The 72089-nt window shown below is 46.3% G+C and overlaps 1 protein-coding gene and 1 pseudogene across 2 annotated transcripts; one reads left to right on the top strand and one right to left on the bottom strand.

Annotated features, from left to right (window-relative positions):
- The window catches only part of LOC136578694 (craniofacial development protein 2-like), a 5399-nt pseudogene extending 2186 nt beyond the window's left edge, over positions 1 to 3213 (bottom strand).
- A 12046-nt stretch (positions 3214 to 15259) lies between these two features.
- FAM91A1 (family with sequence similarity 91 member A1) lies at positions 15260 to 70772 on the top strand. Of its 2 annotated transcripts, none has more exons than XM_066578473.1 (24): positions 15260 to 15496; positions 18099 to 18183; positions 26529 to 26680; positions 28586 to 28643; positions 30141 to 30208; positions 32204 to 32317; positions 33189 to 33279; positions 35454 to 35516; positions 36105 to 36211; positions 40308 to 40346; positions 41251 to 41363; positions 41586 to 41704; positions 42155 to 42264; positions 43130 to 43216; positions 44247 to 44370; positions 45051 to 45199; positions 47628 to 47762; positions 47936 to 48049; positions 54301 to 54373; positions 56202 to 56354; positions 57307 to 57411; positions 61595 to 61718; positions 62870 to 62939; positions 69088 to 70772. In XM_066578473.1, the coding sequence occupies exons 1-24, from the start codon at positions 15425 to 15427 to the stop codon at positions 69280 to 69282; spliced, it is 2520 nt and encodes an 839-aa protein (XP_066434570.1). In that variant the 5' UTR covers positions 15260 to 15424; the 3' UTR covers positions 69283 to 70772. The 2 variants fall into 2 exon arrangements, with proteins under 2 accessions (XP_066434570.1, XP_066434569.1); XM_066578472.1 differs by having other exon boundaries at positions 42152 to 42264.
- Positions 70773 to 72089: the final 1317 nt, after the last annotated feature.

Genomic DNA, 72089 nt, shown 5'->3' with positions numbered 1-72089 from the left:
AGGACGCTTGGTTAGTATCACATATTGATTGCACTAATGACAAATCATTACGTATGACTCATTTGTTGATATAGGTCATTAGGGAATTTCTCTACGACATCAACTACTTCACATGATGTGATCATATTACGTGTCATAGTTAATAGGATATTGCTTGCAAAAAGCAATGCCAGCAACACTAACCATAATCTCCTCCTATTTCCTTTTAACTTGTCTTTATTAGGCCAACAAATAATGGCCAATCATTTTCTTCAACTGGGGGCTGCATTCACACGAACGTATATCGGCTCGGTTTTCACACCGAGCCCATACACGTTGTCCTCGTATGCAGGGGGGTGGGAGGATGGAAGAGACAGGAGCAGGAACTGAGCTCTCGCCCCCTCTCTGCCTCCTCTCCGCCTCCTCTCCGCCCCTCTGCACTATTTGCAATGGGGAGAGGCGGGGCGGGGGTGGGGCTAATTCTTGGAACTTAGCCTTGCCCCCGCCCCACCTCTCCCCATTGCAAATAGTGCAGAGGGGCGGAGAGAAGGCAGAGAGGGGGCGGGAGCTCAGTTCCTGCTCCTGGCTCTTCCATCCTCCCCTCCCCCTGCACACGAGGACAACGTATATCGGCTCGGCGTGAAAACCGAGCCGATATACGTTCGTCTGAATGCAGCCTTAAAGCAGAAGTAATAGGACAAGATTTGACAAACCGAAACTGCAAAATAACATAATGCCAAAACAATTATAAAGACAATGGTAAAAATGGTGTTTCAAGTGTCTCAAGGAACAATTATCCTCCGGTGTAGGGGAGACAGACTAAAGAAGAAATTCCAAGTCATATGCTTAGGGTTCCTAGAAGGCCCTCTATCTACAGGTAAGTTAAAGAGTCTGTCCAATATAACAGAAATTATGTCTGAATCATATTTTCTAAACCAAACATGGGTATGTCAACTCTAAGAACCAAACTGAAAAAAAGAGAAGAAGAAAGATTGAGAAAGAATCGAAAAATAGGGTCCATGAACTCCAAGGTGCTCAGTAGGTTGGCGCAAATCTGTTCTGGATAGAAGGGTTACCCAGTAATTCCTGTTCAATGTACCAAGCAGTGGCTTGGAAGTGGCACTTAATTTTTCCCTGAATTCTAGAAGAAAGAATAAAAAATTCTCCCAGGCAGTAAAGATTTTTTTGACTCATGTCTTTTTCAAAATAGTTGCCTCTATCCAATCCATGCGGAATAGACATTTTTTTCAAAGAATAATTTTGATGAAGTGGGGTTAGGAGAGAGCCAAGTCTGAAGAATACCTTCTCTCCCTGCCATGAAGGCCAGGTATAAGAACTTCATGGCTTCTTTGGAGCATAACGAGAGCAATCCACCAAAAGATTCCCCACTGTGAGACGTAGGGAAAAAAGTTATTCACGTGATTTTGTGTGAACTGTCGAATCTTATTCCAAAAGATCTGTCCCGCTCTGCATTTCCGAAGACAGTAAGCAATATCCACCTTTGCCTATCCACATTTTAAAAATCCTCCTATTTTTTTATTTCGTTCTGTATCCTCTCACAATCTAAGGGCGAAGTCAGACGAGCGTTTTTTTAATTCAATGAATGGCGGAGCGCTGCCTCTGATTGGCTGAGCGCTCAGCCAATCAGACACAGACCTTTCAGGAGGCAGGGATTCTTAAATTCCTGCCAGCTAAAAGAGCTTCAGAATACTAACGGCACTGCACAGACAAAACGCATTGGAGCCCCGACAGCGGCGGAGAGGGGAGTATATATATATTTTTTTTACACGATCTAGGGATGATTTGTTAGGGAAGGGCTTATATTTCAAGCCCTTTCCCGAAAATCACTGCAGGGGTTGCCTGCATCCTATTGCTTTCAATGGGTTGACGTGGTTGACGGCTGTAGCATGGCCACGGGCATTTTGCTAATGCATCAAGCACTTTTTTTTTTTTTGCACACATAGATGCGCAGAAAAAAAAGCTTGGCTGACTGAGCCCTAGAGGGTGAAAAATACCAAGACTCCTCAGACCAAACCATTATCTGACTGGGAAGGTACTTGCTGCAGCAGAAACTTCCCCCAATGCAATTTTTTAATGGAAGAGTTGGTAAACTTAGGGTGCCTTCACATGTATCAAAATAACGGTCCAAGAGGAATGACACCATCAAACATAGTAGGGAAAATTATCTCTAGCAAGTTTTGAGGGAGCAGATCCTCCCTATAAACGGCGCGATCATCCCGACAATAATTGTCTTGCATCTCGTACCCAAGGGTCTAGTATGTCCCTAGACAGAAAATAGGAGAGAGGACAAAACAAGACAGATCTAAAATATGCCAAATAGGTACTCAACACACAGGTGTCAGATACGCATCCCAAACACCAGACAGGACATGGATTCTGCTGTCCGCACACCCACGGATGTAAGGGTTACATTAACACATGGCATCTGCAGACTTACAGACAGAGGAGATTCAGGGGTCCGCACATTTACGGATAGAGGAAATTCAAACGGGACACGAGATTCTAATCTGGATCCAGGCAAACACCAACAGAACATAGAGTCTAGCTATAACACCAACAGACTACGCCCGTCTGGATCCAAACCGAGAGCTGCACAGCGTACATCCTCACTCAAACCGCTAGACTGCAGAATGAACCACACCCAGGTATGAGTGTGACTGGCTTAAATATACTCACACTGTAGCTGATTGGCCAACCAGGGGACACACCTCCCTGTGAACCAATCAGTCCATACACCATTGGAGATGTTAAAGTAGAGTGCAGAGGAAGGCCCCAGTGAGGTATTTGCAACTTACAATGTGAAAGGGACCTATTGCAGAGACAGGTAAGAGGCAAACAGCAGAGCTGAGGCATAACCACATGGATGAGGTTGATGTAATAATGCCACTCTGTTTCCACTACCTGTTTCAGATGGCACACCGTAACAGGATTTGAAAATGGCTTCATTCTGCATCAAAACCTGCATTTAGACATGTGGATTTTGACAGTGGAATCTTACTCACCTCTCCACTGTGCCTCCGATCCAGCGTCGCCAACCCGGTTCCCTCCACCGTGGTCCACACTGAAACATGAAGCAATGATGTCATGTTTATTGCTCACATGACTGCTGTAGTACCCCCCTCCAAAAATAAAATATATGCAGCATCCCGTAGGGTGACCCCGGATGCGGGTCTTACGTTGAGGAGCGAGGAGGGTAAGATGCTGGCTTGTCATGGCGGCACTCACCACGGAGGGATGCAGGTAGCCTCGGCCAGGGCAGCGCTGGGCCTCTTCCGGACATCCCTGCATAGGAATGCCCAATAGACTGGAGAACAGGGATTGTGGTTGTCACGGGTGACGCCAATGTTCTGGTATCCCCTGGCATGAACATCGGCGGAGAATAAATGAACCGCAGACAGAAATAGAGTACCTCAGGTCCCTGGGAACGGTCAGGGCCTGGAATAACTTTACTTGAAAACTGGACTTTAACAATGCAAGGCAATATAGACATGAATTCAAAGTGCTGGTAGAGATAAATATATACAGATAGATTTGAAAATGAGTACCTCCACACAGCGATCCCAGACTTCAGGACGCTTAGGCGTGAAAACAATTGAAGATAAGAGTACCTCTGCACTAGGCTTTGAGTATAAAAGTCTTATGACTGACTCACGCTTTCTCTCTCTCCGGGGGCTAACTCACTGATCATGCGGATCCTTGAGCTCGGGAAAACTCTTCTCCTCTTCCATTCTTCACTACACGAGGGTTAAAGGTACCCCCATGTAGTTGGCACTCTTTATCAGGAACCCAGAAGACATGGAACTCCTTTCCTGCTCTCAAGCACTTACATTTATAGCCTCACTCATACCACGTGACAGGACATAACTGGATACATTTACCAGACAGTCTTCACATACCAGACATTTAACCTCTCATTTGCTGCAGCTGTGCAATACACATAACATAAGGACAAGACAGTCTTGCACAGAGCATCTACATAACACATTACATGTATGACATTTATGGAGGGGGCCAGGAAAGCATGTACTGGGCCACTACATATATACATAGTTATATAACTTTGTTGCCACTATACCAAAAGCAAATATTAATGCCATACAGTATTTAAAAATTATCTACATAATCCACTGAATAAGGTGCAGTATACTAAGACCAATGTTATCACTATACAAGGCTCAAATAATACCGTTACGCCATGAGCAATACTAATCCATAGTGACTGACCAATATTACTTTACTATTACTGAATAAAAACCACCACAGAAAGATCAATATTACCAATATCACTATACGGTGACCACTACATAAGGACTGAATATTACTTTCATACTGTTGCTGTATAAAAACACTGCATAATGACTAATATTACTACCATGCAGTAACCATATAGTAAATACCAGCTCTACATAGGTACTTTGCAGGTTGTATTGGTGATTACAGCACCATTATATCCAGTCATCATAGGTGACATCCATTTGGACTGGAGTTTTCCTATCTTCTCTATCCATCCCAGACCACTATGATGACCTCTTGCACTCATGACTTGTTTCTTCAAACTTCCAACACAGGCATCTTTGGCTCCTCGCTTTTCCAGCATCTCAAAAAACTTTCACAACCTACACAAACTTTTCACCCTGCTTTGACCCCCAATTCTGTGTCTCTTACTGCCCTATTTTTCCCCAAGACTGTACATGGTGTGTGCTGCTAAATACTGAACTTAAGAACTGTAATTACCTTCAGCTTATAGTACCATATAAACTGCAAACCTGAAAACAATAATGTCGAATAGGCAATGCCCCATATTGTGTTATGGACATTTTTAGTGCACCACACAAAAATAGTGCCCCTTTGTGCTCCCAAATATTAATGCCACTTTTTGCCTCCACATAATAATAATACTCAGAGCAGTGCTCTCTTGAAAGTAACAATATGTAGCGGTTTTAGGCATGAGGCTGGAGCCTCAGGTGTAATGGCCGCAGGTCCAGAGAGTATTCAAGGATGAGCCAGAAGTCAGCAACAGGGGGTCTCGATTTGCAGTACAAATGGATGAGGTGGGTGGCGTAGTCAGAGAGGAAGCCAGAAGTCAGCAATGGGAGGTCTCGGTTTGCAGCACAAAGGGATGAGGTGGGTAGCATAGTCAGAGAGGAAGCCAGAAGTCAATATCAGGAGGTCTTGCAGGAATAGCGGAGGAGCAGACAATGTGGAGCCTTGAATCAAACCGTGTTATGAAGTAGATAAATCGTGCGCTGGTGCAGTGGCAGGATCAGGTTTTTATAATGAACCCAATCAGGGACAGAGGTGAGGTCAGGACCAGGAGGCAGGAACTACATAACCGTGTGGAGGAAATAGGAGGCTGAGTTGATGGGGAATTTGGGGTATAAAGTTTACTTTTTTTAAATCACCTTCAGTGTAGCTCCAGCGACAGGGGATTATAAAGTGGCGAGTGTATAATTCTCTGCTCTACCATTGCTATAAACTGCATCGGCATCTTGTGTATGCAGATACAGTTGAGAGTGGCTCTTCCCCAGAGATTCGGGGCACTGGGCTGGAGGTCCAGGCATATTCCCCAAATCTCCAGTGCCAGCGATGCCCCAGCCCAGTGGTCATATGTGAATAAACGGCAAATGACCACTGAGGCCAGGGATTGGCTGCGCTGATCATGAGAGTAATGAATGTGATGTCATTACTTCCTGTATCAGCAGGGACGGAGTCTGTGGTGCTAGACTTGAAGTACAGTAGAACGGTATGGCTATTTTATTTTTTATGCCATTCCCTGCTATGGGCCAAGAGGCCAGAAATCCCCTTTATGAATTTTATTTGTATTTTTAGATTTTAACAAATAAGTAAACCTGTTTAAAAAAACGTAAGTCTTCCTTTATTGGATTATTGGATCCACAGCATTGCAGACAATCTATTTGTGGATTGGGGAGTGGTCTGATATGACCAACTTGCCATATCTGATAGGAAAATGACTATATAACCCTTATCAGGCAAAGCAAACAGACAGTACCAGGTAACCACTGTACTTTGTGACAGTTTCCATGACAAGCTGCTATTGATCTTCCCCTTTGTGTCCTGTTTGAAGTAACGTATTTCAGCTGTGACTTTCCCATATATTGATTTATAGCTGAGATCACAGGTATTTTGCGTTAGGGCGTGCTTATCGCAGGTTTCTATTATTTAGCATTTGACATTTTGTGCGTCATGTGACCTCTGTGTTCCATATTCTGGATTTATGACCTATCCAAAAACCATGCCCATGCTCACCGGAGAAGAGACCTACATGGAAAGATATTTGGAAAGTTGGCAATTGTCATATAGAAAACCATTCCCACTGTCATTACTGATTAACTTCTTTGTTAGCACAGCGGGGCACATTTTACTAGAGGTGCCTTATGGACAGATGTTGTATATACTGTATATTGTGCACATTTTATCTTCAACGTATATTCCAAAATACTGTCTGTGCCCTATCTATAAACATGCCATAGTGTCTGTTTTGGCACAATTGACTTTATTGTTCTTTCCATACGGAATGTTCCTATTTCTTCTCCTTAAAACTTTTTTCTTCTGTTTCCAATTATTTAGGAATGTACAGATATTACTAGCATATTATTGGGAGATGTGTATTATACAGTATAGCACATGCTGAATCCCAAATTATGGACTTTTAATACCCATTACAGCTATAAATGCAGTTTATAATGCAAATTAACTAGAGATGAGCGAGCGTACTCGGATAAGCACTACTCGCTCGAGTAATTGGCTTTATCCGAGTATCGCTGTGCTCGGGGCTAAAGATTCGGGTGCCGCTGCGGCTGACAGGTGAGTCGCAGCAGGGAGCAGGGGAGAGCGGGCGGGAGAGAGGGAGAGAAAGATCTTACCTCCATTCCTCCCCGCTCTCCCCTGCAGCTCCCCGCTCCGTGCCGGCACCCGAATCTTCAGGGACGAGCACAGCGATACTCGGATAAAGCAAATTACTCGAGCGAGTAGTGCTTATCCGAGTACGCTCGCTCATCTCTAAAATTAACATATGCCCCACCTCATCTGTGGTCCAGTTCGTGGGACAATCCCATTGAAATCAGGGCTGTTAGCAAGTATGGAGATTTTGTGTATAACCTAAGGTCCCTTTTACATAAGATGACTTGTTGGATGCAGATGCCTGACAGGTCATTTCAGCAATAATCGTGCTTGTGATTTTACACTGGGCATCGCTCAGTGAATGGAGGCGGAGTGGGCTGGGAATCGTTCCTGTTCGCCCGCCTCCATTTACAGTAAACAGGCAGTTGTTCATAGGTGAATGACTGCCTGTTTACATGGGCCGATCTGTTTTCTGCATGTATAAACTCAATGACAAACGAGAAGTGAATGAATTCTTATTCGTCGTTCAGTTGGGGCATGCATTTACACTGAATGATAATTGTTCATGTTCCAACTGGATGCGGGCCCATGTATTTTGGCTATTTTTTATCTTATGGCATGCTTTTGAATATGTGCAGTTACTCCTCCTGTACTTGCTGAGAGGGGGCAGTCTCTTTCTAGTGCAATATGTTGTATTTAGCAATCTAAGCCTATCAGGTAACATCCCTTGTTGCTTATCTCCTCTTTTCACAGCATACATTCATAGACAGAGAGAGAGAAACTGCAGCTGCATCCCCCTCCCTCCTGGTTGCTATTTAAAGTTTAAAGGCCAATTTACACACAAAGATATGTGTTCAAAAGATTTGAGCGATTGTTTTGCATAAACTGCTAATAGACACTAATGTCAATAAGCAGCTTATCATCTTCATTTGCATGTAAATGAACCTCCAGCAGCTGTATGAAGAGAACAGTAGTTGGTCTGTTCTCTGCACTCAGGTCTATTGTTCTGCTAGGGGGCTGCTGCGGGCTCTCTGCTGAATACAATGTAATCAGCAGCTCCCGTGGAGAATACAGAACCATGGACAGCAAACACAGCATATGGTCTGTGCTATATTCTCTCCGGCTATAGGATGGATTTTATGTTCACCTAAAAATCATTGTTCAGCCGAAGAGTGAAAGATGGGAGCATTTACAAACAACGATTATCGCTTAAACAATTGGTTTTGAGCGAATTTTGAGCAATAACCGTTGTGTGTAAATGGGCTTTAACAGTAGGATAATTTTTGGGAACTGAAGAGGTTTCTAAACCTTTACAGAGATCCTGCAGGGAAAAGAGGATTGCAGGCTGATGGAAAATGAAGAAAGGAAAGTAGAAAGAGAAGTAAGGAAGAAATGAAGGAGAAGAAAGTGAAAGAAGGAAGGAAGAATGAAAAAAGTAGGAAGAAAAGGAAGGAGTAGTAGAGACGAAAGGAAGGAGAAGGGTAAAAAAGAGAGGAAAAGGGGAGGGAAGAAAGGATGGAAAGGAGAAGGAAGAAAGGATGGACAGAAGAAGGATGAAAAGAAGAAAGGTGGAAAGAAAAAGGAAGGAGGAAAGGAAGGAAAGGAAAAAGAAAGGAGAAAGACAGGAAAGGAGAAGGAAAGGTAAGGAGAAGTAAACGAAAAGAAAGGAGAAGGAACAAAGGATGGAAAGGAGAAGGATGGGAAGAAGGCTGGAAAGAAAAAGGAGAGAGCAAGGAAAGGAAAAGAAAATGAAAAAGATGGAAAGAAACAGGGAAGACAGGGGAAGGGACGGAAAGGGGAAGCGATGGAAAGGAGAAAGGAAGGAAAAGAGTGTTAGGTCTGCTACCCTCTTGCTATTCCGGGCAGACATGGGCTTCGCTCTGCTTCTTCTGTTTGAATGTACTCTTTGTTCTATTTTCTACCAGCAATGCGGGAGTTAACCTCTCTCAGTGCTCACAGCTGCAGCTTAAATAGCATTTACCCTTCTATTTAAGTGAGCTGGGGACCATCCTTCTTTGCCTCAGAATTGATGTTTGTCTCTGACACACACCATTTCTAGGTCGCCTGTTTCAGGTCTGTTATAGAAAAGATAGATCCCAACAGCCACCCAGGGAACTGTTTCAGGTCTGTTTAATCCTGTACCTGTATCTGTTTATTTTGTATGTTCTTTACCTTACGCTTTAACCTGTGTGTGTTTGTCGATTTCTGTCCAGTTTGTGCATCGTTCCTGTTTCTGTGGCAGTCAGTCCTGCGCTTTGTGTACACTGTCCCTGTTTCCTGTCAGGAATAATCAGCCCCAAGGTTCCAGCGCAGGGCCGTTTTTATCAGGACTCCTACCCTGCTTATATGCAGGGATCTTCTTGCTTAGCTAAGTTTCCTGGTTCGGTACCTCTGACCCCTGGGGTCAGCTGCCAGCCATACCAGGTCTGGTCTAAAAGCCAGGTTTGGTTGGTTAGCACAGTGGGTCCGCAGCCAGAGCCCTAACAAGAAGAAGGAAAGGAGAAGGAAACAAACAGAAAAGAAGAAGGAAAGGAAGAGAAGGAAAGGAAGAGCAGGAAAGGAGAAGAAAAAGGAAGGCAGGTCTGGATGACCAATATCATGAATGGTACTGACACCAAGTACTGACACCTTGCTGTTTTAATTGGTAGAGAATAGATATGTGCTTGCGCTCTTGAATATGCATGATGCTGAGTATCACTCCGTGAGGTAGCTGTGATATAATTAGTTTAACGAGATGCAGGTCCTGCACCTGACGATGAATCCCTTCAGCCTATGGAGACAGGGAGGATGTGGATGTATATATGTTTTTATGATGGTGATTAGTGGCTGCTTTATATATGTATGTTATTTGTACCCTGTTTCCCTGAAAATAAGACATAGCATGATTTTCCAGAATTTTTGAGGATGCAAAATGATTTTTCAGGCTTTTTGAGGATGCTTGAAATATAAGCCCTACTCCAAAATTAAGCCCTGCTAACAGTTAATTTAAAAAGTCAATTTAAATAGTGTCCAGGCAGCTATACATGTAAAAAAGTTAAACCTTTTTTAGTAGTGTATATGCTTGACAAAGGCCACAACTGGGCCGAAACGTTGCAGCATATTTCTTGTTTGGAGACAATAAAGTGTTTTTCCCTACACGGATGAAGATCTAGTGAGTCCTTGAGCACTGCTCTATATCTACTATTTACTGGAGGAGATAATGAGTCAACTTGTTACTGAGCTCTGAGATTTTTCGTTATGGCCGCCTGCACACGAGCGTTCCGGATTCCACTAGCGGATTTTCACGCGCGCATGGTACCTAAATGTGCTTGCGGATAGGTGCGGATGCGTGAAAAATCACGCGCGGATATACGCGGATGTGTTGCGGAAAAAAACGCGCAGAAAAATCCGGAAGACACCCTTATTGTAAACCCAACCCCTAGAGAACTGCCCATTCCCTGGAAAACAGCTTAAAAACCAACACCCAGACTCCGTTTTGTCCCTCTTGCTTGTGCGAGCACCGTTAAATTATTCTGGCAACATGCTTTCACCCAGTGAGCAGATGTCTTTGTGGGCATGGTTGATCCATGTAACTTTTTTCGGACGTACTATAAAAATACTATATAAGTGTGGTAACGTAGTAATCGTACTGACCCATAGAATAAAAATATCGGGTCGTTTTTGTTGCACTTTGCGCGCTGCAGAAACAGGACACACCGAAAGATGGTGGAAAGTCTTTTTTTTTCTCTCCGATTACAATTTTTAAAGGTTTTTCAGTAAATTATATGGTACAATAAATAGTGCCATTGCAAAATACAACTCGTCCCGCAAAAAAATAACAAGCCCTTATACAGCGACGACGATGGATAAATAAAGGAACTACGATTTTTTAGGGAGTAGGGGGAAAAAAAGGAAAAAAGCAAAAAAGCTCCGTCACTAAGGGGTTAAAAGTGGGGATGGAAAAAAGCACAATAAAAACAAAAGTAAAACTGCTTGGCCACTAAGGGGTTAAAATGAAAAAAAAAAGTACATTTGACGCAATAGCGAATAATACTCACGCAAGTTCTTCTGTTCTGCTTCTACTGCGTTCGTCCACGCATCCCCATAAACCTGCGCGGACAGTAGATGCCAGGATTGTTCCTTTCTGTTCTTGTCGAGGTATTCTGGGGAGTTACTGTCCCATAGGCTGGGGAAGTCCTGCATGATTGCCACAAGTTTCCCCATGTCGATCATTATGGCTTGTGGCAGGCTGGTGTCTGCTGGCTGCTCTCTGGTAGATGAGGGGACTGAAAGGACAGATCTGCAGTTGAAATGTGCCTGTGAAGCTCTGTTCTGTGTGTTGGGACGCCTCCTACCATGCCTACTTCCTGTAGTCATAGCAACCAGTGACTCCATCCGCAGCTGCACTGCGGATGTACTGCGTGAAAAAACGCACCCATTCACTTGTATTGGAGGCTTCACGCGCATGATCCGACCAAAATTAGAACAGGTCGCAGATTTTTTCACGCTCGTGAAAAAACGCGATACACATCCGTCCGTCTGGGGACAACTGCGGATCCTCATAGGAGTATATTGGCTGCGGTCTGGGGCGGATTATGTGCCTAAAATCACGCGCTTGAAATTCTGCTCGTGTGCAGGCACCCTATGTTAGATAAACACAAAAAAAGGAAAGATGTAGAAAAAGGACGATTATGTTGACAGCATGTGATCCATGATATTTCATAGCTATACCAGTAGTTGGAAGGGGTCCAAAGAAGGTTTGATTCATTTTGTTCAGACGTCTGGCAAAAAGGCCCTTTTACATCCAATTATCAGGCACAAAAGTTCCTTCACCCAACAGTCATGACGTATTAAAAGGCCAATGATTACCCACCAAATGAACGTTTGTTGATCAGCTGATCATTGATTTTCAGTAAGCATTGATTGGCTGTTCATCCTCCCATCTGAACAGGGATCTTTACAGCCGGCCTATTGAGATGAACAATAGTACTAGTGATTATTCATCCCCATATAGCGATTCTCGTCCTATGTTAAATAAAATTAAATGAACAATCATTGACACGCGTGTCAATTTTCACTTGCTACATCGAGCTGGGAATCTGGTCGGTATGAAAATGCCCGTTTTGGATGGCAGTAGCCTGCCTCGAGATCTCTCCAATGTCCTCTCATCATTCTGAATCTGCAGATTCTATTTGAAATAAGAAATGATGCCATAGATCAGACCATTACATCCGGATAAAGGATCTTCGTTTGCTCAATGTGTAACATGAGGTTATGCAAAATCAACATCATATAAATGGGGAATCTGCAGGATAAGAGCATGATAATGTCACCCTCTAGAGGCAGGTGAAGGAAATACAGGCTACAAGATATCAACTTGAAATTTGAAATGGGGCGCTATAGGACAATGGATAGGATAATTTACTGAGACCCGCAGTCATCTGATTCTCAATCCCCTTCTTTCACCATCCCAATTGTCTAATGAGTAATACCTGTACTACCTAGCTTTCGAACTATGACACAACTCCTACAGAATCTAACATACCCAACCCAACGTTGTCCATTGTGAACTAGAACTGACAAAGCATCATAACTTCCTATGTATGGAAGCTCCAACACATAAATGAGCATAGCCTTACCCACCCTCACAGTGTACTCATTTGGTGGTAAAGTACCATATTTTTTCCGTCTTTGGGGCTAAAATACGATTTTTTTCAATTGATCGAAAAAGAAAGAAATGAGCAAACATTGGAAGTTCCTGACTTCCAGGATGATGAAGATGACCCAGTTCATTTTACACACCTCATTCTTTCATTTACCAATCACCACAAAAAGGAGCTGAATAAAGTCATTCTTAAGCATCAATTGGATGATAAATCCACATGCGGGGGGTGCGGTGATATTACAGCACAGATGGACACTTTTTGCAGAAGCACAATAAGGTCCTGTTCACATCATGTCTTCAGCTGTAAATGGGGATGAACAAGCATCGACGGATTGCATTTATTATTTATTTTAAACTATGATTAATTCCTGGGCGCTGTACACATAAAAAGGGTTCAGTACATAACAAAGGAAAAACAACAATAATAAACATACAGTAAATGAGTCACAGACTGATACAGAGGAAGAGAAGACCCTGCCTGCAAAGGTTTACCATCTAGAAGGGAAGGAGGAAGGACAGAATAGGTCAGGGTACAATCTGCTCATATGATAGTGTGGTGGCAGTAGGGTTACTGTAGGTTGGAGGCTTTTTTGAAGAGGTGGGGTTTTGAGTTGCTTTTGAAGGTTTCGAAGGTAGGGGGAAGTCTGATCGTGAAGGATAGCACGTTCCAGAGTATGGGGGATCCACAGGAGAAACCTTGGAGAAGATTGTGTGAGGAGCATGCAAGAGGAGAGCAGAAAAGAACATCTTGTGAGGACCAGAGACTATGTTTTGAGATGTATCGGGAGATTAGGTGAGAGATAGATGGAGGGGACAAGGTGTGTACTGGAGATTACGTGTAGTGAAGTATTGGAAGATTAGGTCAGAGATGTGTGGAGGGGGCAGGCTCTGAATTGGAGATTACGTGTGGAGGGGTATTGGGGGATTATGTGAGAGGTACATCGAAGGGACAGTATGTGGACTGGAGATTACATGTGGAGAGGTATCAGGAGATTAGATCAGAGATGTATGGAGGGGATGGGTTGTGGACTGAAGTTTACATATGGAGAGGTATCCAGACATTAGATGAGAGATATATGGAGGAGACAGGCTGTGGACTGGAGATTACGTGTGGAGAGGTATCAGATTAGATCAGAGATGTATGGAGAGGACAGGTTGTGTACTGGAGTTTACATATGGAGAGGTATCCAGACATTAGATCAGAGATGTATGGAGGAGACAGGCTGTGGACTGGAGATTACGTGTGGAGAGGTATCCAGAGATTAGGTCAGAGATACATTGAGGACAGGTTGTGGACTGGAGATTACGCAGGGAGAGGTATCAGATTAGGTCAGAGATGTATGGAGGGGATGGGTTGTGGAATGGATATTACATGTGAGGAGGTATCGGGAGATCAGGTTAGAGAGATGTATGGAGGGGATGGGTTGTGGACTGGAGATTACATGTGGAGAGGTATCAGATTTGGTCAGAGATGTATGGAAGGGATGGGTTGTATATAGATTAAATGTAGGGAGGTATCAGGAGATCAGGTTAGAGATGTATGGAGGGGATGGGTTGTGGACAGTTTTGCATGTTATTGATAATATTTTGAAGTAGATTCTCTGGACAATGAGCTCTCCACAGCCCTCCACCATCCAATCATGGAGAGCCGATGGGTTACCATGGCAATTGTACATCTGACAATGGCCTCCAAGGTCTGACATTGCGTGTGATTGAAAACATAAGATAATATACTGTAGTACAGATTTAGTACAGTGTATTATCTGAGTAATACAGAAAAATTAGGAACATAGAAAAATGTAAGAATAAAAAAAAAGATTTCAAGTAAAAATAAAGAAAACCTTTCTGCACGCTTTTTTAAATAAAAAGTAGATAAAAATGTTTTATTCCTCATAGCAAACACTATTAAAAAAAGACAAAAGAAAAAAAACAAAACAAAATGTTTCTTAATTTCGCCTCCCAAAAAAGCAATGAAAGTGATCAAAAAAAGTCATATATACCCGAAAATGGTACCAATAAAAACTACACCTCATCACTAAAAAAAAGCTCTTATACAGCTCTGTCCATGTAAAAAAAAAAGGTCCTGGATCCTTGAATGCAGCGGTGCCAACAACACATTATTTTCCCCAAAAATTCTTTTTATTATGTAAAAGTGGAAAAACGTAAAAAAAACAAACAATTTTGGCATTGCTATAATAGTATTGCCCGGCAGGTAAAAAATATTGTCATTTATGCAGAATGCTGATCGCCATAAAAATAGGCAGAATTGATGTATTCTTTCACCACCCCCACCAAAATGTTAGAAAAGTTACACAATACATTAGATGTAACCCAAAATGGCACCAATTAAAACTAGGGCCCTTATATTTGGCTATGTTGGCAAAAAAAAAAGTTATGGCTTTTGAAAGGGGGATTAAAATCCCCCAAAATTGTAGCGTTCTTAAAAGAACCAAAACTAGTCCTCCGCCTTATGGGGTTAGTAGTATCAATAGTATCTGTCCATACTGAACAACTGCTTTTAAATCCAAGCACGAGCAGCTATTTCTTCATAATCCGGAATCATGGCAGTAGGCATATTATTGTCTACAGGAACATGGCGCCGCGTTGATGGTCGTGATGACAAACACTTATTACTACCCATAAAACATGGCCGCCTCCGTGATTACAGACGGTAAACAAGGGAGACTTTTACCTCTAGTGGATGTCAAGTTTCCTGACGTCACCAGTAAAGTCTCCGCCCGCGCAGGAAGTGACGTCATGCTCGCCTCCCAGGTCGCTCTCCAATGCGGAAGCAACTTCTAACCGAGAAGTTGAGCAGATGCGGGCTGACGGGGAGTGCTCGGTGCCCGCGGTGCTGAGGCGGTAACGCGTTATGTTCTGGTCGGTGCTCCGCTCTGAGGTGCGGTCATAGCGGTCACCATGAACATTGACGTGGAGTTCCACATCCGACAGAACTATCCATGGGCCAAACTACCGGCCAACGTCAGGCAGGTAATGTCACCTGTCCCCCTGCACCCATGTCATACCAGTCACCTGTCCCCCTGCACCCATGTCATACCAGTCACCTGTCCCCCTGCACCCATGTCATACCAGTCACCTGTCCCCCTGCACCCATGTCATACCAGTCACCTGTCCCCCTGCACACATGTCATACCAGTCACCTGTCCCCCTGCGCCCATGTCATACCAGTCACTGGCCCACGTGCACCCATGTCATACCAGTCACCTGTCCCCCTGCACCCATGTCATACCAGTCACCTGTCCTGCACCCAAGACCTACAAGTCACCTGTCCCCCTGAACTCGTCATTCTGATCCCCCTGCACCCATGTCATACCAGTCACCTGTCCCCCCTGCACCCATGTCATACCAGTCACCTGTCCCCCCTGCACCCATGTCATACCAGTCACCTGTCCCCCCTGCACCCATGTCATACCAGTCACCTGTCCCCCTGCACCCATGTCATACCAGTCACCTGTCCCCCTGCACACATGTCATACCAGTCACCTGTCCCCCTGCGCCCATGTCATACCAGTCACTGGCCCACGTGCACCCATGTCATACCAGTCACCTGTCCCCCTGCACCCATGTCATACCAGTCACCTGTCCTGCACCCAAGACCTACAAGTCACCTGTCCCCCTGAACTCGTCATTCTGATCCCCCTGCACCCATGTCATACCAGTCACCTGTCCCCCTGCACCCATGTCATACCAGTCACCTGTCCCCCTGCACCCATGTCATACCAGTCACCTGTCCCCCCTGCACCCATGTCATACCAGTCACCTGTCCCCCCTGCACCCATGTCATACCAGTCACCTGTCCCCCCTGCACCCATGTCATACCAGTCACCTGTCCCCCCTGCACCCATGTCATACCAGTCACCTGTCCCCCCTGCACCCATGTCATACCAGTCACCTGTCCCCCCTGCACCCATGTCATACCAGTCACCTGTCCCCCCTGCACCCATGTCATACCAGTCACCTGTCCCCCCTGCACCCATGTCATACCAGTCACCTGTCCCCCCTGCACCCATGTCATACCAGTCACCTGTCCCCCCTGCACCCATGTCATACCAGTCACCTGTCCCCCCTGCACCCATGTCATACCAGTCACCTGTCCCCCCTGCACCCATGTCATACCAGTCACCTGTCCCCCCTGCACCCATGTCATACCAGTCACCTGTCCCCCCTGCACCCATGTCATACCAGTCACCTGTCCCCCCTGCACCCATGTCATACCAGTCACCTGTCCCCCCTGCACCCATGTCATACCAGTCACCTGTCCCCCCTGCACCCATGTCATACCAGTCACCTGTCCCCCCTGCACCCATGTCATACCAGTCACCTGTCCCCCCTGCACCCATGTCATACCAGTCACCTGTCCCCCCTGCACCCATGTCATACCAGTCACCTGTCCCCCCTGCACCCATGTCATACCAGTCACCTGTCCCCCCTGCACCCATGTCATACCAGTCACCTGTCCCCCCTGCACCCATGTCATACCAGTCACCTGTCCCCCCTGCACCCATGTCATACCAGTCACCTGTCCCCCCTGCACCCATGTCATACCAGTCACCTGTCCCCCCTGCACCCATGTCATACCAGTCACCTGTCCCCCCTGCACCCATGTCATACCAGTCACCTGTCGTCTCTCCTGCACCCAGGGCATACCGATTTCCCCCCCCCCCCCCTCCATCCAGGGCATACTGATCCCCCGCACCCATGTTATACAGATCTCCCTGCACCCAGGGCATACCAGTCACCGGTCCCCCTTCACCAAGGGCATACCTGTCTCCCCCGCACCCATGTCATACCAGTCACCTGCACTCATGTCATACCAGTCACCTGCACTCATGTCATACCAGTCACCTGCACTCATGTCATACCAGTCACCTGCACTCATGTCATACCAGTCACCTGCACTCATGTCATACCAGTCACCTGCACTCATGTCATACCAGTCACCTGCACCCAGGGCGTACCGGCCATCCGTCCCCCCTGCCTGTTAGCTCCACATTCCCCCTGCACCACTTCCTGCCAGCCACCTGCCATCCAGCACTATGCCCTCCCTGTCGTGATGTCCTGACTGTTCCCCTGCACCCCGTGTTAATGCTGTCTCCTGCTGCTGAGTCCTGTGCCACCCTACACCATGTCCTGCCAGTTACCATGTTCTGACTGTCACCTGCTACTTGGCACCATGTGCCCTCACCTGCTCCTCATGTTATCACACTGCCACCCAGCACGGAGTCCTCGCAGTCAGTAGCTACCTGGCACCAAGTCATCCTGGCATCAAGGACGTGCTTTTTTTTTTTTAACTGTACAGAATAGGCGATTCTGGGCATTTTTGCAGAAGGTTTATTGGTCTATTTTGTACATTTTTCCGTACATAACCGCCTTCTGCTCTTCATCAGCTCCGCCAGTCTGGTTACAGACATAGAGCTGCTGCAGAGCTACTACCACACTCAGACGAGCACTACACATCCCAGCATGCCCTGCATTGCTCAGTCATGTGCCCCCCCCTTCACTTTCTGTAGTGTGAAAAGTAAACTTCTTGACTTTCCTACTTTTGACGTAATCTTGTAAATCTCCTCCTCAGAGCCTGGGAAACTCGCAGAAGGATTATGAGAAGCATGTGGTACTGTACAGCATCCGCAACCAGCTGCGATACCGCAATAACCTGGGTAAGGAGGTGCAGCCATACCCTACAATGTACCACACCTGGGGCGGGCAGAGTACTGCAGAACAGAGATCGACAACCTGCACCTCTCCAGCTATCACAGATCAGCAGCAGGGTGATGGCTGGAGGTCGGGGATCACTTTTAGGCCTCATGTCCACGGGGAAAATCAGATCCGCTGCCGATTTGTAACGCGGATTTGGGCTGCGGATGCAGTGTAATTGTCTTTTATTTTTCATGTGGGAGATCAATTGGGCTATGTGTTCTATGAGCCCCCGCACGTGTGATCCGCACTAAAATGGAGCATGGCCATTTTTTTTCATGCTCCAGAAATTTTTTAATTCGCTTTTAAATACCATCCATACCCGCGGGTGGTCAATGCATTCCTAAGGCCTCATGTCCACGGGGAAAATCAGGCCCGCTACGGATTCTCCATGGAGAATCCACAGCGGGTCCCTCCTGCCCCGCAGACATGAGCGCTTAAAATAAGAATTAACTCACCTCTCACCCGCTCCGGATCTTCCCTTCGCCGCGGCTTCATCTTCTCTCCGTCGCGGCCGGATCTTCTTTCTTCGGCCCGGCGGATGCGCAGGGCACGTCGGTTGCGTGCCTCGCGCATGCGCGTGCCCGAAGAAAGAAGATCCGACCGCCACGGAGAGAAGGTGAAGCCGCGGCGAAGGGAAGATCTGGAGCAGGTGAGTAAGTTCCGATTTTGGTCTCACGCGGATCCGGACAGCCTCCATAGGCTTCAATAGAAGCCCGCGGGAGCCGTCCCCGTGGGAGACCCGCACGAAAATGGAGCATGGTCCAGATTTTTTCATGCTCCATTTTTTTTTTAAATCACTTTTATTGACCATCCGTGGGTATTTATCTACCCCGCGGGTGGTCAATGCATCCCTATGGGGTGCGGATCCGCGGGCAGGAGAAGAGTTAAAATCTGCTGCGGATTTTAATTCTTCTTTTGCCCATGGACATGAGGCCTACGTCTATAGAAGCAACGCTAGACGTTTGGGACCAGCAGGAGATTTCTAGGCACATCGGCTACCCTGCTCCTGGGTCTCTCCCTATTATATGACTAACTACTTCTTGGGAGCCTCAGTCATGGAAGCAGAGACCCACCAGGTTTTTCAGATTTACACCCCCAAACCTCCAAAGCTGGTCTGAAAGGGATTATCCAGGGAGTGCCCACCAGGGTGCATCGGGTTCGGAGCGGAAGCACTGCTCCGACCCTGTGTAGTGGCTGGTGCTCGTAAGTGCAATCGCATTTCTCATTGACATCAATGGGACCCCAGCCTGCAATTACAAGTGCAGCTTGCACTGTTTTCAATATGATGTGCGCTTGTATTACGAGCGCCAGCCGCTATACGGGGTCGGAGTAGCTCTTCCATTCCGACCCCGGTGTATCTCTGTGGCCGCTGCCTGCATGACACCTATAAGTGTAATATGGTGTTCTCCAAGTGCCCCTGTACCTGGTGATGCCAACGACCCCCATATTGTTCCTAATGATGCTGCACACAACAGACAGTGCCCACATTTGGGAATCTGATACATAGTGGTGCCACCCTGCAGGTATTCCATATCGCTATGTGCACATACTACTGAAGACTATCATTTCATCATAAAATACACCGGTTCATTGTACTCGCGTACCAGATATCAGTGAGCACACAATAATCACCGACTGCCAGCAGTGTCCGTACCAATGTGCCCGGTACCAGGCCTCTGGACAAATACTTTGGTCAAAAAAATCCCACCCCTAGAAGAAGTTGTCGTTTTGCTGTAAAACCTGGCATGCAGTTCCATCTCAGGCAGATATACAGATGGTTAGAGTTGTGGTGATTAGATGAATGGTCTTGCCAGCTGAGGTTCCCCCCCTTGGCTTATAAAAGGCTCTGAGGCTCCTTGTGTGTAGTGAGCTCTTCCTCCGCTTGGGTAGAGCTTGTTGACCACTAGACGCCTCTACGATGCAGAGAAGAGATGTCACCCCGTTACCAGAGTCTGAGGGGGGCGCATTATTGGGATGGGAGAAGCTGGATGGTCGTATTGATGAATTGTCCCCCACCGACCGTTCTGATCAGACTGTTAGGAGGTGTTGGGCCAGTGGATGTGTGAGGGAACACAAGGTGATGCCCCCTACAGACCACCAGTAGAGAGTCTGGTCATCTGACAAGCATGAGCAGCTTCAACTGTTTCGTTGTCCGCCATCCAGAGATAGGAGGCGCCATCGTTACAGGCACCTGTATCTGTCGGAACCATTTTCAGACGCTTGGCTGAAGGACATTTGGTCTCAAGGTGCCAATTACATGTACGGCCTTGGGTACCCACCATCCCCTCTGTTTGTAATGGTGTCATAAAGGAGGAAACTGGATACTACGGAGTTGAACAAGGTTGTCTTCACTGAGGAATCCAGTTTGGGCAGTGACGACGGCCGTGTTCGTGTCTGGAGACCTAAGGGTGAGCATCTCAATCCTGCCTTTGCTGTGGAGCTGCACATTGCCCCCTGCTGGTGTTATGGTCTGGGGGAGCCATCACATACGACAGCTCAGCGATATGTTCAGGACATCCTGCAGCCTCATGTGTTCCTCTCATGGTGGTTTCCAGCAGGATAATGGTCGGCCGCACACACAAGAGGGTCACAGGAATGTCCCCACAACATTGTCAGACTTCTATCGCGGCCCGGTCAGCAGATTTATCACCAGTAGATTATGTATGGGACCATCTGGGAAGCCATCTACAGCCTAGTGCACAAGATAGAGGCTCAGTTACAGTAAATGTGGAGCGATATGCTGGAGGATACCATACAGAACCTGTATACCTCCATGCCTGCCTGTATCACATCTTGTATCCAAGCTAGAGTCAGCCCAACAGGGTACTAGAGCCTCCATGTCCACCCATATCACATTGTGTATCCAAGCTAAAGGTGGTGCAACAGGGTACTAGAGCCTCCATGCCCATCTGTATCACATCTTGTACCCAAGCTACAGGCGGTACAACAGGGTACTGGAGCCTCCATGTCCGTCCGTATCACATCTTTTATCCAAGCTACAGGCGGTACAACAGGGTACTAGAGCCTCCATGTCCACCCATATCACATTGTGTATCCAAACTAAAGGTGGTACAACAGGTACTAAAGCCTCCATGCCCATCCATATCACATCTTGTACCCAAGCTACAGGTGGTACAACAGGGTACTGGAGCCTCCATGCCCACCTGTAGCACATCTTGCATCCAAGCTAGAGGCGGTACAACAGGGTACTAGAGCCTCCATGCCCGCCCGTATCACACCTTGTATCCAAGCTAAAGGTGGTACAACAGGGTACTAGAGCCTCCATGCCCACCTGTATCACATCTTGTATCCAAGCTAGAGGCGGTACGACAGGGTACTAGAGCCGCTCTACAAGAGGTCAGCCTTCTGCGATATATTCTCCTTCTGCTCTGATATTTTAATTGCTTATAACAACGTTCCAATCACACAGTTTCATCCGATTTGGACAGCTTCCTCTAGGGGAGGGATTGGTTTTTGGCCATGAGTGTCTGTATAATGTCTATTTTAGGGCTTTATGTGATTAAAACATTTTTGAACTCTATTTTTACTTGCATGAAATAAAAGCCTAAAATGTTAACGAAAAAAACAACTTTTATTTGTCACAGAAAAGACGCAAATCCCTTTAGTGACTTTCCCAGCTGAGCTTTTCATAGCTGAAATGGGAAACCAGGACGATGGGCATCGGCTGCCCGGCCGAGCTGCCCTGTTTCCCTAGCTCCCATTCACTTGTATGAAAGCTGCAGAAACAGCGCTGCGCCCTCCGTTCTCTCCAGCAGGCCTTCGGAACAGAGCGGACAGGATTTTCCATCTCAGCCGTGAACATCCTTTTGGTATGTCGCCCCCCCCCCCCCCCCCCCCGGAATTGGAGGAAGTCTGTCAGCTACGATTAGTATGTGAAATGAATCCTAACATGCGCTGCCTCAACTACAGACGCAAGTAACTCCACCATTTTTATCTTTCTCACAGTTTGCCAAAACCCCACTTTCTGCTCTTCCCCGCGTGGCACCTACATTGGTATTGAACCAACCAATGAATGGTATTATTGCCAAAGTCCTCCAGGCTTTCTCCCTTTCCATACTTGTAAGTTCATCGCTCACGCCGAAGGTTGAGGTCTCCAGCTCAAGCCGGGATAGTCGTGCATGGGCGCCGCACTTCCAGCTTCTACGTATGCTTGTGATGCCATTGAGGATATGGAGAGATGAATGGACAGCGTTGCACATGCTGTGTGGCATCACCAGCCTGAGTGGGAGACGGTAATTATCAGTTTGAGAGGCGGAGGAGTATGGAGGAGGAGGGAGTCCGGATGGCTTCAGCAGTGGAACTGTCTATCCGGTGGTTTGATATCGATTCACCAACTATGTGGAAAGCACAAAAAATGACTTTATTTTGTGACTGAAAGCACAGAGAAAGAGGATAAAGGTGCAGTTCTTGCATCTGTCCTTGGCATATGATGTGCTAGTCTCGGACCTGCTGTATGAAGAGGCCTCATGTCCACGGGGAAATTATATTTGTGAAATCCACATCCCATGGGAAAGCATTGACCATCCACTGTTAATTAAATAACCGCGGAGGGTATTTTAAGTGATTTGTGGATTTCGTGCGTGGGGGGGAAGGGAGAAGCGCCATGCTCAATTTTAACGCGGATCACGTGCGGGTGGGGTCAATTGTCATCTATCTCAACGGATTTCCTGCATGCAAAAAAAAAAGACAATTTAATGTGCATCCGCTGCGGACATCTGTCGGCCATATTGTACCCGTGGGTACGAGGCCTAAAGCTTCCTATGATGGATACACAGAGGCGATAATATGGGAGGTTTACTTAAGACTGAATCAACATCTCCAAGGGCAAACGCTGTTTACTGTAGACCAGCGGATAAGCGGCACTGCGTTCAGACTAAGCACGGCTTGTCAGGCTGACTTCATGCAACCTGATTGCAGAACGGTTCACAAATATTTTTCCGCCTAAGTCACATGTTCGATCCAGAGGGACCGAGGAGTATAGAGAAAACCTTTATACAGCTCACCCTGTAGGACTTGTGCTGAGTACTAGGCAACTAGAATGTGTAACCCTGCCATAAACATCACAACCGTGACCCCGTAGTAGTGGCACAAGCTGCCCCATGTAATAACAGCAGTGGGGGTCACTTATCACACAGTAGTAGTTATAGCAGCAGCCTCCCACTCCTATCTTGTAACACTAGGAGTTTTACCCCAAATAGAAGTAACAGCAATAGGGACCCCCTTTACCCCAGCAGTAGTAGCAGATGCATGGTTCCTGCTTCACACCTTTCCTCCAGTGTTAGTAGTAGCCAGGACTTCCCACCCATCTGGTAGTAGTAATATTAACTGTAGGATTTTTGTCCTTTTTCCCCTTCGGTAGTAGCTGCGGCTGTGTCAGCACCTGTCCACTTTGGCAGTGGCTGCGGCGTCCCCCTTTGGTAGTGGCTGCGGCGTCCCCCTTTGGTAGTGGCTCTCCTTTTGGTGGTGGCTGCGGCGTCCCCTGCGGCATTATCCTGCTGGAAGCCGCCATGAGAGGAACACATGTGGCTGCAGGATGTCCTAAACATATCGCTGAGCTGTCATTGTCCCTCATACCACTACTAGGGGTGACCAACTGTTGTATGCGATGGCCGCCCACCCCCAGACCATCACACCAGCAGTGTACATGCAAGATATCAAAAGAAATCCAAGACATCAAGAAAGTTAAACAGGATATACAAATAGTAGATTGGCAAGATACAGAAAAGCAAAACCATATTATCCTTGGCATCCGTGGTACGTGCCAAATCAGTCTAGAAGGGGAGGTCAGTGTACATCAGCCCCTGAGGCCGGGAGTAGCCCTCACCAACCCCATTCCATGGTGGACTCCTCCCTACCTTTATCCGCAGTGAACCTATAAACCATGGAAGACACTTCTACAAAGTTGTCCAATGAGATATATTTTAGAGTTAGGCCTCATGTCCACGGGCAGGCTTGGGGAATTCGGGACAGAATCTGTCCATTCCTGCGAGCGGCGACCCTGCTTACCTGTCCGTGTCGTCTTCTGTACTGAGGATGCGTGCGGAAGTGCCGGACGGCGTACATTAGCAGGACAGATTTTTTAAAAAAAATCTCCTGCTCTTCCTGCGGATCGGGCAGCTTCGATTGACTTCAATGGGAGCCGTCCGTGTGGGAACTGCAGTAACATGGAGTATGCTGCGATTTTTCATCCGCAAGCAGAAACTGCAATTGGTTTCCATTCGTGTGCATGAAGAAATCATTTTTCCATAGCATTCTATGGAGGGTTCATGCGATGGCATCCGAGGCGTAATGCCCGCTTCGGATTATGGAGCAAAAATTCGCCCGTGTGCATGAGGCCTCAGCCTCGCTCTCAGTTTTTGTCCTGTTTCCCCAACATAAAGCCCTTCAGCAGGACATTTACTGCATCGGATCAGGTACACAACATCGGACGTGGAACATGTGAATGTCCCTGGGATCTTATAGTCCTGCTGTGTGTTGGGGATCCGTATCCTGTCCGTAGTCAGTATACGTGAGCAGGTCTTACAGCTCCTTACATTACAGGGATAAGTTCCTTGTTGTGTGTCAGAGGACAATGCACTCCTGATTATAAAGTTCCTCACATTTGGGGGTTTCCTGTAACACAGAATGGGAGTGTCCGGGAATATGGTTTTCAGACGGTCATCCTTGTGTGGGGTATGGCAAAAACCGAAAGCGAGGATGAGATCTCATCGCCATACAATTAATCAGAGAGAGACAGAATTCCCTGTGGCTGAGCACTTTTCTAACCGTGGTTACTCGGAAAAAGCGGTGCTCGAGGGCAAAAACGCCCTAAACGAGTAAGTTCGCTCATCTCTACTGGTTACGGTCTGACGCACGTTTCCTTGTGGCGGCTGATCTCCGATGTAATGACTCTGAAATTCCTCAAAAAACATTTGGCTTCTTTATTGTAAGTTCTGTTCAGATCTCTGATGTTTGCCCATGTCTAATTGCGATGTGCCACCTGTTGGCGCATTGAGTTACGTTGCATTGGCAGCACCAGGAATTCCTTTGCTGCCAGGCGCTTGTGCCAGCTCCCTGGGCCTGTGTATCAGCTCTGGTGGTGTCTATCTGGAATGCACAAACAAGCTGGCTCTTGCAAACCCTACTTAGGATGGGGAGGAGGCAGCAAATCGCAGTCATGTGGCTAATGAGGAGTCCCACACCCAATATACTCCAGATAACGAAGCTAGAACTCAGATATCTCCTAACTCCCGCAACTCACCGCTCCCCGCCCCCGCTGGCACCCGAATCTTTTCTGACGAGCAGGCAGGTACTCGAAAAGGACTCGCTCAAGTATCTGCCCTTAACGAGTATGCTCGCTCATCTCTAGTGGTGACGCACAGATATGCGCGGGAGCTGTAGGCTTAATTTTGTAGCTTTTTACATTTTTTTCAAGATTGCTTAATTTTCTTTATTTTAGATGCATTGGCACAATAAAAAAAATAAATAGTGACGGTGACATGGCTGTTAAATCCCCTGCCAGGTTTGCAATGATGCTGCACCTGTAAAGCCGTGCTTCATATCCAGTAGCGGGGCCATTAGTGTCATCAGAATACGGTTTTATAGTTTACGTGGTTGTGTGAGAATAGAAAGTTATGCCCTAGCCATAGGATGGATGGTAACTTTCATATCGTAGGAGTCCAACAGGTCGATTCCCCACAAGTCCCAAGGACAAGGGTCCCCGAAGGTCCTCGCATGAATAAGCAGCAGTCAAGCATGCACACCACCCCTCCATTCATTTCAATGGGACAGATGGAGTTAGCCAAATTCAAGTGCTGGGCTAGCTCTGACTGTCCCATTGAAATGAATAGAGCGGCACCGCACATGCATGACCGCCACTTCGTTCATTCCGGAAAGCACCAGACCCCCAATTCTTAGGATCAGTGGGCTTCCTAGCAGTTGGACACCCACTGATCTGAAAGGATAACTTTCAATGCTGGCGCAGCTCCTGTTTAAAGGAGGAGTTCATCAGATTACATTATTGTTAATAGAGTGGGGGAATACTGTACAATTAAAATTAAGGGGGGGAAAAAAAATAAAATAAATATATATATATATAATAATGTGTGTGTATATGAATAATATATATTCCCCTCTTTTGCTGCACCTGGCGCTTTGTGAGACCAACATTCAGGATGACCGTTGTGTACTTAAATCTGATCCCCTTTCTATGGAGTCATGGGAGTGCCGTGTGGATATTGGGCTGGTTTGGTACTTCACTTTCTTGTATTCCTGTCCTATGTCTAATGATTTGTTTTATATGCAGTGAAACATGTGAAAAAAGATGAGCGGAGATATTATGAGGAACTTCTAAAATACAGCAGGGAGCATCTGATGCTGTACCCGTACCACCTGTCCGACATCATGGTGAAAGGACTCCGGATTACCCCCTTCTCCTACTATGTTGGAATAATGGAGGTAAATAAGGATAAAGGAGGGGATTAATAGACCGACATGATGTATTACACTCCAGCGATGGCTGCCTGTTGTCTGGAAATTACTCCATGGGAGAGGGTCGAGGGCATGCTTTGTGACATGTGCGGGGGTGGGGTGGTAAGCTGTAACTACTTATTGTGCATCCTGTGAGATATATATGCACACTATGTTGACAAAAGTATTGGGACATAGAAAGTGATGAAATTCAATTTTATTCACATTTTTCAATATGGTGTCGGGCCACCTTTGGCCTCAATGACTGCAGTAACCCTCCTCAACCGCTTTCCACCAAGTTCCAGTAGATGTGTGGAGGGATTTGCCTCCACTCCTCGAAAAGAGCTTCAGATATCGGAGTGGGGATGATGGGTGTGCGCGGATATAGTTTTCTAGTTCATCCCAAAGATGCTCAGGGGGATTGAAATTTGGACTTTGGGCCAAAAAAGTTTGCAGAGGTTCAGCTCCTCAGATCAATCCTTAACACTGCGTCCGGTGGACATGGTGCTCAGTCATGTTGGTGGAGACATGGAGCTGTACCAAAGTGTTGCCACAGTATTTCCACATTGTCTGGAATATCTCTGTGCCCATTGCTATTGAGGGTTCACTATAACCGGTGGCCTTAGTCCATCCCAGTAGAAACACCCCAACCCCATAGCAGAACCTCCTCCGAACCTCAGTGTTGGGATGATGTAGTCGCATAGAAACTGCTCTTTAGGCAACCGCTATACCCTGGTGCGGCCATCCAATTGGAAGAGTGTCTCCTGCGATTCATTTGTCCACAACGCTTGTTCCCACTCATTTACAGTCCAAGAACGACGCTCCAAGCGCCATCACAGGCGCCGCTGTGCATCCACCGCTGTGATGTTGGGACTAGCTGCTCGTCAATAGTAACCCTTCACCCTGTCAGTTAACGAGGTCTCCCCGAACGTGGCTGCACCGCACACACCAGATGGTTTCCATCACCGAATAACATGGCCAACAGTTGGCTTTGGAAGGTCCAAAAGTGCAGCGATGCCCCGTACTGATCGGTTGCTCAGGTGACATCCCACCACCAGACCCCGTTGGAAGTCTGTCAGCGCTACACCTGGTGGCATCTGATGGCTTCTGTACTGGGATACTCGGGTGTGATACTCTCCTTTATAACTACAGCTCACACATCCGGTCTGTATATCCCCTTTCCCTGACAACACAGGATTGATGGGGGTCCCAAAACTTTGGTCAGCATAGTGTTTGTATGTAACAGTCGCCTTTCATCGTTAGCAGGAGTACAATAAAGTGTGTGTATGTATCTGCTGAAAAATAATCTCAAGAATAAGAAATGCCACATTTACTAGGTTTATTAGTCAGTGTGAAAACTGCAGGATTTCAGGATTATTTAAAACTGTAGATTGTGACATCAAAAATAAATAAAAAAATAAAAAATTCTTAAAATGTTTAACATAAATTCCTGATTTATAAAACAGATGTAGTTTTCTGATGACTCCGTTCCCTATTAGAGGATTTTGCCGTTCTAACAAATCTAGGATATTCGTTGTGTGAAGTTTTATACAATTTTCCAGTATAGTTTCTGTATCAATTCTTCATTCAGTTTCAAGATGTCCGCTTGCTGTCATCCAGTAGAAACCTTCATGGCTTACTTTCCATGGGGTAGGACAGGAGAATCTGCCCTAGTCGTGTGACGAACATAGGTGCATGGCTCTTTTTGTTGCAGTCTGGTTACCAGAGCGGTGTCGGGAAATAAGACTTACAGGTTCCTATTAAATGACAGCAAGCAGAGATCTTGAAAACTAAATAAGTAGCCGATGGTACTGAAAAAATGTAATCCTTCCTGCGAGTTGTCACTGCGAGTATTCTACAGCGTACAAATCAATTTTTTTTCTTGTTTTATAGGATATAATGAATAGTGAAAAAAGTTATGATTCCCTGCCGAACTTTACTGCCGCGGACTGTGAGTATGGTGGTTCATTCTGATGAAAATACGAAAGACCCCAACACTGTGGAAGGTCAATTCAAATACAGAAAGCAGTGTGATAGTTCAATAATATGCACAATCACATACACTGAGTTTCCCTCCAGAGTGCCAAACGGGCTACAAAAGAATGCACAACCTGTTGGCATGATGCCAGACCGCTCGTCCCATACACCACAGGGTGCTAGGAGGTGCTTTCTTTACAGCACCCATGTTTGATGCTTTGTGGTTGGGGAGGGGACTATCTATTGGACTCAGTTACCTTTGTCAGTAGGGCAGCATTACGCTGATGGCCTAGTTTAAAGGGGTTTTGACACTAGAAAAAAAATGTCTTTGTCTGATGGATCCGATGTAAAAAAAGTAAGTAGAAAGTATGCTCAACTCTCTTCATCCCTCCAGGACACAGCTGAGTGGCTCCAGCGCTGCCGGCCCCCGCTGTATACATCTGGCAGAAGTCACGGGACTACTGCGGCCTCTCATAGGTCGCAGTGTCACCGTTCGAACTCCTGGCGTCAGCGCTGACATCCTGGGCTCCATGATGCCAGTAGTTGGGGACGATGATGCTGCGATCACCTGACTTCCGTCAGACATACACCTCGGGACCTGCTGCCAGGGCCTTGGGAGCTGCTCAGCTAAAGAGGATACAAGTGGCTGAAGAGAAGCGAGTATTATCTATTTATTTTTTTTATTTTACACCAGGGCCAGCTGGCAGAAATTTTTTTTTGTTGTAGTAGCAAAATCACTTTAAAGATCCATATGCATGTCATGACAGCTGATCCATACGACTCCTTCCCACCATGGAGTAGGGTCCTGTTTTTAGCATTTGGTGGGGTCCGAGCAGTGAAATGCCCACTGACCTAATAAGCTAAGCGCTGTCTTGCTTTTGGTCAGCAATCTGGTCCTGAGAGTTAAATATTAATTAAAAAAAACAAAAAAAACAACACAGTCCCTGGTTGTCCTTACTGAGCATGCCCGACCTGTAACTTACAGGACGTATCCAAGGCAACCTGGGAATAAGCACTTCTGAAGTGCCAAGGGACACTATCCAATAACTTTTGTTTAGCATTCGTTTGACAGCAGCTTTATGTAAGCGGACTACCCTTCAACCCTTTGAGGACTAAAGGACACATTTGTCCCCTCGTTTTTAACTGCCCACAAATACGATTGAATCATTTACGATCCTGAAAGAGTTAAAGGGGGTATTTCCATCACAGCACATTATTCCCTATCCACAGGCGGTCTCTGGTCTCATTGAAATGACGGGAGTAGAGGTGCGCATGCGGCTCTGTTACACGCACTTCGAGATGTGCCAGGGTTGGAATCTTGGTTATCTATGGGGGTCCCAGCGGTCGGACTCCCAATGATCACCAGGTTATCCCATGGATGGGAATAACCCGGGAGCACAGACCACAATTGATTTATTGAAAATATACAGAAAATTTGAATCCTGATTATTTTATCTGTTCCTCTTTTAAGGTCTACGACTCCTTGGTATAGGAAGGAACCAGTACATTGATCTGATGAACCAGTGTAGATCATCTAAGGTAAGGAGGAGGTTTCTCTTACATGGACCCTAAGTCTTAACACCGTTGTGTTTCGGCGGCCTTTTTGTATCTGTAATACAGGCGTGTATTGTGGCGTGACCGCTGGTTGCCTGGCCTGGCCCCTGGACATGGTAGCATCATGTCTGATGCTCGGAGTTTGGGTTAGGAGATGCCTTGGTCAAGCTGGGACACGTATCTATTACGGACGTGAAAACATGGCTGGGATACAGTGGTGGGTCGGCAGCCTTAAAGTCTCCTGTCCACGGGCGATATTACACTGCGTTACCCGCGGCGATAATCCGCACGCAGGAAACGCAATTAACGCTTTCCATAAAAAAACCTATGGAAAGCGCAGCCCAATGTACACAAACGGAAAAGCGCAGCGATTTTCTGCTTCCTATCATCAAGATAGGTTCATCGTGGAGAATCGCAGTGACTAGTGCTCCCCTTCGGCGGTAATCCGTGGCGGTATATCGCAACGCCCGTGGACAGATGGCCTAAGTATTTGTTTTCTGTGGCCCTCGGCTGGTGCCGTTGCTTTGTGAAGAAAGTTCAAGATATAAGAACCAGCTTGGTTTATTCCTTTACTGTAGCGGAACGTCTGTGCCGGGATTAGAAACAAGTGAAGAATATTCCTTCACAGCATAGGAAGAAGAGTTAAAGGGGTTGTCCCGAGGCAGCAAGTGGGTCTATACACTTCTGTATGGCCATAATAATGCACTTTGTAATATACATTGTGCATTAATTATGAGCCATACAGAAGTTATAAAAAGTTTTTTACTTACCTGCTCCGTTGCTAGCGTCCTCGTCTCCATGGTGCCGACTAATTTTTGGCCTCCGATGGCCAAATTAGCCGCGCTTGCGCAGTCCGGGTCTTCAGCAGTCTTCTATGGAGCCGCTCGTGCCAGAGAGCGGCTCCGTGTAGCTCCGCCCCGTCACGTGCCGATTCCAGCCAATCAGGAGGCTGGAATCGGCAGTGGACCGCACAGAAGAGCTGCGGTCCACGAAGACAGAGGATCCCGGCGGCCATCTTCACCGGTAAGTATTGAAGTCACCGGAGCGCGGGGATTAAGGTAAGCGCTCCGGTAAACTTTCTTTACTTCCCTGCATCGGGGTTGTCTCGCGCCGAACGGGGGGGGGGTTGAAAAAAAAAAAAACCCGTTTCGGCGCGGGACAACCCCTTTAAGTAGTGTGCGTTTGGGGAGGATCGCAGGCCGATGCCACTCCATACAATGCGGCTGCCTGCTATTTCTCACAGCACACATTTATTCTGCCAACTAAACGCAGACAGAAGGACATAATGCTAGAAGTTTGCCTTTTTTTCTCTTCTTTTTTTGGTCTCGCCGCCTCGCGGGCTTCTTGCTCAGCGCTTCACCTCCTATGTGAAGCGGGGAGCGTTTACACATGACGAGAAGCCAGCGACAGTTTTTAAGCTGACTGAAAAGTTAGTTAACCTGTGAACAAGAAGTGAGCATTTTTGTTTTTTTTGCATTCACACTGAACGATTATCGCTCAAATTCATGTGTTACTGGGCTATTAAAAAGTTGCAAAACTTTGTTATACAGTGGCACACATATTGTCTGTCTCAGTCCCCCCTCTGCCTCCACCCTTATTCCCTCCTTGCCTTTTATAGCTGCTCGTAGTAATCCAACACAACATTGCCACAGTGTGAACTCTCAGGGCTGTTTGTGGTTAATTTGTAACCTGTTTACCCCCCCCAACACCTCTCTGTATTCATTGTTTGGCCTGGAAAGAATGGAAATTCACTTGGCCTGTAATCCAGTGTGGCATTCTTCATTGGTCACATTAAAGTTAAAGTAGTTGTGCCAAGTTATAATGATTCCCTCTATCCATAGGATAGGGGATACCTTGAATTGGTGGGTCTAACAGTCGATGGGTCTTCAGTTGTAAAAAGTCCAGAAACCCCCTTTAAGTCTCAGTGATATTTGTCCTTCTTTCTATATGGTAACGATCTCATCTTGTGTTGCTTCACAGAAATTTTTCAGAAGGAAAACAGCGCGTGACTTGCTGCCGGTGAAACCGGTGGATATAACGATAGAGGCCTGGTGGGTGGTGCAGGCCGGGTATATCACTGAAGATGACATCAAGGTACTTGTACCCGTCTGGATATTCACTGCAGTCAGTGATTGGAGATATTGGGGCAGATTTGCTTGCTATTCAAAATATGCCTGCCAGTTTTCCGGTGCAAATAGCACCAAAAATCTGGCTTGCGTCCTTTATGCCACATTTACTGCGTAGTTTTAGACACACTTTCGACTTGCTCAGCCAATCAATGCAGCACTCGATGAATCAATTCAATGGCTGTTATTGGTTCATCGAATGCTGCATTGATTGACTGAGCAGCGGTTAAAGAACCAATCACAGCCATCGCGTTGTGGAGGCAGGATTTATGAATTGGCCAATCAATGCCACGGCTCTGCCAAGTCAAAAATTCCGCCTCCACAACACGATGGTTGTGATTGGCTGAGCATTGGTCAAAGAACCAGTCAATGCAGTGCTCGATGAACCAATCAAAGCCATCGCTTCCTGGGGGTGGGATTTATGAATCCTGTAACCAGGAAGTCATCTTCTGTGGGTGACTGAGGACTGCAAGAAGCGCATTGGAGCTCCAGAGAACAGCAGGAGGGACCTGGGCCGAGCCTGCTAGATAATGTATTCTTTTTTTTTTGTTTGTTTGTTTAATGCAATGCAGCTAAGGCTTATTCTCGGGGTAGGGCTTATATTTCAAACCTTCCCTGTAAAATCAGAGTAGGGCTTATTTTTGGGGTAGGTCCTATTTTGGGGGAACCAGGGTAGTATAAACCTAGACTAGACAGTCTTCAAAGAACACTATCTTTTCACACAACGCCTGCAGGGTTAATAAAGCATGTTCCTGTTTTGTTATTAATTCATTTTGAGCATTTCCTGTTATGTCTTACAAGTTCTTCTGTAGCTTTTCCATTGTCTTTATTCTCCTTAGATTTGCAGTAATGCTGAAAAGAGAACGATTGATAAAATCATTGACTCGGGGCCTCAGCTGGCCGGCTCTCTGGAGCACAACGTAGTCCATAGTAAGTAACGGGGATGCTGAATCACATGTACCTCCTCTCTTCCGGTTAGTATATAACATCTGACGTCTGATTCTCTATATGGTTACTTGTTACTAAAACTCCTTTAATCTCTTGCCGATCCCTGTTGTATACATGCGGTAGAAGTCAGAAGGGAGTGTATGAAGGTGAACAGAAGCTCTATTCGCTGTGGATGCCGGCTATGTTACTCAGTTAACATTTGTCTGCAGAGGCCAGGATCAGAGAGATCTCTGATCCCAGCAGTTTAACCCCTTAGTGACTACGGTATCCGTTACACAGAGGGAGGGGTGCCCGTCTGTCAAACCGCTCAGCTCCCTCATGACGTGTTTGTGGAGTGCCAAATGGTTATCGTGGGAGCACAAAGCCGAACGATGTTGTCCAGACCTACCACGTACATAGCACTGCCAGAGGCAAGCCTTAAAGGAGTTGTCCATTTCTTAATTATTGATGACCTGTCCTCAGAATTGATCAATAGTTGATTGTTGGGGGTTCACCGCTGTGGCCCCCGGCGATCAGCTGTTTGCTAGCTCGCTGTTGGTGTGGATAGTGCCAGAAACTGACAGCTTTGTATACAATGTAGCAACCTAGGTTGATATTGCAGTCACTGTTCCTATTGAATTCAATGCACTACTAACCCAAGCTGTTGTCACGTACATGGAGCTGTCAGGCTCTGCTTCCATACACAATCACAGTGGGCTAACAAACAGCTCATTGCTGTTTAAACCAAGTGGACGTTATTGTTACCATTTTGGGGTACACATGACTTTTTGATCACTTTTTATTCAGTTTGTACTTGAAGACAGGTTGGACAAAAAGCGCAATTCTGGCATTGCATATGCATTATTTTCTTCTAGATGAGGCCTCCAGCACAATGGGGGAATTCAAAGACAAGGTCAATCGACTTCTGCCATGGGAAGGGGGGTATACCTCAAGCAAAAAGCGGGACAGAAATATAAGATATGGTTGAAATGGCTGAGAGTCTGAGGTCAATGAACCTACCTAGCTGTGGTCCACTGAGTTAATTTTGGGCAATCATGTGGGAACTGACCGGGATGAACATGGGAAATAATTCCCGGTCTTAGAATAAGTAAGAGAAGGATATGTGAGCCGGGCAGAGTTTGCGTAACTTCTTTTAAGTTTACTATAAGACCAATATCCTTCAGTAGTCGTGAATATTCATGAGCTGCAGGTTAGTTACACCCACCCCGCCCTCCAGCCACTGATTGCTATCTGCTTATTACTGTGCATAGTGAGAGAGCTGTCAGCCATTGGCTGGAGGGTGGGGTGGGTGTGGCTAGCTGCAGCTCATGAATATGCAGGACTAGTTCTGTCTGGCTGCTACTAATAAAATACAAGTTTCTACAAAACTATTGCACAGATCCAGGCAGCAGATATATCACTGTAATCAGTGTGACGGGCGCTATCTTATGGTGCTATGTGAAGGCTGCAAATAGATAGTGAGAGACTCCCTTTAAAGAGGTATTCGGGCATTTAACGTTTTGCCATATTGATGAACTGTCCTCAGTTGCTGATCAGCGGGGTTCAGCCACTCGAAATGACCCCTTGCGATGAGCTGATCTCGGCCTCCGCGCTCTCTGCAGCAGGGGTAGACATCCTCATTGGGGTTGGAGCCAGAAGGCTTTGCTCCCCGCCAATCAGCCTGAAGGATTGGTCATCAGTATGACAAGGATTTAAATGCCTGGAATACCCCTTTAGGCTGGGGTCACACAGGACGGAAACTTAGCGGAATGCTCACGGAATGACCGTGCCGAAAAATCGCGGGATAAGCGCAGCTTCAAAACCCGTGGCCTTTAGCTGTGGGTTTTATAGTGGTTTCGCTGTCGAGATTCCGCTGTGGCTTCCTCTCCCAATAGAGAGCAGAGGCCGCTGCCAAAACGAGAAAAGAATTGACATGCTGTGGGCTTCCGCGCCGCATGTAAGTTTTCGTCCCAAATCTCGTCCACTTTGCTGGCTAATCCCGGGATTAGGAGCCACGGGTGGAATTGCCATGCAGACTTTCCGCACAGAACTTCTGCTGCAGTTCTGCCCCGTGTGAACCCAGTCTTAGGGAAATATTATGCAGTTTGATTTTATTCTTTTTTTTTTTTTATTATTATATATTAGACTGTAACCCAGATTTTTTTCTTTTTTTTTAGGCCTTTATTATAAAGGATTTATATATCTGGATGTACCAATCTCAGATGACAGTTGCATAGCAGGTACGTGTCACATAATTCTGGTATTTTTTTTGTTTTCAGAGTCTGCAGAAAACTGACTGCTCGTAGGTCGGCTGCACACGAATGGATTTGCATTGTGGAATCTGCGGTCGGCGTCCGCAGCAAATAACGTTTGTAACGCTCTTTCTGTGTACGGGTGAGCCCGCCACCCTGGATGCAGGGGAGTGGGCATAGCTGCAGAAACTGGCATAGATGTAGACAGTAGCTACATGATTGTTTTTATGCATTCAGCGATCTGCCTCCGTCTCCCCTGTACACACAGCGCCGTTTGTACACCGCTGGCTTAGAAGTGGTATATGATAATGTGGCCAAGTAGTGACACTGGAAAAAAAAAAGGGTTTAGAGCAAAAATCTGTTAATAGTCTATTGCAAAATCACTTAACATGCCATGCAATGCTCCTGGTCTCTAATGGTGGGATGGGGTTTCTCACATCTTTCTTCCCTGGTAATAATGTGGGATGTGTTTATGATGATTATGTTATGAGAACATGTAGATGCGGATAGGACATTATCCAGACATGTTCTGTTACAGGCAGCAAGTTGGAAAAATAACTGTGTAATCTTTTTCAGTGCCTCCCCTTGAAGGTTTTGTGATGAATCGGCTACAAGGAGACTATTTTGAAACGCTGCTGTACAAGATATTTGTTTCTATTGATGAGCACACCAATGTGGCAGAGGTAAGTGAGGAAATTACCCTGAATTATGGAATCGTCCCCCAGAACCCCCTTTTATTTGCTCGGAGTTCGGCCTTCCTATACGCTTTCCTACCAAAAGTAATTGGACAACTGAGCAAGAATCAGAAGTAGTATTTATTTCCATATGTTAATACTTAGTGGGGCTCCTTTTGGCCCTAATGACATCGGATACTCTCCGTGGTATACTTTCTACTAACTTCAGCTGCTATTTCCCTCCATTCATCCTGCAAACATCTGATGAGATGGACACTGTTCATATTTCCTGACCCAACGTTCTAGTTTCCCCGAATGTTCATTATGGTTCAGGTTGGGATTGTGTGCAGGCAGCCAATTGTGGAACATCCATATCCTCAAACCAATGTAAAAAAAAAAAGTGTTGGATTTGTGATCAGGTCTGTTATGCCGTTGGAAGTATTGCTGACCATTTCCAAAGACATTGTCGGTGGGAATCTTAATGATGATTGTTCAGGCTTAATGCATGCCCCAACTGGAAGGCGAATGAGAAATTGTTTGCTTCTCGTTCAACGTTCACTTTATGCATGCATAAAACTGAACGACTAATCGGCGGCGGTATGATCCCTGGCCCGCTGCACCTCGATTCACTAACAATGATTGCTCCTGTGTAAAAGCACAAGAACGATTACACTGCTACACAATTTTTGTAACAGATAAGCAGATAGATGGCTCATAGTAACTTTAGTGCAGCGCAGCGCCCCCCCCTATATTGCCTCCCTCATCTCAATCCATGAACCAGCCCGGGCTCTCCTCTCTGCTAACGAAACCAGACTGAGCGCCCCTTTAATTTGAACTTCTCATTCCCACCTCCAAGACTTCTCCAGAGCAGCCCAATCCTCTGGAACGCACTACCAAAGGCTACCCGAGCAATCCAGGACTCGCAGAACTTCAGGCGTGCTCTAAAAACGCACCTCTTCAGGGAGGCATACCGCATTCCCTAAACAAACTCCTCTGTACTCCGCCTGATAACATGCTCCCTGACCTACCGACTGCAATCCCTGCTAGCCATCATAAACCGCTCCTGCAGTCATACTGTTTCTGCCGTCACACGGCTAAATGTCGGACCATTGTCTATGTGTATATCACCCCTCACTCTCCCCCTCACCATACAGTGCACATCTCCAGCCCCTTTACCCTCTGTATCACCCCATTACTTGTAGTATGTAAGCTCGTTGGAGCAGGACCCGCACCCCTATTGTTTCCATCAACTGATTACTATGTAACCGTGGTTCTGTAATGTTTGTACTTAAAGGGGTTGTCCCGCGCCGAAACGTTTTTTTTTTTTTTTTTTCAACCCCACCCCCCCCGGTCGGCGCGAGACAACCCCGATGCAGGGACCTAAAGAAAGCTTACCGGAGCGCTTACCTGAATCCCCGCGCTCCGGTGACTTCTATACTTACCGGTGAAGATGGCCGCCGGGATCCTCTTCCTCCGTGGACCGCAGCTCTTCTGTGCGGTCCACTGCCGATTCCAAGCCTCCTGATTGGCTGGAATCGGCACGTGACGGGGCGGAGCTACACGGAGCCGGCATTCTGCACGAGCGGCTCCATTGAAGAGAGCAGAAGACCCGGACTGCGCAAGCGCGGCTAATTTGGCCATCGGAGGGCGAAAATTAGTCGGCTCCATGGGAACGAGGACGCTAGCAACGGAGCAGGTAAGTAAAAAACTTTTTATAACTTCTGTATGGCTCATAATTAATGCACAATGTATATTACAAAGTGCATTAATATGGCCATACAGAAGTGTATAGACCCACTTGCTGCCGCGGGACAACCCCTTTAAGTCTTTCTGTATTCCCCCCTGTCTATGTAAGCGCTGCAGAATATGTTGGCGCTATACAAATAAAGTTGATTATTATTATTAGTGCACCAAATTCAAATATGATATCCATTTTTTTCTGCCACTTAAGGTTTTCCAGTTATGGGAGTCAGTTTTTTTTAAATGGAAAAAAAAAATGCCTGGTCACTAAGGGGTTCAATAACTTGAAAATGAGAGGTGCTGCTATTATTTGGTTTTACCAGTGAAATCAGCAGGTTTTAATTTTGCAGAAGTGTATCAATTTGTTACAAAAAATTTTGAAAACTTTGTTCCACAGTGTTATCACTTAGATGACCCATCGGCCATCTGCACCCCCACAGGTCGCCTTGTGTAAAAAGACCCTTATGAATCATGGCTTGGGAAAGTGACGTAACACTGCTAAGTGTCCAAATACTTTTGGTAGGATTGTGTATGTACCTCCCTCTACAATCCAGAGTACAGAGCCGCTAAAATGATGAAACGGCGCCCTCGCTCTGCCAGACCTGATCTGTTCATGTTTTACATGCACGCCCACTAATTTGAATGGCCATATGTAATACAGTTACCCTATAAAGGTCTCTACAGGCAAATAAGCAGTCGCTGGCCACTGGTTTTGCTGGGGGGTCTCAGGAGCAGTACCCTTGGTGATCAGCTGGTTTTAAGTGAAGCATTCCAGTGCTTTTGCATGGTGGTGCTCGCGCAGGAAAAGTGCAATACTGATTTCCCTGAGCACGCCTTGGGCAGCAGTGTAAGCAGAGCTGCCGCTGCTCTTCCCTGCACAGTTAGGTTATGTTCACACACGACTGAAATGCTGCAGATTTTCTATAGCAGAATTGACTATAGAAAATCCGCAGAAATTTACAATATAATCATTGTGGATTAAGTTTCAAAAATATCGCCCACAAGCTGCAGAGAAAATCTGCGGTATCCATTGACCTCTGGTATGGCTTTTATGTCAATTCATGCAGCGGATTTTCAGCACTGCTATCACCTCTTCAGCCGAGGGGGTAAAATCCACACCAAAATTGATGTGGTGTTTTGCATATTTTGACTTATGTCTGCACTAAAATCTGTGTGGACGTTGCCTAAAAGGAATACCGTGTTTCCCTAAAAATAAGACCCTGTCTTATATTAATTTGTGCCCCAAAAGAGGCACTAGGTCTCATTTTCGGGGGGAATGTCTTATTTTACTTACCTAGCAGGCTCAGGCCATGTCCCTCCCGCTGTGCTTAGGAGCTTCGCGGCGCTTCTTACAGATGTCGGCTGCCGACAGAAGATCACTTCCTGGTTACAGGATTCATAAATCCCACCTCCTGGAAGCGATAGCTCTGATTGGTTGTTGAGCACTGCTAAGCCAATCAATACAGTGCTCTCTAAATCAACGCAGCCGCTGCATTGATTGGCTGAGCTGCGGGTAAAGAACTACTCACTGCCGTCGGGTTGTGGAGTCGGCATTTATGAATTGGCCAATCAATGCCGGGGCTCAGCCAATTCGTAAAGGCCGCTTTCACAACGTGAGGGCTATGGTTGGTTCTTCGACCTCTGCTCAGCCAATCAATGCAGCAGTCGAAGAAACGATCACGGCCATCACATTGTGGAGGCAGCCATTATGATTTGGCTGAGCCGCGGCATTGTTTGGCCAAATCTTAAATCCCGCCTCCACAATGTGATGGCTCTGATTTGGTTCTTCGACCGCCGCAAAGCCAATCAGTGCAGCTGTCGCGTTGGTTCAGCGAGCGCTGCATTGATTGGCTAAGCAGCGCTCGACAACCAAGCAGATCCATCGCATTCTGGAGGTGGAATTTATGAATCCCATAACCAGGCAGTGATCTTCTGTCAGCGACCGAGGACTGCAAAAAGCACGGTGAAGCTCTGAAGAGCAACGGGAGCGATGTCGACCGAGCCTGATAGGTAATGTGGTTTTTTTTCCCCCCCCCCCTTTTATTCATTTATGTAACGCAGCTAGGGCTTACTTTCAGGGTAGGGCTTATATTTCAAGCCTCCCCCCCAAAAAAATCCTGAAAAATCAGGATAAGGCTTATTTTTAGGGGAAACACAGTAGGATTTGTATCAGTGCAGGTACAAAATATCTGGGGGTCCAGTCTGTTTAACTCACAAAGTATTGTCTAGACTGGATACAATTGTAGCAAACTCTCACCTGCGAGAAATATTGAACCTAACTAACAGCATGAAGTGTAGTGTTCATTGATTATTGGATTCTCATCCAGTCTTGCATTCTTCTCATCCTTCACTTTTCTTTTTCCAGCTTGCAAATGTCTTGGAGATCGACTTGTCTTTAGTAAAGGTATGGGAACCAACATCTTGAAGTGAAAGAGGCTTTCTAGTGCTACAAAACTGCAAAGTGGCGGTGGTCTAACTCCTAATGGCAGTGTCTGGTACTGCAGCTCTATTCTAGTCAAATGAATGGGATTTAGCTGTTATGTCAGAAATGACCACTGGTACGGCATTGTGCCTTCTAAATAATGAAGGATGGACATTAACTACTCACTAAAGCATTGCGGCCCCTTTAGTCAGCTCTCAACAGGCGTCGAAGAGTTGGATCCCACTAATATTCTATTCTGTCCTCCCAGAAAAAAACCCTTTATGACCCAAAATTATATATACTGTATATGTTGTATTAGTCTGCACAGTTAAAACAGCAGTATGTGCTCCAGAGCGGCTCTTCGTACTGTATCTGGAGTTGTTTCAGCCACTGTCAGACCTTTTATTGAGATGCAGCGCAGTTTTCTAGTCACACAGTCACTCTTTGTATGAAAGTTCTTAAAGACTTGTATTTCCTACCACCTTTTACAAAAGTTTGTATGTTACTTCACCAATTACACCCCTGTGCCCACCTGGATTAGTGCACAGAAGAACACCCACATGGTAGCCCACTAAGGGCCCTCATACACATTAGCATTTAGTAGTCCAAACCTTCCAATAACGGCTGAACCAGAGTCTGACAACTTGCTAATGTTTAATGGGACTTTCTTCCAACAGTTGGTGAATGTATATGGGGGTCATTGTACTCTGGGTGGTTGAAGGGCAAACTCTTCCTCTTACGGTTTCCATTCATTTCTGTGACGTGTGCAGCCACATAGAGGATGGAAATAAAATATCTAAAATCATCAAATTCCTTTAAACACCTATAATTTAATAATCTTCTTGTAGCAGATGTGAAATTCATAATTTTTGTCTTTCCTCTCCAGAACGCGGTGTCCATGTATTGCCGCTTGGGGTTTGCCATTAAAAAGGGACAAGTGATCAATCCGGATCAGCTGCACCTGTCCTGGAGGAACGTCCCATCTGTAAACCGACTAAAGTAATTCTTCGCAGACTTATCTTTATGCGTAAATTGGAAGCTGAACATCATGACTTTTTTTGGCTTGGTGTTCACATAACTTCTGTCCTGTAAGACCACTTATACGCTAGGTGGGAGAGGGGATGACGTAGTATTAGGGGGATGTCCAGGACTACAAAAAAGGGTCTCCATTGTGTTCAGCCACTTTGAGTTGTACTAATATGTGGTCTCTGTGATGCGCAGGAGCACTTTGGATCCACAGAAGATGCTGCTTTCCTGGGAGAGCACCGAAAGTAAGAGTCCTGTACAAGATCTGGCGTCTTCGGCTACCGACACAGACACAAACAGCCAGGACGATGCAGGTAATACCGCCACAACAGTTCACAGTTTCAGTTGAAGGGTTGAATTCTGCTGCGGATCTGCGTCAAAATCCGCAACATTTTGAGGCCAATTTTCTGCAGAAAATCCGCACTTATTCCAACCGTGTGAATGAACCTTTTAATGGGTTTTATGTAAAGCCTAATTATTGTATAATAAAGAGTTCTGATGGGAAGCATTTACATCTCTAGGCTGAATGCCTGACCATATATATAATATATATTACATATCTGAATAATTATTAGAGGGCAAGAATGTTTCCATTCATTAGGAGCATGCAGAGATCTTGGACATCGAAGGAACTGTAGCACAAACTGTACTTAAATTGTTGCCCACTGAAAAGTTAAGCAACTTTCAAGATCTACTTTAAGTAAAACCAGAAAGCTGCTCTAACCCCTATGTGTTTTTTTTTCCTTGCCCCTCTTTGATAGCAGAGACATCCAGTGTGAGCAGCCTGAACCTCACAAGTGGCCACACCAAGCGCATCGCCTTCTTGTTTGATTCCACGCTCACGGCCTTCCTGATGATGGGTAACTTATCGCCGGTAAGGCTCTCATCACATTGTGACAAAACTGTCGTCATCCTTTTGACTTCAGCTTAACAAAACATGCATGAAAAAAATGATCCGTTATAGAGTTTTCATCTTTTGTGCATCGGAGTCAAAAAGACGTCGGCTGGAAAAAGAACCAGATGTAGTGGGTTGCCAATAGGGTTTTAATGGCATCAATTTCTTACCTTCTGCCATCCCATTGATGTAACAAAATGATAAATGGGAAAACTTTTTTTTTTTTGGCCAAAGGCCTCATGTCAACGGCAGGTCGGATTCCGCGGACGGGAGCCTGCAGCGGAACCCCACCCTGCCTGTGGCAAGAGGGCATTACCTACCCACCCGTCCGGATCCTCTGCAGGGCTGTGCGGGTCTTCCATTTTTTCCACTGTGGATGTAGGGGAGGCTCCATTGATTTCAGTGGCAGCTTTATGCCATAGCGCTCAAAACACCATGTTAATCACGGTAAAAAATAACCCTTTTAATCCTATAACTATCTTGCTTGGTCCAGCATACTTGGCGATATTTAGTCTGTAGGGACTTCTAGTTGATGAAAGTCCTAGCAGAGGAGGCATCTTCTGTCTCCAGAGGTCATGCACACCTTCTCTGAACATACATTCCTTTAGACGGTCAAAATTGGAAGTGATGTCGGCTTTATAGTAAAACTGCAGCTGCTGCTCATGGAGCGGTGCCGGTGCCATCTATTGGACGTTTAGGAATTAGGGCATAATATTACGGATGAGTCTGTCTGCAGGAAGCTGTCAATTCACCAATGTTGGATTTAGGGTAGCTAAAGTTTATCATGTCTTGTGACCATGGCGGCGTCTCAACCGGCCTCTTACTTTTCTTTTGTGTATTACAGAACCTGAAGAGCCACGCAGTAACCATGTTTGAAGTGGGCAAGTTGTCAGATGAGACTCTGGACAGTTTCCTTGTGGAATTAGAAAAGGTGTGTCACTCAATGCTAGCTAATTCTGGAGACTGTGTTCTTTATTGCTCTGCTAATCAATAGAAAATGTTTTTAAGGGAACTTGTCACGTCTTATGAACACCATAAACAAAGTTTATGGGCTCATAGTTGGGTGCCGTGATGTCTGGGGTTGTACTTTTTATACTTGCCCTACTCCCCTTTCCTTCACTTCCTGCTGCGAAACCACCGTTCAGTGCATTGAGCAGACTACTCTCTGCATAGTGTTGTCAAAACTGTTTACTGTCCACCTGGTGTCTTTCTAGTTCGACAGGAAACGAACAGGGAGCCAGCGTACACCCCAGACTCTGGGGCACCAGTCCTATGAGTATATAAACTTAATTTATGGTGTGCACTAGACAGAACAGGCTCCCTTTAAAGGGCCACTCCAGTGGGTTTTTTGGTTTTTTTTCATCATGTAGCTATGCTCCCAGTATATGTAAGTGAGCTAGTGTTACCTCTGTTAGTTACTCCTTTCTGTATGAAACTCCTGACCTCTTTATCCTCTGATATCATGGGATCTCAATTCTGACCAGGTCAGATTTACTTGGGGTTATGTCTTCTGAAACTAGTCAAATTCAGTCTGTGTGATGCTGTTAAATGGACTCTACCACAAAACTACCTAGAGAAGGACACAACCACGCTTATCAGTTACTGATAATGATGACACAGGTATAATGGAGGAGACTACAGCTCATCCTTCTGAATATATATATATATATATATATATATAATATATATATATATATATATATATATATATATATATATATATATAATATAGTCTGTAGATTATTTAGGTGAATATAGAAGTTAATGATAATTAAACTTGCCCCCCAGCAGGCAGAAGTAGTATAGCCTCTAGCTAATGTTGTAGTGATACGTCATGGCATTGATGGGAAATTGGCTGGTAAGTATCAGACGGGGCTGCACTGCATGGAAGTGGCTGCAATATACAGAGGAAACCTCCATTGCAGAAGGTGGATTGAAGATCATGCCATTGTCTCTTGCAGGTACAAAGCACAGGAGAAGGGGAGGCTCAGAGGTACTTTGATCATGCACTAACTTTACGAAATACCATCCTCTTCCTGCGCCACAACAAGGAACTTACTGCACTTCCTGAACAATCAAATGCAGGTATGAAATGTGTCCAGCTTGTCATCTGTGTCCTGGTAGCCCCCTCTTCCTTCCATAGACAGTGTCACAGTACAATGCATAGCACGGATTATAATCGATCATTGATGGTCCCATGGGTCTGCCAGCCTGTGATCAGCTTATTGTAGGTGGACTTGTTTGACAAAAGGGGAACGTCCAAAGTTGACAACCTCTTTCACCTCTTAACAACCAGGTTGTTTTGATCCTAAATGACCTGACGCCTTTTAGAGGCTTGCGTTCAATACTTGGCTCCCTATGGTGGTGGTCTACTTTTGACAGCTGTAGCTGAGATTTTTGGCTTTTAAATCAGACCAGTAGTGTGTCTGTAGCCTCAATAGATCCGGAGCCACAGCTGTTTGAAGTCAGATTGGGAATACTGAATTTACAGCTATCATGTCAGTCTGTGTGCAGAGTGGGAGCAGCCGGGGATGAGCAGGCAGCAGAGAACAATCTGATTCTCCTGTCTGTCCCAGGGGAGGGGTGACATGGACTTTTGTTCATTATCACCCCACCCCTTGTGGTATTGTGAGCATCAAAACCGCACCCATACATTCTACAGTGGTAAGGGTTTAAAGCCTGAGAACAAGGCTGGTGATCTTAAAGAGGCTAAAGTGTAATTAAATGCATACGACCTTCAGCAAATCACTGTTTTGTAAGTGCAGGTTTACCACTGGATCTGCTGCGATGTGAAAGTCTCCTCGGTCTGGACCCAGCCACATGCAGTCGAGTTTTAAACAAAAACTACTCGCTTCTGGTGTCTATGGCGCCCCTCACCAATGAAATCCGGCCCATCAGCAGCTGCACACCCCAGGTAGGTTCTCTGCATCTATGCAGTCGCTGAATGTAATTCTTTGCTTTAATAGGATTCATCACAAGTAGTTTGTGGAATTTCTAGCCTTTAATGCACACGTAGCAGCTCAGGTTAACAAGATGTTTAACTTGACACCTAGGACTGTCTTTTAATATAAATATATATTTTTTTTCAATAGACTTTTTGATTTCTTTACTTTAACCTCCCTACCGATTACCCCAAGCTCTGTTCGTTTAACAGGAAAAGGACATTACAGTTTTGGATAAACGGAGCTCATGCTACTTCTGAGAGCTATAGCTGACATCCTTGGTTTTAAAATCGGACCAAAAGCGCGTCTCTAGCCTCGATTAGATCTGGAGCCTAATAATTTTGTTTCTTTTTAAGTGGCTGCAAAATTCTGAGCTTTTGTTGTAGTGATTGGACCATTCATTTTCTGATGAAGCCATGAATACCCTGTATAAGACATAAAGAAAATAACTTTGTAGGTGCCTGCAACCACCACTAGAGGGAGCTTTGCTGGCTTACTTCTATTTGCAGTAAACTTCTATACTCCTTCTAGTCTCTTATCTTATCTGGGGCTGAGATGGAACCAGGAGGCTCTGTAGGAAGAAGACAAACCGATGGAGGCAGTGTGATGCTCTGGGCAATGTTCTGCTGGGTATTTGGGTTCTGGCATCCGTGTGGACATGACACATTCCACTGACCTTGTGGATTCTGTGCTTCTATGGGTTAATTTTGTTTGGTTATATCAGTCTATGCAGGGATTTGTATCTCTGCGTCAGAGAAACGGCACTCCAATTGCTATAGAGATTTAGTACAGAAATTAGTGTACGGATTGCAAAAGATGGAGATTCACTTTCACTTTAATGCTCAAGTAAAGCGGCGTATTGCTAGCTAATGTTACATGTGTGAAGCCTCAGTAATTACTTGAGAATCAGCAGCCTAAGCCTGTCCATGGGCTTTGCGGTATCCCGCGGCGGATCTCTGGCACGGGATACCGCCGCCCGGGAGCAGAAGCCAGCAGATGGATCTCCGCTGTCGGCCTATCTGACAGATAGGCTGACTGCGGAGAATGGCGGCAAATCATAGCATGCTGCGAATTGTCGCCTACGAGCGGAGAATCGCAATGATTCTCCGCTTATGGACAGGGGGGAAGCGCTCTCCATAGCAATGCTATGGAGAGCTTTCACTACGTTCCACACGGCTGGTTTATCGCCCTGGGGAACGCAATTTAACCCCCCCCCCCCCCCCCCCCTGTGGACAGGCAGCCTTAATCATGGAAATACGAGTCACAGTAAATTTACAAGGAATGTTTCAGCAGAAAACGATCTATTATATAAATAATGGTTTTGTTAAAAATACTATATTTATTATTTCTATTTTAAAGTCCTGCTGTTCTCACACTGACCACTAGGCCTTCCTCATTATCCTCCCAAGGTATATCAGAAGAATAGCACTTTGGGCGGAAACTTCAAAAATATACGTGTGCTTTTATTGCCTAGCTTAAAAGTCCATGAAGCAAAGCATTTCAGGGAAATATCCCCCCCCCCCTCTTACGTCACACAGATAATGAAATAACAGGATACATGTCTATTTAATATAAATAAGAGCGCTCCTGTAATCTTGCAGTTTGCGCCCAAAGTGCTGTTTTTCTGATGTATCTGGAGTCTGGATGCCCGGACGAAGTTGGCACCTATGGCTCAATGGAAAAACCGTTTGGCAGCAACTTCCTATACCTCGATGTACTCTGCAGTGTTCTGCCTGCTACTTAGCCCAACACATTTGGGGAGCCTCCATAATTTCACTCTTTATCCTCTAAATTGGAACATATTCATCCTATATGGTGATTTTTCTTTTCCTCTCCTTTTGCCACTCTCTTGTTGAATTCAGACCTCTTCTGCCATTATCCTCACAGGCCAGATTGATAATGAAAGGTGACCTCTATAATACAAAGTCCAACATTCGCGATAGGTGATGGTCACAGCTCACCTCCTCCTCCCTGCGCAGGTCACAGAGCATGTCCACAGCTCTCTCAGAGAAGTCAGTTGGTCAGCTGCTGTGTTTTATTGTCTATGGCCTATGAGGCTGCTGTAACGCAAATCTTTAAATGCTGTTAACTGCAGCTCAGACAAGATGGCCACCCACATAGTCATGTACAGGCAATAGAATAAACATATACAATCAGGAAATAAATAGATTGGGAAGTGGAAAATGTTTCAGTATCCAGTTTCAATAAAAAAATATATATATAGTTGATGCGTTCCCTTTAAGCCCCGCCCCAACCCCATCTGGCCACACCTCCAATGCAAACCGGACTCCCTTCTCGCTGTATTCTGGACTTTTGTTTTCTTGGGCTTGGGGAGGCAGAACCTTTATGGAAAAGGCCTATGAGTCCAGTTTGGTCACAGAAAATATATATTTTTTGCAGCACATCGGACCAGCCATCCCTGAAGTCAGCTCCATATGGTTTAAGCTCTACATATACCATGTCTGTGGCTATGGGCCGCCATCGCTCTTGCTGTCTAAGGGAACCAGACTTCGCAAGTTACCCGATGTTTTCCTGGTAAGAGTCATGAACGTGAAGCTCCAGAATAGTTGAAAGGTTTTTGCTTTCCCCCCTAATTGTCCTGGAGAGTGACCCCCCCCCCCCCCAACTCCCACTAATGGCATCCCCTGTGTTGCTTTATCCTCTCTAATTCCTCTTATGTGATCAATCTGATCAGATCTGTTTTCTAGGCCTATGACCGGTTATTGATCACCTCTTGGGGACATGATCCCGGCGTGGTCCCTACATCTAATGTGCTGGTGATGCTGAATGATGCGCTGACTCATTCTTCTGTTCTCATTCAGGTATGTTTGCTGTGGGGTTTTGTGTTCTTCACTGATCAACTTTTTCCTTCTTCTAAAATTTGACTCTTTATAGGGGTCAGAATGCAGTTCCCCCTTAAAGGGATTGTCCAGATATATATATTCCACTCATTGACAGTAGCAACCGCCCCGTAGAAGAAGTTGTCGTTAAAATAAAACTTTCTCTGTGTGATTGTAACGCTGATATAAGTGATTACAATATCAGAGCAAAAGGAGAATTTATTGTGGAAAAATGCTGAACACTTGAATGGAGGCTCTAGTACCCTGGTGTACCGCAACCAGCTTAGCTACAAGATGTGATACGGACAGGCATGGAGGCTCTGGTACCCTGTTGTATCACCTCTAGCTTGGATACAAGATGTGATAGGGGCGGGCATGGAGGCTCTAGTACCCTGTTGTACCACCTCTAGCTTGGATACAAAATATGATACAAGGAGCATGGAGGCTCTAGTACCCTGTTGTACCACCTCTAGCTTGGATACAAGATGTCATATGGGCGGGCATTGAGGCTCTAGTACCCTGTTGTACTGCCTACAGCTTGGTTACAATATGTGATACAGGCAGGCATGGAGGCTCTAGTACCCTGTTGAGCCGCCTCTAGCTTGGTCACAAGATGTGACAAGGGGACCCTGTTGTACCACCTCTAGCTTGGATACAAGATGTGATACGGGCGGGTATAGAGAGATACAGATTCTATATGGTATCCTGCGGCATATCGCTGTAAATTTGCTGCAACGGAGCCTCTATATCGTGCAAATTCATAGGCTGTAGAAGTTGGCATCTCAGATGCTCCCATACATGTTCTATTGGCAATATATCTGGCGACCCGGCAGCCATGGAACTGTGACAGTGTTGTGGGGGCTTCCTGTGACCCCCTTGTGTCTGCGGCCGAGCATTATCCTGCTGCCTCTTGAAAGCCGCCATGAGAGGAACACATATGGCTGCAGGACGTCCTGAACATATCGCTGGGCTGTCATTGTCCCTCGTACCACTACTAGGGTGACCGACTGTCGCATGCAATGCCCCCCCCCCTCCCCCCGCCCCCCAGACCATCACACCAGCAAGGGGCAGTGTGCCGCTCCACCGCAAAGGCATAATTGAAGCACTCACCCCGAGGTCTCCAGACGTGAACACTGCAGTCGTCGCTGCCTGGATCCTTCGCCGAAGACAACTCCGTTCCACTCAATATCAGTTCAGTTTTGTCATTCATGACACCACTGCAAATAGAGGGTGTCAAAGGCAGGACATGTAATGGGCGACATGAGGCCAAATATCCTTCAGCCGAGTGCCTGGAAATAGTTTTGACAAACTAATGATGGGCCCACCTGTCTCTGGATGGTGGACAACAAAATAGTTGAAGCTGCTCATGCTTGTCGGATGCTTCTCTCTACCGGTGGTCTGTCGAGGGTCTCCTGAGCCCGGTCGCTTGTGTGCCCTCATGCATCCTCTGGTCCCAACACTTCTTAACAGTCTGGTCAGCACGGCCCAGGTGTTGGGCAATTTGTCAATACAACACCAGCTTCTCCCATCCCAATAATGCGCTCCCTCTCAGACTCTGGTAACGGGGTGACATCTCTTCTCTGCACCGTAGAGGCGTCTAGCGGTCAACAAGCTCCACACAAGCAGAAGAGGAGGTCACTACACACAAGGAGCCTCTGAGAGCCTTTTATAGGCAAAGGGGAAAAACCGTTTTAGGGCCTCGAATAACCAGACCGTTCATCTAATCATTTGTATTTCTGCCTGAGATGAAACTGAAGGACAAGTTTAGCATCAAAACAACTTCTTCTAGGGTTGGGATTGTTTTTTTTACAAAGCGTGTAGATGTAATGGTTACTTGATGATCATCTAGTTCTCACTGGTGGTTTAGTGATCCGTGCATTATAATCCTTCTGCCCTTTCTGTAATACAGTAGAAATCCTCTCTCCACCGCTGACTTCTTGGGTAGCCGATGATACTTGTGTTTTATACACTGCAGCTGATGAAAGGGGGAGTTAGACCAGGAGGCGGTGTGTCGGGGGAGTTAGACCAGGAGGCGGTGTGTCGGGGGAGTTAGACCAGGAGGCGGTGTGTCGGGGGAGTTAGACCAGGAGGCGGTGTGTCGGGGGAGTTAGACCAGGAGGCGGTGTGTCGGGGGAGTTAGACCAGGAGGCGGTGTGTCGGGGGAGTTAGACCAGGAGGCGGTGTGTCGGGGGAGTTAGACCAGGAGGCGGTGTGTCGGGGGAGTTAGACCAGGAGGCGGTGTGTCGGGGGAGTTAGACCAGGAGGCGGTGTGTCGGGGGAGTTAGACCAGGAGGCGGTGTGTCGGGGGAGTTAGACCAGGAGGCGGTGTGTCGGGGGAGTTAGACCAGGAGGCGGTGTGTCGGGGGAGTTAGACCAGGAGGCGGTGTGTCGGGGGAGTTAGACCAGGAGGCGGTGTGTCGGGGGAGTTAGACCAGGAGGCGGTGTGTCGGGGGAGTTAGACCAGGAGGCGGTGTGTCGGGGGAGTTAGACCAGGAGGCGGTGTGTCGGGGGAGTTAGACCAGGAGGCGGTGTGTCGGGCGAGTTAGACCAGGAGGCGGTGTGTCGGGCGAGTTAGACCAGGAGGCGGTGTGTCGGGCGAGTTAGACCAGGAGGCGGTGTGTCGGGCGAGTTAGACCAGGAGGCGGTGTGTCGGGCGAGTTAGACCAGGAGGCGGTGTGTCGGGCGAGTTAGACCAGGAGGCGGTGTGTCGGGCGAGTTAGACCAGGAGGCGGTGTGTCGGGCGAGTTAGACCAGGAGGCGGTGTGTCCTAGACTCCCTGTAGATACACTGTAGTCCAAGATCACAGCTCTGCCCCCAAGAAGCTAAACTAAAAAACAGTCTGTGAAAAATCAGTAGTATGTAATCCTCCTCTATAGGTCTTGACTGAAGAGTCCTTGTTGAGGTTATGACTGCATATTGCCTTTTAAGTAAGTGCCTAGTTGCTTGTTGTCACCGTTTGGGCAATCAGAGGCTTACCGCGTACTGTCTTTGGCTTTTTATTTTTCAAGGCTTGATATGAACTGAATTACAAGCGCCAATTGAGATTGGTGCTTGTTTGACTGATATTCGTACATGCCAATTCAGAATGTACAGGGGACGAATGAACATGCATGGAATTGTTCATCCCGCATAGTTTCCTAGTTGTTGGTAGCCCGTCGTCTCGTTACGCGGGATGATGTGCTGCCGACAGCCATGATTTCTTTGGCAATATAAACTATCAGGTCAGTTGATGAATGAGTGTCTGCTTGTTCATGGGCTGGTCAGGGGCGTCTCACAGGGCCCAACAATTAGGCAAATGAATGTTTGTGCCTGTCCATTCACACAGGTAAGAGGGCCCTTACTGTGGCTGGAGCGTACATTTCAGATAGGATCTTTGGCTGTAATTTAACGGATTGCAGCAGTACATAAATATACATCATGCAGTCACAAAAGTTGTATGGAGTGGGCTAAGGAGCTGAGCTTGCTTATATCCAGTGGGTGTCAGCTGTTGTCAACCGCTAACGGCACTGGCACTGGCCGCAATCTTAGTTGGCTCAAACCACGGTTATCAGCTAATTGGATTCCACAGTCCGTGCTCACTGCAGCATACAAGCAGTATGTTGGGAGGAAGCTTTCCTGTATTGCTTCATTTGGCCCCACCACAACACAAATATTGGGTTACAATGGGCTGGCATGACAGTCCGGGGTCTATTAACCCCTTGAGTGGCGGGTTTCCTATGACTCTGTCGTGCCCACCAGGGCAGGTTTTTTAAATGGTCTAATCATTGAATTTCAACTAATTTTGCAGTTGTGTTCCAAGAGCCATAACTTTTTCATTTTTCCATTGACCAGGCCATATGAGGGCTTGTTTTTTGTGGGACAAGCTGTACTTTTTGATGGAATCACTTTTGGGTATATATAATGTATTGCATAACTTTTGTAAAACCATTTGTAGGGAGATTGGGGGGGAAAAAAAAGAAATTCTGCCATTTTGTTTTTTGAATTTCATTTTTACGGCGTTCAGTGTGCAGAATAAATGTGATAACATTATTCTCTGAGTCACACGATTCTGGCGTTACCAAATTTATACAGTTTTTGTATGTTTCGGGGAGGAAAAAGAAATGGGGGGGAAAAAAGAAAAAAAGGGGCCATGTCATTAAGGGGTTAAATAATGTACCAACTTCCTTCTCTGGGTCATTAAGACGCACGGATACCACATGTGTGATTTTTATTTTACATTTTTTACAAAGTAAAGGGAGACAAGTGTTTTTATTTTTTTTTAATAATTTTTTTACTTTTGTTTTTTTTAAACTTTTTTTAAATTTTTTTTTGTCCCTTTAGGGGACTTCCACAGGGACCCATCAGGACCCCCTGATCACTTTCCGGGGGTCTGATGGTGACAGCCCTTTACATGCTGCAGTTACAGCCCTTTACATGCTGCAGTCATATAGACTGCAGCATGTAAAGGGTTAACACAGCAGAGATCAGAGGTTTTCTCTGATCTCTGCTGTAAGAGCTGGTTCCTGGCTGTCCTCTGACAGCTAAGCATCAGCTCTCCCTGCCACAGAGACCGTCTGCTTGCTTCTGACAAGCCGATGGTCTCTATGGCAACCTATAAACAAAGCAGGACATTAGAAGCAGGAGATTGCCGGCATATCGGCAATATCTTCCTGCTTCTCATTGTCCTGCTTTGTTCTCTGTGGGTCTATGCAGGCAGAGCACACTGTCACAGCTTGTGGCATTGTGCTCTGCAGCTCCCATAGTGATACATAGCCTGGAAATCTTCCGGGCTATATCACTATCGGCAGTGGAGCTCGTCCCGGGAAATTTCCAGGCGTGCCACTCAAGGGGTTAAAGGCTGCTGTGCAAGGAAGCTTATTAATAGGCAACATTGCAAAGTACAACGTTTTACACTATATTGTACAAGTAGTTAAAAGTTGAAGCTTTCTTTGGGCAGTAAAAAAAAAAAGTTAATGTTTAAAAATATGGAAAAAAAGAAAAAATATTTAGATACGTCACAAAAGGGGAAATATGAACCAATGTGGCTCACTTTTTGAAGTGCAGGGCAACTCGCCGAACTATTATGGCGTCATTTATAGGTTGCTGGTCTGCATGGCGCACTACATGTATCAGAGTGGTCTGCCACTTTGTATCTTCTCTGTGTGGGAGTATACACCAAGCAGCCACCCCCTCTATATTAAGAGGCGCAGTGTGAGTGGCTGTCTCATCGGTGTCCCCCACAGGTGTAATTAGCTCCCTCATTTGGTAGTCAGCTACCTGCATGGTGAGAGGAGGATTCATCTATCTGCCCTCCTTAGTCAGTAAGTATATGGCCATTTTCTGTGATTGTTAAAAAGTATTTAGGGTTAAAAAAAACCTCCTTTCAGTCAACCCATGTAAAATGTCTGAAATGTTAACGTATCACAATGCATTTACATGCTTTTTTTGGGCGTCCCGCCTCCTTTAAATAATTGAATAAAAAGTCATCAGAAAGTTTTAGGTACCCCAAAATGATACCAATAAAAACTTCAGCTCAACCCACAAAAAGACGCCCCCACAAAGCTCCACCCATGTAAAGTCATGGGTGTCAGAAAATGGCAACAGTAGCAGTTTTTCTTAAATAATTTATTTTATTTTTTTTAAGCCATACAACCTACTAATAATGATACAGTTTGGTATTGCTGTAATCGTACTGCCCAACAGAATAAAGTGTCATTCTGACTGCTCTGTGAACGCCATAAAAAGAAAACTCTCCAAAATATGGCACAATTGTGGTTTGTTTTGTCGTTGTACCCCACCTAAACATTAAAAAAAAAAGTTTAGTACATTATATGATCCACTAAATGGTGGTGATATAAAAAAAAAACTACTCCTATAGCGGTCTCTGTCAACAGAAAAATGCAAAAGTTATGCATCTTGAAAGGCAGGAATGATTTAAAAAAAAACAGAAGGAACTGAAAAGTCAAGTCTTTAAGGGGTTAAAGGTTACGTTCAGAAGTTATGTATATTGTGGTGTTTGCCAGTTTTGCTGTAGATTTTACCATTTTCAATGAAAGGCAGTGAAATCTGTCATGTTTTGGATTTGAAATATGTCCTAAAATCCATGCAGATGTGTTTCTGGTATGTTTGAATGGAGTTTGGTGCCACCTCCTGGACATGTATTGTATTGCGCCTGCACTGAAAGTCTACAACAAGCCCGCCATATCTCCCAGCGGCAGTTAACTTACGGTATATTTCTATTCCTCTCTACGCAGGGTCATGGCATGCACGGGATGGGAGAGACGGCATACGTTCCTTTCCCTTTTGATGAATCCGAGCTAAAAGGAGGTAATCATTTATTTGCATTATCTGTGCACCCAGTAGAGGAAAATACAGCAGTGGTATGGGTCGACCATAAAAGCTGGATTCACACGCAGCATTTTGCAATGTTTTTCGCAGCGTTTTCGTTGATGTTAAATTTTAGCGCTGCAGCCAGATATTACATTAAAATCTACAAGAAGTTACATTCAGGGTTTTTTGTTCTTGGGATCAAATTTATTACCGTTTTGTGTTTACAGCCCCTATGCAGACTGTATCGTCATGGTAACAGACATCAAACTTCTACTTTGTAGTCTTACAGTCCTACTTCTGGATAACCAGCCAAATCTATGTTACTAAGTAGGGGGCAAATGGAAGAACATATGAGACTGCAAGCCGGCAGGATGTACAGTATACAGAGTGTGTTTGATATCATCATGGAGACGCCTTTATTATGTCTTGTAGGCCAGAATTCTGTCATTAAAAAGTTGCACATTTTATAGCAACTTTGTGACAAAACTTTTCATGTTTTTACATCGGCCTTGTTACTTTTTCAAAAGGGTAATCCGGCTTGTCCGGAGGGGCCGAGGCCGCCCTATGCAGACAGATTTATCCATAATTAATGCCAGAAATGTGCAACAGATGGCACCTGGTATACATCTCTGTTAGGGCACACAGTGATGCATGCGTGCGTCTCTTTATGTACTGGGTGCATCGTACGCCAGGGAAAATCTTACTATGGCCAGCATCGCAAATACCAGGCTTAGTTAATAGGGGAAATTGACTGAGAGTTATTGGCACAAACCAATAGGAGATTTTTCCTTAAAGCCTAATACAAAAATCATCACCCATTAATCCTCGGGGACCCGCTGCTCGGGATCCCCAGTGATGAACTGGATTGACTGGCTCACTGTCAGTGCAATGGGACGGAAGTGCGTCATAGGGGATGGAGCGGGAATGTCCTAGATGGCTATAGCCCTTCCGGGACTTCCACCTGTGACATAGTGGCCAGACGTGGAAGTGTAATGGCCGCTTCATCTCCCATTGATTTCATTGGGCACATGCATTCCTCTCCTCTATGATGCACGTCCGGCTCGCTGCACTGACAGCTGGCCAGATAATCGGCTCATCACCCGGAATCCCGACTGGTGGGACACCAGTGATTGACAATGGATAACCTGCCCTGAGGATAGGTCATCAATAGCTTTTGCCTGGAAAAGCCCTTTGAAGAGTAGCTTTGCTTTTTACAAACTTTTGACTTGTCAGAGCGATGGGTCCGGCTGCTGAGACTCCCCCACTGATTGCTGAAATGAGGGGGCTGCAGCACTAATCCGAGCATGGTGGCCCTTTTGGCTGTCTTTGTTGCTTCTATGGACCTCTATATGTCTGTCTGCGACTGCCGAGAAGAGCCGAAGGGGCGCAGTGCTTGGATGACCGCTGCACCCCCTCCTTTCAGCAGTCTGCAAGCATTTAAGCAACTTTTGACATGTTGGTCTGACATATATTAAGTTTTTGAAAAGTGCAATTAATGTTCAAAAAGGTGATCTGTCACAAGGATACATTGCGTTTGAATTACGGCACTCATGCTGTGCTCTTGGGGCGTGATAGAAACCATTAAAGTATTATTGCAGGTGACTCTAGTGCTACTAAAAGGGACTTTATGGCTCCTATATGTTGTGGTTTCTGCAGTGGCCTTTCTTTCTCTCCGCCAAGTCATGCAAAAAGTTTTTTTTCAGAAGTAGCTGTTTGTACCATAGAAGAGGTGAACGGACCCCTCTAGGTGATTCTTGACACGTTTGTCACTGTCTGCGCAGTCATGTACTACTAAAGGGAATTGTGTTCTCTGATTCGTCTCCAGAGTTCTCCAACCACAATATGGGCATCCACAAAGCTTTAGAAGTCTTAAGGGAGAGGATGGATTTGGAGCACTTCTGTGGGTACATCACCATGCTGAACCCCTCCAGTCACCACGTCAGCCAGAGGAGACTCAGTGACACCTCCGATGGAAGAGGTAAGGGGCATCTATCCTGAAGGGGAGGACGGGGTGCTTGCTGTATTCTCTCTGTGCAAAGGTGCCCACATACCTTCACCAACTGTCCAACGAAGGCTTGTTCATCCCCCATGAATATTCAGCTCAGCTAAGCAGTCATTTTTTTAGGGACATAATCCGTGTGAAATTCAATGTCTGTGATCCTTCGCTCCACCACCATCTGCTTGGGGAAAGCTGAAAAAACCCTCAGCAAATACTGTACATGTATTGAAAACGGGGCATTTTTCTGAGAACACAATTGCAGTCACCCATATGAATAAACCCTTACTGTTGTCAAAAGGGCTGTCGCTCCGTATGTCCCACTGAATGTCATGTCTAGTTAAAGGGGATTTCCAGGACTTTGATGGCCTGTCCTCCAGGGTAGGCCAATAGTTTATGGGTGAGGTTCTGCTATTCGGGATTCCCACCGGCCAGTTGTTTGCCTGTTCTTGCTGTCACTGCGGACAGAACCGGAAGCAGACAGCTCTGTCAATATTGCAGTAGGTTAGTATTGCATTAAAGTCAATGGGTGGTCTTGATTCTGTTTCTGCCCACACTGACAGTGGCTCAGCAAACGGCTTGATCAGCGGGGATCCCGAGCGACAAACCCCTTTCAAACCTACATAAGGATAGGTCATCAATAGTAAAGTCCCAAAAAACCCTTTAATACCGAAGTGATCCGGAAGTGGAGAATATTTTCCACTGCATAAGTGTTTAGATTTGCCATTCTGCATCTGGGAAAGTAGGGTAACAACCCCTGTGGGAGCTGAAAAATTGGCTACATTAGTGATCACCCAGCTTTCCCAGAAACAGATATTCAGTTAGGACTGAATAATAACAGTGCGAGAGCCATTCTGTTTAGTTCAGTTACATATCCTATATCTCTCTCATGGTGATGATGAAGTATTAATGATGCAGGTCATTGCTCTTACAGATGAGTCTTGCTTAGCGTTGGGCTCTGAAGTCAATGGCAGCACAGAGTCCTTTGAGCTCGTTGTTGAAGAATTTGCAGTGGAACTGGGACAAAAAGCCAGTGAAGGTACAGTCCTCAATATCACGTCCAGTCAGACGCAACTAGATTGCCAAATATTGTAGCCACCCATGTACAGCGTTGTCTATTATCCTCCCTAAATAGCTATAAAATTATGTACGGATTCATCTCTTAAAGGGATTATCCAGAAAATGTTTTTAACCTGCTCAGGGTTAGAAAAAACATCAAAATAAAGCCAAACTTCCCCACCGACTCTGCCGCTGCTCCCATGCACTGGGTGCTTGGTTCCCTGCTGCTCTTTACTGTTGGTAATGCTCATGTGCCACCTCTGCTGCATTCATTCGAGGATCTTTAGGCTGGGATACACAAGACTGAAATCTCGCAGAATGACCGCATGGAAATACCGCAAGATTTCTGTGTGAGAAATGCAAAGCTGCAGGTTTTGGAGCAGCTGCACCACCTGCATTCCGCTGCGGCCATCTCTCCCCATAGAGAGGAGAGAGGCTGCCGCGGAAACTGGGTAAGAATTGACATGCTGCGTCTTTGATTTTCGCGCGGCAGGTCAATTTCAGCGCGGCTTGGCCGCAACGGATTAAAATATATACTTTGTGTTTCATAGAAAGTTTATGATTGAACTTTCTATAAGACTGATGAAGCCCTTTAATTATGAAGTGCTGCTTACTCCAGCAAGGACATGTGATCGCTGCAGCCACTCACCCAGCTCACTTTGGCTGGTGATTTTAGTTGGAGAGGACATGTGATCACTGCAGCCACTTATCCAGCTCACTTTGGCTGGTGATTTAGTTGGAGAGGACATGTGACCGCTGCAGCCACTCACCCAGCTCACTTTGGTTGGTGATTTAGTTGGAGAGGACATGTGACCGCTGCAGCCACTCACCCAGCTCACTTTGGTTGGTGATGTAGTTGGAGAGGGCATGTGATCGCTGCAGCCACTCACCCAGCTCACTTTGGCTGGTGATTTTAGTTGGAGTAGTCACATAATAATAATAATCTTTATTTGTATAGCGCCAACATATTCCGCAGCGCTTACATAGACAGGGGAAATACAGAAAGACAAAAGTACAAAAAATTACAGAACCACGGTTACAATCGTAATCGGCTGATGGAAACAATAGGGGTGAGGGTCCTGCTCCAACGAGCTTACATACTACAAGTAATGGGGTGATACAGAAGGTAAAATGGCTGGAGGTGTGCACAGTATCGCGTGCTGGAGAGTGAGGGATGCTATATACAGACAACAGTCAGACATTTAGCTATGCGACGGCAGGATCAATATGACTGCAGGGGCGGTTTATGATGGCTAGCAGGGATTGCAGTCAGTAGGTCAGGGAGCATGTTATCAGGTGGAGTACAGAGGGGTTTGTTTAGGGAATGCGGTATGCATCCCTGAAGAGGTGCGTCTTTAGAGCACGCCTGAAGTTTTTCGAGTCCTTGATTGCCCGGATGTTCTTTGGTAGTGCGTTCCAGAGGACCGGTGCTGCTCTGGAGAAGTCTTGGAGGCGGGAGTGAGAAGTTCGAATTAGAGGGGTGTGCAGTCTAGTTTCGTTTGCCGAGCGGAGAGCCCGGGCTGGGTGATGGATTGAGATGAGGGAGGCGATATAGGGGGGCGCTGCACTGTGGAGGGCTTTGTGGATGAAGGTAATAAGTTTAAATTGAATTCTGTATTTAACTGGCAGCCAGTGCAGTGACTGGCACAGGGCAGAGGCATCTGAGTAGCGGCTGGACAGTAATATGAGCCTGGCTGCCGCATTCAGGATGGATTGTAGAGGGTAGAGTCTGGTGCAGGGGAGGCCGATCAGCAAGGAGTTGCAATAGTCGAGCCGTGAGTGGATGAGGGCAACAACAAGCGTTTTCAGCGTGTCTATGGTGAGAAAGGAGCGGATTCTTGAGATGTTCTTTAGGTGCAGCCGACATGTTCGGGCCACTGACTGGATGTAGGGAGTAAATGAGAGATCTGAGTCGAATATGACCCCAAGGCAGCGGGCATGTTGTCTAGGAGTTATGGTGACGCCACACACTGAGATGGAGATGTCAGGAGGAGGTCGGTTGGTGGAAGGAGGAAACACCAGTAAGTCAGTTTTAGAGAGGTTTAGTTTTAGGTAGAGAGAGGACATGGTGTTAGAGACAGCGGACAGACAGTTGGTGATGTTTTGGAGGAAAGGTGCAGAGATGTCACGGGAAGATGTGTATAACTGGGTGTCATCAGCATAGAGGTGGTAATGGAGGCCAAAGCTCCTGATGGTTTGTCCAACAGGGGCTGTGTAGATAGAGAAAAGGAGGGGGCCAAGGACCGAGCCTTGGGGGACCCCAACAGCAAGGGGAAGAGAAGGAGAGGTAGAGCCAGCAAAGGAGACACTGAAAAAGCGGTCAGATAGGTAGGAGGAGAACCAGGAGAGAGCAGTGTCCTTTAGGCCGATGGAGCGAAGCATACTGAGGAGGAGTTTGTGGTCAACTGTGTCAAATGCTGCAGAGAGATCGAGGAGGATCAGTAGGGAGTAGTCACCCCTTGATTTGGCTGACAGTAGGTCGTTTGATACCCTTGTAAGGGCAGTTTCTGTGGAGTGTTGGGGTCGGAAGCCAGACTGTAGGGGGTCGAGGAGAGAGTTCTCTGATAGATAGCTTACAAGGCGGGAGTAAACCAGCCGTTCTAGTAATTTGGAGATGAAGGGGAGGTTTGAGATGGGTCGGTAATTGGCAACGTCAGTTGCGTCAAGAGTCGGCTTCTTTAGCAATGGGGATATGATGGCATGTTTGAAAGAAGAGGGAAAGATGCCAGAGGCCAGAGAGAGGTTGAATATAGTGGTGAGATGCGAGATGACCACTGGGGAGAGGGATCGGAGGAGGTGTGAGGGGAGAGGGTCGCTAGCGCAGGTGGTGGGGCGAGCAGAGTAGAGCAGTTTGGAGACTTCTTCCTCTGTTGCTGGTCTGAGTACAGACAGTGAGCAGGAGCTAGCTGCAGTGCTGACAAGACTAAGGTCAGGGCTAGTCTGGGATTGGGAGGTTATTTCTTGACGGATGTCATGAATTTTCTTTTTGAAATAGGCAGCCAGTTCAACAGCACTGAGATCCGTCACCGGGGGCTGCGGTTTAGGGCTGAGAAGGGAGTGAAAAGTATCAAAGAGCTGTTTAGGGTTGTGCGATAATGAGGAGACGAGAGAGGTAAAGTAGACTTGTTTGGCGTGGTGGAGGGCGAAGTTGTAGGTTTTGAGCATGAATTTGTAGTGGAGAAAGTCTGCAGATGTTTGCGACTTCCTCCACAGCCGTTCGGCACTTCTAGAGCACCGCCGGATGAAGCGCGTTTGAGGTGTGAGTCAGGGTTGTTCCATTGCTGGGATGGCATTGCTATTGCAGTTGAAAGTGAGCACGGGAGCAGCAGGGGGTCAGGTGAAGGAGAGAGCCTGTTTTTTTTTTTGTTTTTTTTTCTATGTTTTTCCATCGGTCTGGCAGGTATTAATAATTTCTTTTGGGGGCCGGTTAACCCTTTCAATATATTTTCAAAGCTATATTTTGCTGATTCAGAGCTCCAAATGTCCTGCATAGACATAGTTAAAGGGGTTGTCCCACTAAATAGTTATACCCTATCCACATGATGAGGGATAACTAGCTAATCATTGGGTTCCGACCGCTGTGAACCCACCAATCACAGTAATGGGGTCTTGAATGTCCCCAAATGTATGAGAGTGGTGGTCACGCATGCATATTGCTCCATTTATTTCAGTGGGACTACTGGAGATGAAGTTCAAGTGCTGGCAGTCCTATTGAAATTAATGGACTAGTAATACTTATGTGCGACCTCCGCTGCATTCATTTGAGGACCTTTAGGACCCCTGTTCTAGGGTCTCTGCTGTCAGACCGCCCACCTGTATATAGGTGATAAGTTCTATTTGTCAGACAACCTCTTAAGATGCTTTTACAATATATACTTTGTTTCCTAGAAAGTTTAGAAGTTTATGATTAAACTTTCTTTAAGCCCTTTAATTATGAAGCGCTGCTTATTCCGGATTTATGGAAAGTTTATGGGGGTGTTATGGCACAAAGACTTCATGGAAGACGCCTTAGTAGTGTACTCTTGTATCCCCTCCCCACCACATCCATGTATTTGCTGCTGCAGATGTTGTCGTCTTTCGTTTCGGTAGCTGTATGTAATCAGACGTCACACCCTGATATAGAGCAGGTTGCAGTAATCTCTTGTCCTGCGTGCCTCTTGCAGTGCCGGCGGTGGAGAAGGACTGGGTGCCCCTGGAACTTTGCTACGGAATCCCGCTGTTCAGCTCTGAACTCAACCAGACTGTGTGCAAAAAAATCGCTCTGCATGGACTATGTGGGAAAGAGAGGTAATCACCAGCGAGCGCAACCACTGCCCTGTAACATGTCTCCATTCTGTATGATAGTGCTGATTTGGCATTTGCCATCCGTATCACTGTACACATATACACAATTGGCGCAATGGGAGCGTTATAGGAACATTGAATGACATCCACATAATAGCCTTGATGCTGCGGACGGGGGGGGGGGCAGAAAGAATATCTCTAATAGATGCTTTCTTAAAGGGGGTCTGTATATCGATCACTTTCCTTTTAAGATGTCTTGGTAAAAGTTGAAGAGGACCTGCATGCTGTTCTTTGTGATGCAATAAAGGGGACACAGCGGCTCTCCTGGCATGTCCAGTTTAGGATATACTTCATGAAATGACAAATCTGGAGTACCTTTTTTTTTTTTCCTCCCCCTTTTTATACACAGAACGCTGCAATGTATTGTTCCTCTGTTATTCCTCCTGGAATCTATGAATGAATTGACAACTGGACATTTTCTTTGTCAATGCGGTGTATCTCTACAGACGTTTGCTCCTGGGCTGTTATATAGGAGTTTGTATTGTCGGCATCGCTCGCAGCGCTGCCGGCATGAAAGCAGAGCGGGCCGAGAAGCTTCACCCCCCCTCCCCCCATTTCCATTTACAGTAAGCAAATAGTCGTTCAAAAGGTAACAACTGCTGTTACCCTGAATGGCGCATTGTTCCGTTTTCTGCATGCAGTTACTGAACAATTCTCGCTCAGTCGCTGCATGCTTACACAGGACCATTATCATCTAGAATCCCGCAGGAGCGCCTGAATCTGACCGATAATCGTCCTGCGTAAGGGAGCCATTAGACTGTCTAGGAACACGCCCCTTATTAACACCTAGTTGTCAGTTTAATCATACCTTTCCAGGAGGAATAACAGAGGAACCGTACAAGGCAGAATTGTAAGGAAAGTTGCTCTAGAATTGCGATTTAAATGCAAATATTTACTAAAACGTGCATGTCTATGGGGAAAATATAATTGTCATTTGTCAGTATCTGGCCATATAGACGTGTGGGTGTGTGAATAACTGCATATTGGGGAGCTAGTCTGTGTGATATGTACCCACTATATATGTGTTGTAGACTAGGCCTAATCTGGGAAGGGCGGTCCCCATTAACCACCTCTCTCTTCTCACTCACCTGCAGCCTGCAGCATCTCCTTCACTCCAGCCGGAAGCTTTCCCTCCAGGTTCTCAGCTTTGTTCAGTCATTCCAGGTAATATTTGTGTAAATACATTTATATATGAACATGTAAGATTACATCCTTAGGAGCCCCCCAACAATGCCCTGAAGCCATGATGTTGGTGGCTGATTCCATATCTTAGAGACGTGATCAGTGGGGGTCCCAGTGCTAAGACCCTCGAGTTATAACTAGAACACAGCAGCTGCTACACTCTATAGAGGTGATGTCCCTCCAAGGATTTCTGGACCTACTTCAGGGGTTGTTCACTCCAGACCTCTGCTGGTGTCAGAGCTCTTAGACCCCCATCCAGTGTTTGTAAAGACTCCTGGCTGTCTGCGTTCCCCACTCCCTTCTCTGTCGGAGACTACACGGACGATTTAGAAATATCGCCCAAGAAGCAGCCCGTTCGTGCGCTGTCCGCTATGCTGGACACCGCGCAATTCTATGTACTATTCACGTTCAAACATTGGACAAGAGAAGGATGTGCTGCAGTTGTTTTCCTCTGACTGTTCACTATTGGGAATACACACACTTACCCAATTGGGTTCTATTTCGGACCTAAAAATCGGTTCGAAAAGCAGATGTAAAAAAAGCATTTGTGTGTAAATAGCTGTAGGGTGGCTGGACAGCGGTCATATGAAGAGTCGCTGGAAATGGTTACCAAGTGTATGAAGGATTGTTCCTGCGCGCTGTGACTTGGAGCGATTGTTGCTCACATGTTCAAGGTCGCAACCGCTGAACCAGTTATTGGGAATATTTAGGGCATATTCACACAGACCATTTTTAACATTCAAGTTTTGTCTAAGTTTGAAACTGGCAGAACTCAGACCCCTAAGGCTGCCTGTCATGGGCGTTTTTGCATTGCGTTCCCCACAGTAATAATTCGGCTGCGGGGAACACAGTGAAAGCTTTCCATAGCATTGCAATGGAAAGCGCAGCCCCCCTGTCCACAAGCGGAGAATCATTGCGATTCTCCACAGTGAGCCTATCTGTCAGATAGGCTCATCGCGGAGATCTGTCTGCCGGCTCCTGCTCCCGGGCGGCGGCGATCCGCCACGGGTTATTGCAACACCCGTGGACAGGCAGCCTTAAAGTCAGTGAGCGAAATATACTAAGCCTGACATTTGTGATGCTATGCTTAGTCTGATTTTCCCCGCGCATGGTGCGCTCACGCCTCTTCATGGGTTTAGCGCATCCTGGCAGCTCTGTGCGCCTTTCCTTCTCTAATCTCAAACTAAAACTGCCCATTCAAGTCAATGGGTGCGTTAAACGGAATGCACTCAGGTGTATGCGCGTGGTTTGTTTTGGGTTTTTTTCACACACCCATTGACTTCAGTGGGAGTTTTAAATTGCATCAATTGGGCGCATGGAATACAGATCGAACTCATGCAGAAGAAACGCAAAAACTGATACAAAATTCGCATACTGTGAAATCAATAGAAATTAAAAGATCCTTGCGCTACTTAGATGAGGATATATAAGAGAGAACTTACTTCACTGGGAGGAGGGAGTTTAGATGAATTCCAACCCCCCTCTTCCCCATATTATACAGTGAAGTCAGTCTGTTTTCCACTGACCAAAATCACTCACCCGTTTGAATAAAGCCTTACACAGGCCGAAATCTCCTGTTGACCCATTAGAGGACATGAGGTTTATTGGCGGGTGTGTGTTTGAGATTTTGACTCCTTCCCAATGCACACTTATTGGTTGCTGAGTCCAGTGAACATGTATTAATATGCTCACTGCTGTAGTCTCTCGCTGAACCAAAACCAGCCAAAGACCGCAGCATCAAGGAACGTGCCGTTGAGGATTACTTGCACAGATATATTTGTTTTCAGGAACCAATGAGTGTTAAATGGAAGGACAATGTCCAAAATAAAATGGGCCATGCTGCATTCGGTGGAAGGTGCCGAACGAGCGCGCACCTCCCTGCAAAGGTGTAGGCTAGTTGTTGAAAGACAATGATTATCTGTTACAGCTGATGATATAATTAATCAACCAGCAACTATTTGGAGATCAGCTGAAATGAACACCCAGTTGGTGGCCGTGTTTACAACAATTGTCGCTAGCAGAAGCCAATTCCCCAAAAGGGCTAATTGGCTTCTGCTCTTGGGGTTTTTTGCCTTCCTCTGGATCAACAACAACACAGGAGGATAAACAGGCTGGACTAGATGGACATTGTCTTCATTCGGCCTTACGAACTATGTTGTATGTATGCATGTATGTGTTACATTTGCCGTGTGACTATTTGGATGATAGTTATCTCATGTAAGGCTGTTAGAGATGGCAGTAAGGTTGGGGAGGAGGTTGTACGCAGTAGAGCAAGAAGCTATTCGAGGGGAAGCAGAGTATCCAGAAGAGGGGGGGGGGGGGGGGGAGATAGAGATCAGAGGCGGTATACGAGGTATTTAGAACACCTCTAGATGGCTTGTGCTGACATACCCTGAAGTAGTAACTGAACTTTCTTGGCTGTGTCATCGGGGGACACAGCGAAGACCTTGGGTATAGTTCCTGCTACCAAGAGGTGGACACTAAGCAAAGGAATAGTTGACTCCTACTAGTATATCCCTCCTGAAGCCACTCGGCTAAATCATTTTTAGTTTAGTGTCCAAGGCAGAGTTCCTTGGACTTTTCGGGTTCAATGGGTGACAGAATCCCCGTACTACCCCATTGAGGAGGGATGTCAGGGTTGCAACTAACTTCCCTGCTGCTTTCCTACCTCCCGAAGGCACGGTAGCACAGAGATGCCCTAAGTTTTCTGTGACCAACCAGTGAAATCCTTTAGCTCAGATTCCTTGGACTTCCCCACCAAAGAGTGATCAGCTCCGGATAAACGTTTCCTCAAGCTTAAGCATCTAGACATAATGTACCTGTTCCCTGAGGAATCAATTAAGAAGTGGTCTTCCTCACCATCAGTGGATGCTCCAGTGTCTCTCCTATTCTAACACACTACCCTGCCCCTAGCAGACATGTCCTCTTTTGAGGACTAGCATGATAAACAGCAGGACTCGTTTACAAAGTCATTTTTTGAGGTGACCCAGGTTGCCCTTCGCTTCCTTTTCACCTCAGCCTGGGTCACTAGGGCCACATCCAAATGGGTGAAACAACTTTCCTCTGTGCTTTTCATGACAGTTCGACGCACTTTGTGGCTTAAAGGGGTTGTCCCGCGCCGAAACGGGTTTTTTTTTTTTAACACCCCCCCCCCCCCCCCCCCCCCCCGTTCGGCGCGAGACAACCCCGATGCAGGGGTTAAAAAAACAACCCGCACAGCGCTTACCTGAATCCCGGCGGCCCGGCGTCTTCATACTTACCTGCTGAAGATGGCCGCCGGGATCCTCTGTCTCCGTGGACCGCAGGGCTTCTGTGCGGTCCATTGCCGATTCCAGCCTCCTGATTGGCTGGAATCGGCACGTAACGGGGCGGAGCTACACGGAGCCGGCATTCTACACGAGCGGCCCCATAGAAGACTGCAGAAGACCCGGACTGCGCAAGCGCGGCTAATTTGGCCATCGGAGGGCGAAAATTAGTCGGCTCCATGGGAACGGGGACGCTAGCAACGGAGCAGGTAAGTATAAAACTTTTTATAACTTCTGTATGGCTCATAATTAATGCACGATGTACATTACAAAGTGCATTATTATGGCCATACAGAAGTGTATAGACCCACTTGCTGCCGCGGGACAACCCCTTTAAGTATTGGTCCGCAGACTTCATCTCCAAAAAGTCTCTAACCAGTCTCTTACCGAAGCTCGCCTCTTCGGTAGCCACCTAGACAGTTATTTCTGAAGTGATAGGCAGGAAAAGTTCTCATCTTCCACAATACAGGTCCACTTGTCAGTACGGTGCTAAGAAGCTTAATTTTTGATCCTTTAGTTGCACCAGTCTACAACCTTCAGAGTTGTGTCTCTGCTGAAAACTCCCAACTTCCAAGCTGCACCCTTCCTGGCATGCCGGCTCATGAGCAACCAAGCCCTGTTTGGCGAAGTCCCCCTTGGCATGAAAGGTGGCTACATAACCCGGACATCCTGCTCTTTAGGGACTGTGTGGTTCATTCACATCCAAGACTCCCGGGTGCGAGTCATCTCTTTGGGGTAGACAATAAATTTTCGTTCTTCTCCCCCAGAGTGTGTGTTTTGCCTCTTCCCCACTGTCCGATCCAGCCAGACTTTTCCTGTACCTTCAAGCCATTCAAGATGTACTTGACCAAGGCATCTTAGTCTCCATTCCTTCTTGCAAACATTTTACCGGTTTTTACTCCAGTCTGTTCGTTCCAAAAAAGGACAGGTTGGTTCCCCCAGTCCTAAATCTGAAGCTCCTGAATCGCTTTGTCAAAGTATCATTTTTGTAAGGAATTGATCAGAGCAGTGATTTTCTTCTATGGATCAAGATGAATGTGTATGGTCGATGGACAACAAAAACGCTTGTCTTCACATCCCAATTCGACAGTTCCACAAGCGCTTTCTTCAGTTTGTAGTCCAGTCGTATCATTTCCAATTCGTTGCTTTGCCATTTGACCTTGCAGCAGCTTCTTGAGTGTTCACAAAGGTCCTATCAGTTGTTGTTGTGCTGAATCATTCAGGCTCAACAGTTGGCTCCTGCTCTTTGTGTCACGGACTCGCAATCCTCAACTATTTGTGGTGGATGCCTTAGCGATCCCATGGAACCAATTCTGTTTCCTGTACGCCTTTCCATCAACGCCTCTGATCCAATGGCTGTTCAAGAAAGACCAGATGGAGCGCGTACCAATGATTCTCATAGTGCCAGCCTGGCCACATTGTGCTTGGTACGCCAATCTTGTGTCCCTAATGGTCAATATGCCCTGGCCTCTGCCATTCAGACAGGATATGCTGGGCAGCGTCCAGCTTTTTACCCACATTTTCATATGTTACTTCTGACCACGTGACTGTTCAATTTGTGGTCTTGAAAACGCAAGGGTTTGTGGACCCTGTTGTCCGGACTATGCTTAGGGCCAGGAAACCACCTTCCTCTTGCATCTACTGTATCTTGGGCTGTGAAAGTCCTTCTTCAGATGCTGCGAGTAGCATAATCTTCACCCCATGCAGTTTTCTGTTCCAAGAATTTTCTCCTTTGTCCAATCAGGCATGGATATGGGCCTGAGCCTCAACTCCTTAAAAGGTTGTCTCTGCACTGTTGGTCCTTTTCCAACACCTCTTGGCTTCCAAATCCGTGCTGTGTGCATTTCTTCAGGGAGTGGCCTACGCTGCCCCTCCTTACCATCTGCCATCAGCACCCTGGGACCTTTAATTGGTCTGAGAAGCACTACAATTGTCTCCCAAATGTGACATTTCCTTCCATCTGCTAACTTAGAAGGTCGCCTCCCTGGTAGCCATTACTTTGATCCTCCATGTCTTGTAGCTTGTCATGCTATCATGCACATCTCCCTTTCTGGTACTTCATCAGGATAAGGCGGTCCTCCGCCCTGTTCCATTTTTTTTTCTCCAAGGTAGTTTCATCCTTCCACCTCGAGGACATCGTTGTGCCCTTTTTCTGTCCTGAGCCTTCAAACCCTACGGAACATTGCCTGCACAATCTTGACATCTGTCTGCACACTGAGGGTCTATATCTTTCTCGTACATAAGCCTTCCACCGTCCAAACTCCTTTTTTTTCCTCAATCCTGACATTTCTGGTTGCGGTGTGGCAGCCTCCAAGTTCACCATCACCTGCTGGATCAGATCGGTGATCACAGAGGCCTACTGTGCTAAGAGAGGACTCCGCCAATTCGAGTCATGGCTCTCTTTAAGTGCGCAGTGGGTGCATCCCAGGCAGTGTCCCACAACGCTTCTGCTCTCCAGGTTTTCAGGGCCGCCTTCTGGTCTTCGCTTCATACATTCACAAAGTTTTACATACTTTTGCATCTTCTGACATTGCTGTTGGTCGTAGCATTGTAGGTGTGACTTTCTAGTATACATGCACCTTGATTCATTCTCTCCGCACTGGTCCCATGGTAGTAGCACAGATATAGCCCGTCCATGAGGCAGTGTCTCTAATCAGTACCCCTTTGTGGGAAAAGTGGAGAGATTCAAAGTTAATGAATGAGGTGGGGGGTGTAGTCTTATTGAATGGGGTGGGGTTGGGTACTCTTATTGAATGGGGTAGGGTGGGGAGTACTCTTATTGAATGCAATTTTTTTATGCTCATCCTCTTGCCTGTCTCTTATAGGAAAGTAACTCTGCAGGTGAACACATGTTGGAGAGTGGCACATCGAGTATGCTGGTACAGTCGGGCTCGTTGGACATTGGAGTACCCTTGCCGTCAAAGAATTTGATATTTCAGGATGGCATCCTCTCTGAGTGGAACGGTCGGGCACGGTTCTCGGCTCACCACGTGTACATACCAAGCGAGCAGGCAGCCTGACACTGAGCATGTCACCCAGCTTACCCATGAATCTCTTGCCCTGTCGGTGTTCGTATTTATTGCTGCTGTGTGGGTTATGTTTTAGCAGCGTAGAGTCTGTGGCATTGTCACTCTTGTGCCCTGTGACAAATATCCCGCATTTCTTGTACATTCCTAAAACGTGCCTGTTGTAGATTTTAGGGGCAAGAAGAGCAAGAAATGATCAAAGAAACCCCCCATGGTTTACAGGGACTTGTCGGGGTGCTTTAAAAGACCTAGAACCTGTAAGTTATATGGGGGTGCGTAAAAAAATGTGATATCTGACCCTTTGAAATTCTGTTTTGGACCCGTGCTCGAGCATGACCCTTCCTCTTCTCTATGGTCATGTTACTGTGCCGTGTAGGTTTAAAGGGGTTTTCACATTTTGGGGTACGTTCACACACAGCATATTTTGAACTGTGGGCATAGATGTGGATCTGCAGCATGTGGTGCAGGTTTTGATGCAGATCTGCAGCAGATTGTACGTGTTCAGTAGGAAGGTCAAAATCCACACCAGTGGGGCGCTATTTGGTGTGGAATGACATAAAGTAACGAGGCCTTCTTCAGCCCCCCGAGAAGTAACTCAGCATCTCCCAGTAAGTATGTCCAGCGGAAGTCAGGTGACCTCTGCAGCCAATCAGCGACCTCACTGTTACCGCCCATTCTCCTAGCATCAGCGCTTACATTTTGGGCATCATGATATCAGTAGTTTGGGGCTGTAATTCTACGGCACTCCGGCTGCAGCAGTCTCCTGACTTCCGCCAGCTGTACATAATGGAAACCAGAGCCCCTCAGCTGTTTCTCGGGGGGATGAAAAGATTTTAAGTATTGCCTCTCGTTATTTTATGCCATGTCCAGCTATTACATTTTTTTTTTTTTAAGTGGGAAAACCCCTTTAAGGTGGCATTTTGTCCATAGCCGCTGCCATTGGACAGACAGTCACATGACATTACTGTAGACACATCCCTATTTCTTGCAGGTTTGCAGACTTTTAATTAAAAAAAAAAAGCCTTTAATGTAAAACCCACTTAGATCAGCAAATACCACTTTACCAAGGACCAAAGCTTCAGTTTTTTTGCCCAGCCCCCTTTTTTGTCATTTACTACTTAATGAAGATTTTGTGAAATCTGAACTCCGCTGTTATTTATTCAAGGTGCAAAAAGTTCAGAAGGAAAATCAACTCGGCATTATTAGTATTAATATTTTTAGAAATTGAAACGCAAAACCTACGGTGTATATTAAATCTGTGACCATGTCTGATTTTGTAATTTTATTACCAGTATTTGTGAAATCACTTCCCCCCCAGCCCCCCTCCCCCTCCAGATGGTTTTCTGTATAATATGACCCCCTTCCATACGGGAAGGTGAGCGGCCTCGGATCACAGACACAAAAGGCACATTCTTTTTATTGAATAACACTGTAAATCTAAAAAATGTTATAGTTTATTAAATTGACCCTGTATAAAGGAGGAATGTTGTGTCTGTGTTTTGTACAGGGGTGTGGGGGTGCTGTGTCCGTTTAACTTATTAAAGGGATTTTCTGGGAAAATGCTATTGATCGCCTGGGGTCTGCTGTTTGGGCCTCCGGTCAATCGGCTGATGAGGCACTGCAACATACGAGTACGGAGCGGAAGCTGCTGCTCTGTCCCCTGTGTAGTGGCCGGTGCTTGAAACTGCAGGTGCAGCTCCCATTGATTGTAAGGAGAGCCGTGTCTGCAAGCGCTAACCATTCCGCAGTCGTCGGAGCAGCAGCTTGCACTCCATACCTCTGTGTTGCAGCAGTGAGAGCGGCGCCTGATCAGCGAGGGTACCGAGCGGCGGATCTCAGCCAATCAACTATTAATAACTAGAGATGAGCGAACGTACTCGGATAAGCACTACTCGTCCGAGTAATGTGCCTTATCCGAGTACCGCTGTACTCGTGCTGAAAGATTCGGGACGCGCTGCGGAGCGGGGAGCTGCAGGGGAGAGCGGGGAGGAACGGAGGGGAGATCTTTCTCTCCTTCTCTCCCGCCCGCTCTGCCCCGCTCCCCGCTGCGACTCACCTGTCAGCAGCGGAGCGCCCCGAATCTTTCAGGACGAGCGGCGAGATCCTCGGATAAAGCACATTACTCGGACGAGTAGTGCTTATCCGAGTACGTTCGCTCATCTCTATTAATAACCTATCCTGAGGAGAAGTTGGATGTATTTCCCCAGAAAACTCTCCCTTTTTACATCGACCAATAATCAACTTAAAGGGTTTTTCCAGAACTCTAATGTTGATGACCTATCCCCGAGTCCGCACTTACCGGAGTGCTTGTAGCCTCTTAGCTAATCAGCCTGGGTTGTGGGCTCCCACCAATCAGTATTGATGTCCCAGAAAGTCCTTAATCCGCACATTTGTTCCCGACTGCTGGAGTGTGTAAATAGAATTAAAAAAACAGCAAACTCTTATTTGTTGCCCGGTCACATCTTTTTGGGGTGCTTAAAAATTCCAGTTTGGCAGCAGAAAGTCCTCCTGTGCTGTTGACAAACATGGAAGCGAGCGGCCGCGCAGACTATAGGGAATCCTATTTTTAATACTTCTGTGAATAACGCATGTAAAAAAGATGGCAATCAGGCAGAAAAAACTAAATGCGAAAACGAATGAAATTGTCATAAAAAACAAGACTGACTCTTCAGTACAAAAAAAAAAAAACTCCCTTGAATTTACAGTTGGGCTCCTGTGCTTGGGCGTATTCTCAGTCCACATTATATGGACCAACTAAACCCCGCTGACTTGCATCGTGTTATGCGAATATATATTTCGAT

The sequence above is a fragment of the Eleutherodactylus coqui genome, chromosome 9 (genome assembly GCF_035609145.1).
Source record: "Eleutherodactylus coqui strain aEleCoq1 chromosome 9, aEleCoq1.hap1, whole genome shotgun sequence".
Classification (NCBI taxonomy): Eukaryota; Metazoa; Chordata; class Amphibia; order Anura; family Eleutherodactylidae; genus Eleutherodactylus; species Eleutherodactylus coqui.
This window is presented reverse-complemented; position numbering and strand designations above follow the sequence as displayed.

Coding starts and splice junctions, on each gene's coding strand:
- FAM91A1 (XM_066578472.1), top strand. CDS start 15,425: ATGAACATTGACGTGGAGTTCCACATCCGACAGAACTATCCATGGGCC. Junction 33,280..35,453: donor GGAGCACAACGTAGTCCATA/GTAAGTAACGGG, acceptor CTTTTTTTTTAG/GCCTTTATTATAAAGGATTT. Junction 41,705..42,151: donor AAACAGCCAGGACGATGCAG/GTAATACCGCCA, acceptor CCTCTTTGATAG/CAGAGACATCCAGTGTGAGC.